Here is a 72,089-nt window from a genome sequence, read left to right as displayed (position 1 = left end):
ATTGTCTTTGACGGCATTAATGAAAGTGCCAACAAACTGAAGGAGCTGTCCGCCGTACTAACCGCCGCTGTCTTAACCGACTCTTTCAGAATTCCTGCTCCTCCCGATGCTGACAAAACGGAGGAGAAAGAACAAGCTAGAACTCAGCAGGAGGCTCCTAGAAGCAGTCAGTCTAATCAAAAGAAAAAGAAGTAGACATAGGCTAGATCAGTTTAGTTTAACTTAGTCTATATGTTTTTATGCTCATCTTTTGCTATGTATGCTGACTACTTCACTTAAATACAATACTTGCATCTTTTATCCTAACTTGAGTTATTTCATATGATGCTGAGTATTATGTTATTATGTTATTATGTATCTTCAATTACATCAAATATGTTTACTGTCTAAATACTTGTTGATTGTATCCCATGCTGATCAAATGTTTGACATTATCTTGTATGCTTACGAAACATTGTCTCATAAAAACCATTGAACGAAATACTTACTCAGCGCTCTCTGAATGATAAACCTTCTGCTTAAAACCGAGTCAAAAATAGAATATGTTCCATGAGCTGACCTATATCTGAAAACTGACCTTAGACCTACTCGATTAAACCTTAGAATGTTTAGAGTTAAAACTAAGCCAGTAGCTCAACCCTGATGGGGGAGTTTGCTAAGCAATAATAGGTCAACTATCATGGGGGAGCTCAACATTGAGTTCCTCGCTGAATAGTTTTGCCAACATCAAAATGGGGGAGTTTGTTGAAACACCTTTCCACATAATTTTGATTTGACAAAATTGTTTAAGTGTAATTAAAAATATTCTAAACACACTAAGTTTAAATGCTTTGATTTATTCTACTAATGTGTTTGTTCATTGTTGAGTTAAATTGTTTATAATACATAAAGATTAAAAGGCCCAAAGCCCAATACGGAAGTCAAAGCCCAAGTCAAACAGATCAAGGCAACTCGGCCCGCGTATGTCAAAACGATGTCGTTATGTACAAAACGCAGCTCAGCGGAAGAAGGATCTAGAAGACCTTCGTTGAACAACTTCGAGACGAAGCTGCTGAGTTGAATCGACAAAGAGTACAAGACAGCAGCTGAGCAAGAACAACTTCCAGACAAAGTGTTTCCACTTTGGGTAAAGTTCAGAAGACACAGAACGCTGTCTAGTTGACCTTACCATAAATGGAGAGACAATCTGCCGAGCTGACTAAAAGCTGCTCAACACTGACCGAGGACAGAAGATACTCAAATCTGATTGGCCGAGAGCTCTGAGCAAAACTGAGTGACAACGACAGGAAGCCGTTTCCCTCCAACGGTTATTTCGAAATTCGAAATGACCGATGTCTCAGACGTCTCTATAAATAGTGCCCTTCAGTTGCTTCATTCGACACAGAACTTGAACAAGCCATTACGCTGACCAAAATTCTACTCAAAGTTCTGCAAGAAAAAGCAAAGCAATCTTACATCAAATTTCATATCTTTCGTGTAAAAGTCTAGAGTGATTATTCAATCATCTAAGGTGTCTTAGCAATTGTTGTTTAGGACAAACACTTATCATTTCTAGAGATTAGAAAGGAGAGGCTGAGTACTCGGTTATAGTACTCAGCGAGAGATTAGGAGTGAGTAGAGGTATAGAGGAAGGTACTCTTGTTATACTCAGCTTCTAAGTTGTAAAAGGTTTGATGCTCTACCATTAAAGAGCTCAGTAGAGAATTCGAAATCTCGGAACATGTTCCGGGGACAGGACGTAGGCTTGGAGGCCGAACCTGGATAAATCTGCTGAGTAATATCTTTTTAACCTTAAACTCCTTATTATATATATTGCTTGCTTAAACAAAACTGACCAAGTAAAGAGGTCAAGCTGAGTTGTGCGCATTGAATATCCGAGCTCAGGAATAGACCCTAAGTGCTATTTCCTGACTCAAGTAAAGAAACTGACCTAGTCACCAGTTGACTAAGCCAGTGTCTTGCTATTCACTCAGCGCCGCTGTTAAAACCTTTTTCCTAAAGAAAAAGAAGTCTGCCCTAAAGAAAAATTTTAAATAGTTCCTAACCCCCCTTGGAACTATACTTGTAACGTTATAAGGGACCAACATATATAACCACAACGTTTAGTATTCTCTCAAGAAACTGCAGCTTTTTGAAGCTTTTCACGAAAACGATCTTATTTGGAGCTTTTCATGAACAGCTGTTTGTAGTTATTTGTGATTGAGAAAATTATCCTTTTTAGCTTGACAAAATAAGAAATAAATATCTGTGTTTTGTAATAATGTCTGAAATTGAACCAACCTCCCAATGTTATAGGTAAATAAAATTACTCTTAGCTGCGAACATTATAGGTAAAATTGCATCATTTTAGACGTTAAGAGTAAAATTGCTCCTAGTTGTAAATGTTAGTGTAATTTTTTCACCTTATCCCTTTTATAATTTTTGTTGATTAATTTAAAAGATGTCCATATTAGACATTTTAAATCTGAACAACAACAGTTTAATATAATTTTACCAAACACTAATAACTACAAATAGTTAACGGTAACCACAACAGTTATTAGCTAAAAGCTGAACCAAACAGACTCTTACTTGTAAACGTTAGGTTAAATTTAAACTATTTTATATGTTAAACCAAATCTATAATTTACCGAAATTATTAGGATCAAATTTAGCCTTTATCCCAATAAATATTATTGTTACTATTTTTTTTGGTAGGAACACTAATTTTTATTTATTTAATATTACTATTTATATTTAATTAAAAGAATTATATATAACTAATTAAAAGAATTTAGCCTTCACAAAGCCGCTGTCCAAATGTTGCAGGAATCCTAGGGATTCCTGCAACATTAAATGAAGGGACTCTGCTATGGCAGAGTCCCTTTTATTTTGTTGCCATTACGGTGCTTCATGCACCGTAATGGTACTTTTTTTAACCAGGGTTTAAAACAGCCCCTTAGAAAGAAATTTTTTATAACTAGTACCTTTTAAATAATTATTTTTTAAATAACCCCAAAATGAGGTTTAGTCCAGTTAAATGATAGTAATTAGAGTAAAAATGTCCTTAAAATGAGATGGAACAATAAACTAATTGAAAAAACTCCCACAATCAACATTTTCAAAATTAGTTTTTAGAACCTATTAAACTCATTCAAACATCTCTTCACCAAATACCACTAGTAGAGATTTGACTAGTCAAAACCTCTAAAATAGCTCAAACCTACCAAAAAACGGTTTACCAAACATGATCAATATCTACATGGTCAATTTGTTACATTGAAAACATCTACCCACTAGCTAGTTATTCCTAATACAATATGTATCCACCAACTTCGTCTAATACTATGTAGATATTTTCCGTGTTGATTTAAATCTTATTTTGGTACTTTGCGGTTTTAAAACATATCTAAAGGTTTGAAATACACCTTATTAATATAATTCAGTCATTTTATCTCTATTTCTAATATAAGTTTCAATTGATCCTTAATTGTTGTGTAAATTACAATCAAAACAGGGGCGGATGTAGGGGGGTCAAAGGGGCATTTGCCCCCCGCCCCCCCTCATCCCATTAATTTTTTTTAAGTCCAAAAATAAGTATTAAAGTGCAAAAATACCTCATAATGTTTTGGGTCATGAGCAATTTTATCTCTAACATCTAAAATGGTATAATTTTATCCCTAATGTTGGAAGCCAAGAGCAATTTTACCCCTAATATTGATAAATTGAGTCAATTTGAGAAATAATTCATCAAGCTGTCTTCTCGGTCATGAATAATAGTGTGAAATTGATCCAATTTATCAACGTTAGAGGTAAAATTGGTGCAAAATTACAAAATTGATATGCAATTGGTGCAAAATAAAGAAAAAAATGACTGTATTTTATAATAGTGTCTGAAATTGATCCAATTTGTCAACGTTAGGGATAAAATTGCTCTTGGCTACAAACATTAGGGGTAAAATTGCACCTGACCCAAAACGTTAGAGATATTTGATGCGTAACAACCCGAGAATCCTGGAAATTGATGATTACAAGTCGGAAACATTATAATTTACGTTTTTTATCAAAAAAAATCATGAAAATAATGCATGACAATTGAACGATTTTGCATTTTCCGTCACCAAAAATTGAACAATTTTGCATTTTTTGTCATAAAAAATTGAACAATTTTACATTTTTTGTCTAAAATTTTTTTACGTAGAATTTTGCCCCCCGCTCCCTCAAATCCTGGATTCGCCACTGAATCAAAGCCATTAAATTTTATTCATTTTTACGATATGATCATTAAACTTCGTCCATTCATCAAATCTTCCTTCCATCTTGGCATTTTAGTCTGAGGACATGATCATTACATAATAATATGTTAAATTCAATTCAAGTCTATAATAAAGAGAACAATTTCTGATAGATAGCACGATTGACATAAAATAACTCGAGCAATACAATCATAAGTTTTCTTACATTCATGTCATATATAAACATACAAATATATAGACAACATGATGGTGCCTTCTATGCTTACTTTATTTTTGACAAAGTAAGTCTTACTTTGCTTTTCCCACCATTAGATGAGCTTACTTTGTCAAAGTTCATCACCATCCAATGACGGAGAAAACAAAGTAATGCTTACTTTGTTAGTAATGCTTACTTTGTTAAAAACAAAGTAAGCATAGCCTAACCCCAACATGATAATTTGAATTATCACTCCTACTTCCTTTACATATATTAAATTCGACGAGACATAAATATAGAGAAAATTATATAGAAAAATAAGTTTGAATTTTATCTAATTCATATATTTGCATCTTTATCATTTTATAGTCTTTCTTTATTTCAGTTTTGTCAAATTCAATTACTAATTTAAAAAAAAAAAACTAACTAAATTGTGGCAGTTTTTTAAATTTTGATATAATAGATGGTGAAGCTCTTAGCCTGTTGGTTGAGAGCTTATCTATGACCGTAGAGGTCATGAGTTTGAACCGCATGAATGAGGTGGGTTGTGGATTTTTTTTCTTTAATGTAATTTTTTTTTCTTTAATGTAAGTGCATTGCGCCAGGCCGTCTTAAAAATTGGGCCCTATTCATTAAAAAATTAATACTTTTAACATAATAAAAATAATTAAATTAGATATTGTATAATAATAATAAAAAAATTGGACCCTTCTCCTGTTAAAAAAAATTAATAAACTTAATTTTGATATAAAAAAATAATAAATAAAAATTAAATAAAGAAAGTCTTGGTATGGGTTGTCAAAGTCTTGGTATGGGGATTGTTTTTTATTTGTATGTTGAAAATGTCAAAGTATGAGTTTAGTTAAATGGTGTCATTGGTATGTTACAAGTAATATATATATATATATATATATATATATATATATATATATATTTATATATATATATAGAAATACTTAATATGGAGAGTACGTTGTTGTATGAAAAAAATTAAAAATTGAATAAAAGAGTGCTTTGTGCCATTTGTGTCAATTTTACTTAGTTCTCCAAATTACATATCCATTCCTTATAAAATTATAATTTAGTCAACAAAGTGGTATCAGAGCCATATTACGAGAGTCAATCTTCCGCAAAATAGACCCTATAAAAAATGTCAGACGGTCTCAAACTTCCTTATCAATACCCTCAGCTCACCAAAACCAATTATTCAAGTTGGTGTATTCGAATGAAGGCGTTACTCGGATGTCAAGATTTCTGTGACATTGTTGAAAAAGGCTACGTAGTCCCAGCCAACGAGGCAGCGCTGTCACAGGCAGAAAAAGATAGTCTGCAGAAAAATCGCAAAAGCGATCAAAAGGCGCTTACTCTCATCCATCAAGGTTTGGATGAATTAATGTTCGAGAAAGTAGCCGAAGCTACAACCGCCAAACAAGCGTGGGAAATCCTACGAGTTTCTCTTCAAGGGGAGGAGAAAGTTAAAAAGGTTCGTTTGCAGATGCTGAGAGGAGAATTTGAGACGATGAGGATGAAAGAGACGGAGGCCATTAGTGATTACTCATCCCGAGTAAAATCGGTCGTAAATCAGATGCGGTAGTATGGAGAAAAAATTGAAGAGTCCAGAATTATTGAAAAAATTATGCGATCACTACTTCCAAAATTTGATTACGTAGTGGTGGCTATGGAGGAGTCTAGAGACATCAGCGAAATGTCCGTTGATGAAGTTGTAGGGTCATTACAAGCACGTGAGGAGCGGTTTGAGAAACGAAGAGAAGATTCCGCAGAACAAGTCTTAGCAACGAAGGCTGTGTTTAAAAATGGTGAAAGTAGTCAGTCGGGCAAAGGACGCGGAAGAGGTCGAGGAGGAAATGGTAGAGGACGAGGACGTGGCAGAAATCAAGGCAGAAATGAAAACGACAACAACAACAATGACAGAAGCACTCAATTCACTAGAGGCAGAGGAAGAGGCCGAGGACGCGGTAAAGGAAGAGGAAACTGGAGGCCGAATGAAGGACGCGACAAGTCCAATATTCAATGTTACAATTGCTCTAAGTACGATCACTACGCAGTGGAATGTTGGAGTCCGCCTAAGGAGGTAGAGGAGACTGCCAATAATATTCAAGATGAGGAAGTAACTGGCACTGTGTTACTTACCTACGAAGGTGAAGAAAATCGCGAAAATAATATATGGTATCTTGACAATGCGGCAAGTAACCATATGTGTGGTGATAAGAAGATGTTCGTGGAACTTTATGAATCTGTTCGCGGTAATGTTGTATTTGGAGATTCCTCCAAGGTTCCTATTACAGGCAAAGGAACAATTCTTATTCGGCTCAAAAATGGCGCTCACCAGTTTATTGATAATGTTTATTATGTTCCTAGCATGAAAAGAAATATTTTGAGTTTGGGACAGTTACTAGAGAAAAATTATGAAGTTCACATGGTGGACCGGAAACTACTCCTATTGAATGAGAAAAAGGAGTTGATTGCACGAGTACCAATGGCGAAAAATATAATGTTCACAATTAACATTCAGACGGACGTGGCCAAATGTTTGAAAGCTTGTGTGCAAAGTCCCCCATGGCTTTGGCATTTACGGTATGGACATCTCAATTTTGGAGGATTGAAGTAGTTGGGACAGAAGCAGATGGTAAACGGATTGCCTCACATTGACCAGCCTCATCAACTGTGTCAAGGATGTCTTGTTGGAAAACAATTCAGAACCAGTTTTCCAAAGGAGTCCATGTCAAGAGCAAAGGCACCACTTAAGCTAGTTCACACAGACGTGTGTGGACCGATCACTCCACAGTCTCTTTGTAAAAATAAATATTTTCTACTTTTCATTGATGATTATAGTAGAAAAACTTGGGTGTATTTTTTGAAGGAAAAAACAGAAGTATTTGAGACATTTAAAAAATTCAAAGTCCAAGTGGAGAAAGAAAGTGGTCATTTTATTAAGGCACTCAGATCAGACAGAGGCGGTGAATACATGTCCATCTCTTTCAAGCAATTTTGTGAACAACATGGAATCCGTCATTTCCTTTCAGTTCCCAGATCACCTCAGCAAAATGGCGTAGTAGAAAGAAAGAACAGAACGGTGCTCAATATGGTGAGGAGCATGTTAAAAAGCAAAAATTTACCGAAGGAGTTATGGGCCGAAGCAGTAAACTGTGCTGTCTACCTGTTGAACAGATCGCCAACTGTCAGTGTTTGGGGATCAAACTCCACAAGAAGCATGGAGCGGAATAAAACCCAGTATTTCTCATTTGCGTGTTTTTGGCAGTGTTGCTCATGTCCATGTACCAGATGAAGAACGCAAGAAGCTAGATGATAAAAGCAAGAAATATTTATTTGTGGGCTATTCAGAACATTCCAAAGGGTACAAAATGTTCGATCCTCAAACTCAAAAAATCGTCATCAGTAGAGATGTCACTTTTGATGAAGAAGCAGTTTGGGACTGGACCGGTGAAAAAGAAAACAGCTACAGTTTTTATCCTTTCATGGATGAAGATAATGATCAAGAAGAACCAGCCACAGTCGCAGCCACAACACCAGCAACCAGTTTGACATCAGCAAGCTCATCCAGTTCGAGTTCGTCCTCAAGTAATGAAGACAGTTCAGATGAACATCCGCCCGGAAAGCTAAAAAAATTCATACCTATTAAAGATCTCTATGATGTAACAAAAAATCTCGATGATGAATTAACTCTTTATTGTCATTTTGTTAATGATGAACCAATAGATCCAGAAGAAGCAATGAAAGATGAAAAATGGAGAAAAGCCATGGAAGAGGAGATTCATTCGATCGAGAAAAATAAAACATGGGAGCTGATGTCACTTCCATCCGGTAAAAAACCCATTGGAGTTAAATGGGTGTTCAAAGCAAAGAAAGATGCAAACGGTGAAATTGTCCGACATAAAGCAAGATTGGTGGCGAAAGGGTTCAGTCAACGACCCGGAATTGACTACAATGAAGTTTTTGCTCCTGTTGCCAGAATGGAGAGTATCAGACTGGTAATTTCTGTAGCTGCTCAACACGGATGGAGAATCCATCAAATGGACGTGAAATCCGCATTTCTCAACGGATATTTGGAAGAGGAAATTTATATCCAGCAACCACCTGGATATGTTGTGAAAGGTCAAGAAAATAAAGTGCTAAAACTGAAAAAGGCACTTTATGGTCTTAAGCAAGCACCACGAGCCTAGAACAGTCGCATTGACAAATATTTTCAAGAAAATGGTTTTGTCAAATGCCCACATGAATATGCCCTGTATGCAAAAGTGAAAAATGGAGATATGTTACTTGTTTGTTTATATGTGGATGATCTTATTTTTACAGGGAACAATCCTAAGATGTTTGAGGAGTTCAAGAAGACAATGGCTCGTGAGTTCGAGATGACTGATATTGGTCTAATGTCATATTATCTTGGCATTGAAGTGAAGCAGAATGACGTCGGAATTTTTATTTCTCAAAGTGGTTTTGCGAAGGAGATCTTAAAGAAGTTCAAGATGGAAAATTGTAATTCCGTCAGCACGCCGGTCGAATGTGGAATCAAGTTGACGAAAGATGAAGGTGGAGACAGAGTCAATCCGATATTATTCCGAAGCTTGGTCGGAAGTCTCAGATATTTGACGTGTACGAGACCAGATATTCTTTATGCAGTCGGCTTAGTAAGTCGATACATGGAAGCTCCAACTGTGTCACATTGGAATGCAGCAAAAAGAATTCTCCGTTACGTGAAAGGTACAACTAATTTGGGATTACTTTATTCAAAAACTGACGATTTCAAATTAGTTGGATACTGTGATAGTGACTGGGCCGGTGACAAGGATGGCCGAAAACTACAACTGGTTTTGTATTTTTTCTGGGTGCAACTGCATTTACGTGGAGTTCGAAGAAACAGGCGATTGTGACGTTGTCCACCTGCGAAGCTGAATATGTTGCTGCAACCTCATGTGTGTGTCATGCGATTTGTCTTCGAAAATTACTAGAAGAATTTCAGATGACTGAAAATGATCCGACGGAGATTTTTATTGATAATAAATCTGCACTGGCATTAGCGAAAAATCCAGTGTTTCATGATCGAAGTAAGCACATTGATACGAGGTATCATTTTATTCGGGAGTGCATTGAGCAAAAGGAGGTGACACTAAAGTACGTAAAAACACAAGATCAGATTGCAGACATTTTCACGAAGCCGCTAAAGTATGATGTGTTCAGTCATTTGAGAGCTCAACTGGGAGTCGTGGAAAATTAAGTTTAAGGGAGCATGTTAAAAAAAAATTAATAAACTTAATTTTGATATAAAAAAATAATAAATAAAAATTAAATAAAGAAAGACATGTATAGATTGTCAAAGTCTTGGTATGGGGATTGTTTTTTATTTGTATGTTGAAAATGTCAAAGTATGGGTTTAGTTAAATGGTGTGGTATGTTACAAGTAATATATATATATATATATAGAAATACTTAATATGGAGAGTACGTTGTTGTATGAAAAAAATTAAAAATTGAATAAAAGAGTGCTTTGTGCCATTTGTGTCAATTTTTCTTAGTTCTCCAAATTACATATCCATTCCTCATAAAATTATAATTTAGTCAACATCCCCCGAACCTGGATGGGTGAAGATTAATTCTGATAGCGCTAGCAAAGGGAATCCCGGGTATGCCTCAGCAGGAGGCCTGATCCGTGATCATCAGGGAGATTGGAAATGTGGTTTCTTGGTTAATCTTGGTGTCTGTACGGCCACGCTTGCTGAACTTTGGGGCATTTACTTAGTCATGAAGCTGGCTTGGAATAAGGGGTATAGGAAAGTTATTATGGAAATGGACTCAAAAGCCCTCCTTGATGTCATACTAGGGTTGAGCGGAGTGCACCATCTGTACGCCTGGTTAATTAAGAAGTGTCAGGAGCTTCGTTTGAGGTGTTGGAAGGTTAGGTTGGTTCATGTGTTTAGAGAAGGTAATAAGGCCGCTGACTGGATGACGAACTTCGCAGGATCTTGTTCTTTGGGTCGTCACGAGTGTGATGTGCCTCCTGTAGGCCTCCAGGATATTCTGAATGCGGATCGGCTTGGATGTTCCACACGCCGGAATATCAACTTTTAGTTTTCTTTCTGTTTGCTCTGGGCTCGGCCCTCATTTGTTACAAAAAAAAAAAAAAAAATTGGACCCCTTAAAACTCTTAAAACGTTAATTTTCTGGATAAGTTAACATTCACTTAATTTTTCACATAATAATTAATAACAATAATATATTTAGATTTCTATGATAAAAAAAAAAAATTGGACCCCTTAAATTTGGGGCCTGTGCGAGAGAGCTCCTTGTACACCCTTCTGCTACTCTTCTGTGCTGCGCATAAAAAGATAATTAGAATTTTTTTTAATATTGGAAACTTGTATATATTTGAAAATAATCATGTAACTAATTCATAAATATATGGGTCAAATACATTAATATTATAATTAAGTATAAAATTACAATTAAGTCATATCATCAAACTTAATTCTTAATATGTCATTATTCTCTATATATATTATGATTTTACACTATAATTTAAAAATTCTAGACTCCAATTCATAAATCATAAACCCTAAAGAATATATTCTAGACTTATAATTTATAAATTCAAATCCGTAAAATGTATTAAAAGTACTGATTTTATATAGTTTGAGATAATCTAAAAATATGACTTGACATAGTTATAAATAGTTTTTAAAAGATGAATTTCTGTGTAATTTTCCCTAAATATATGTCCAACCTAAGGCCGGCTTTAGGGGTAGGCAGCTAAGGCATGTGTTTAGGGCTTCAAAAATTAAGGGCCCAAATATTTTTATGCCTCTATTAAATTTAGAGGAAATTACGTAGAAAAACATATATAGTTATGATAAATCTTATTTTGAATTTTGTCAATTAGGAAGTTATTAATAATTAACTAATTTGATGGAAGTTACCTAGTTAAAATTTTAAAACAAAAACGTGATTACCTTTGATATTTTTAAAATAAAAATGGCAAATATGATATAATGCATATAAAAATTAACAATTTGACTAACAACAAAATGTTATTTTCAATTTGACTATCGTGTAATTTACCCTTAAATTTATTTCTCAATTAATTATTGTATATTAATTTAATTTTAAAAATAAAAATTATTATATTAAAAATCAACAGAAAAATAAATGATAAATTATGTTTGGGTATTATTTTAAAGTTAAGGTAGAGATTTTTTTTGGCTTCTATTAATAGACTAATTTTTATATTACTTTTGTCAATATAAATGGTTACATTAAATTTGTATTGATTTGATATGAAATGAGTAGTTTTGGGAAATTTGATATAATAAGAATTAGTTTGACAAGTTATAGAAGAAATTTTATTTATTTAAAAGTGAATATTATGTAATTATGGAAATAGGCTTAATTCATAATTAACCCAAACATCAATGGAAACTTAATCTAAATATTAGGATCCAATTTGGTTGTTATCATGGGAAGATGATTGAAAGCTGCGTTTACATGGACTTTGATGATCACATGAATTTGGTCATTCGTTAGATCTAGGCTGATTAAAATCTTAAAGTGTGGATTGAAAGCATCTTAAAGCTTAGATTTAATCAATCTAGATCTAACATTGAATGACCAAATTTATATGATCCTCATGGTCCATGTGAACGCAACTAGATTATATGATGTCCCTAAATTCACGACCTTAACCATTGAAAGAATGTTAAAGTCCTAACAAATAAGTTTGCGATATACACAATTTTTTTTTTGTGATAGTGTCTAAAATATTTACCATGTTACTCATATAGTTACAAATAATAATAATAAAAAATATAAGAAACTACTTCAGTTTATCGAAAAATTTGTTTGGAAAGTCCGATATGAAATAACTGTCAAACTGGTCTATTCAAAATTTTCATTAGATACGGATAAAATTGGCGTTGCTTAGAAATATAGGGGTAAATTTATACAATTTTGTATGCTAAGATCAATGGATAACGGCCAAATTTAGTTCTAACATTTCAAGCGAAGTGCAGATATAGCCTTAACATATGAAATAGTACAAATTTAACCCTAACATTTTCAAGTAAAAACAATTTTAGTCACGCGCTATCGAAAATTTAAAAAGACTGGTTTGACTGTTATTTAAATGTCGCATCGGACCTTCCAAACAAGCATGTCGATAAATTAAAACAATTTCGTACATTTTTTTTGTAACTATACTAATAACAAAGTAAATAGTTTAGATAGTTTGACAAAAAAAAATTGTGATTAACTTATATGTAGCAAATTTAGTTTCAGCATTTTAACATAATTTTTGTAATTTTGTTAATAAAACATTAAATATCTCAGATATAATTGATATTTAGAAGGTTTGAAGTGACAGTTAAATATCAGTCAAATATTTTTTTCTAATTTTTTATAACGTACGGCTAAAATTGATTTTGCTTGGAAACGTTTGTATTAAATTTACACGATTTCATACATTAAAGCTAAATCTGCACGTTTTTAGATTAAATTTGACTTTTATCCTTTATTTTAGTAAAGTGTAAACTTCAAGAGACATATGTTCCGTTTTGAAGTTCGGGACCATAATAAAAGTAGTGGATTGCTATTTACCACCCTCAAATTGCTAGTCATCGTCCTCTATTGGACAATTTTGCCCTTCTCATATATTTTTTTTCAAATACTGATTTTTTTTCTCTTTCGATCAAAACTGAAATTCTGAAAATAATTGATGAATTACAACCCGAGAACCCCGAAAATGGATGATTACGAGTCGAAAAAATTGTACGAGATATATTTTTCGTGAAAATATACGTTATTGAATGGTTTCTCTCTTCCGATCAAAACTGAAATTCTGAAAATAATTGATGAGTTACAACCCGAAAACCTCAGAAATGGATGATTACGAGCCGAAAAAATTGGACGAGGTACATTTTTTGCGATTTTTTTATAACTTTAGGCGGTCATGGTGACCGCATGGCCAATGGTCAGGAGCTCACAATTCCCGCATGGCCAGACGGTTTCTATGACCGTTTAGGGTTAAAAAAAATTCGTAAAAGTCCTAAACCATACGTAGCCTCCTGAACTTGTCAATTTTGGTCATTTTGCCCCCTGAACTTACGGGACGACCTATTTGCCCCCTTAACTATTTAAAAGTGGTATTAGTAACCCCCTATTTTCATTATAACGGAAACAAAATCAAGTTTCAACATTAGTACAAGTGTTCATGGAAGTATTGGAACCAGCCTGCATATATGTAACCTCATTTGCAACTTGTTTTAGTAATGCACAACCATATATGCAATTTTTACAAGATAACTTGTGTACATTCTGTACTAACCTCATTTGCAGCTTGTTTTAGTAGTGCACAACCATTTTTATTATGACATTGGTGCTTGCAATGAGTTAAAGTCATAATTGTTTCCGTTATAATGAAAACATGGGGTTGTTAATACCACTTTTAAATAGTTGAAGGGGCAAATAGGTCGTTCCATAAGTTTAGGGGACAAAATGACTAAAAGTAACAAGTTTAGAGGACCGCATATAGTTTAGGCCTTCGTAAAAAAGATAAAATTTCAGTTTTGAAAAAATAAAAAAATAAAAATGGTAAAATTGTGCAATAAAGAGCACTAACTAATAATATGGGGACGGCAACCCAAATAAGTACAAAATTATGGAGTCATTGATGTAATTTATTCCCAAAAAGAAATTAGAAAAAAAGGTGGGGTCTACCACCTAACAACTGCCTGACTGAAACTGCCACCGCTTGAGCTTTAGCTCGTTGGCGCGCTCATACAGAGCCAAAAGCTTCACTAAAAAGCTCACCAAACCCTGAAATCCATCATCTTCAATCTCCAAAAACCCGAAAAATGAGAGGTTTATGCTTAAAATTCATCACCAGGAACCAACATTTCATCTCCATTTTCTCCAAACTCTCCTGCTAAAACGGTAATTGCTTAATATGCTTCTGATTTTACAAATTTTGATGATCTTTGACTTTGTTCTTAATGTTAATACTAATTATACTTGTAATCTATGCAATTTGTTTTACCAATTTCTGATTAGTGAGTATAGGAATGCTGTTTTGAAATGGAGTTCTGAGTTTTTGATGTGTTGAAATGTGATGATGATTGATTTGACTCTCAATTTCTTTGATTTTAGGCTTAACGAAGTTTTTTTTTTCTCTGGTTAGGGATTTTCATCTGTATAAGGTTTCATTAGGTTTAAGTTCAGAAGAAAAAGAAACTGATTGATAGATTGGGATTATCAAATTAAATGATTTTGAAGTTCTGATTTCTAGGTGAAGATGGTTTTTACTTGTTTAGGGATTTTTCCCCCAATAGAGGGAAGAAAATTCAGCCCTAATCCTCCTGTCTACACACGAAATCGGTGTTTCAATCACCGGTTTCAAATGCAGCTCGGTGATTAATCAATCATCTAGAACTGAGAAATTAGACAAATTATATATAAAAAAAAAATTGCAGCTCGGTGATTAATCAATCATTGGGTTCTGCTAGATGTTGTTTCAAGTGAGAAAGTTGTAGCAACTATTTTCATATTTGACACCGGTACCGGGTTCTTTGCATTTGAAACCGGTGCTTTAAATTCAGCCCTAATGCTTCTGTCTAGACACGAAATCGGTGTTTCGAACACCGGTTTCAAATGCAGCTCGGTGATTAATCAATCATCGGGTTCTGCCAGTTGTTGTTTCGACTGAGAAAGTTGTAGCAACTATTTTTACATTTGACACCAGTGTTTCAAAACACCCCCGAGTTCTTTGCATTTGATACCGGTGCTTTAAATTGAGCCCTAATGCTTCTGTCTAGACACGAAATCGGTGTTTCAAACACCGGTTTCAAATGCAGCTCGGTGATTAATCAATCATCGGGTTCTGCTATATGTTGTTTCGACTGAGAAAGTTGGAGCAACTATTTTTACATTTGACACCAGTGTTTCAAACACCCCCGAGTTCTTTGCATTTGAAACCGGTGCTTTAAATTCCGGTTTAAAACGCTCTCTGACACAGTTAAGATTAGCATTGTAATGGGATATATCCTCAGGATAAACATTATTCTTTGGAAAAAAATTCAGCCCTAATGCTCTTGTCTAGACACAAAATCGGTGTTTCAAACACGAGTTTCAAATGCAGCTCGGTGATTAATCAATCATCGGGTTCTGCCAGATGTTGTTTCGACTGAGAAAGTTGTAGCAACTATTTTTACATTTGACACCAGTGTTTCAAAACACCCCCGAGTTCTTTGCATTTGATACCGGTGCTTTAAATTCAGCCCTAATGCTTCTGTCTAGACACGAAATCGGTGTTTCAAACACCGGTTTCAAATGCAGCTCGGTGATTAATCAATCATCGGGTTCTGCTACATGTTGTTTCGACTGAGAAAGTTGGAGCAACTATTTTTACATTTGACACCAGTGTTTCAAACACCCCCGAGTTCTTTGCATTTGAAACCGGTGCTTTAAATTCCGGTTTAAAGCGCTCTCTGACACAGTTAAGATTAGCATTGTAATGGGATATATCCTCAGGATAAACATTATTCTTTGGAAAAAAATTCAGCCCTAATGCTCTTGTCTAGACACAAAATCGGTGTTTCAAACACGAGTTTCAAATGCAGCTCGGTGATTAATCAATCATCGGGTTCTGCTAGATGTTGTTTCAACTGAGAAAGTTGTAGCAACTATTTTCATATTTGACACTACCGGGTTCTTTGCATTTGAAACCGGTGCTTTAAATTCCGGTTTCGTATGCTCTCTGACATGGTTAAGATTGGCATTGTGTTGGGAATTTCTTTTAACTAAGTCTTGTCCTTGGATATATCCTCCGGATAAACATTATTCTGAGGAATCAGCCCTAGTGCTCTTGTCTAGACACGAAATTGGTGTTTCAAACACGGGTTTCAAATGCAGCTCGGTGATTAATCAATCATCCGGTTCTGCTAGATGTTGTTTCGACTGAGAAAGTTGTAGCAACTATTTTTACATTTGACACCGGTGATTCAAACACCCCTGAGTTCTTTGCATTTGAAACCGGTGTTTTAAATTCCGGTTTCGTATGCTCTTTGACATGGTTAAGATTAGCATTGTAATGGGAATTTCTTTTAACTAAGCCTTATCCTTGGATATATCCTCAGGATAAACATTATTCTGAGGAAAAACATTCAGCCCTAATGCTCTTGTCTAGACATGAAATCGGTGTTTAAAACACGGGTTTCAAATGCAGCTCGGTGATTAATCAATCATCCGGTTCTGCTAGATGTTGTTTCGACTGAGAAAGTTGCAGCAACTATTTTTACATTTGACACCGGTGTTTCAAACTCCCCCGAGTTCTTTGCATTTGAAACTGGTGTTTTAAATTCGGGTTTAAAACGCTCTCTGACACAGTTAAAATTAGCATTGTAATGGGATATATCCTCAGGATAAACATTATTCTGAGGAAAAAAATTCAGCCCTAATGCTCTTGTCTAGACATGAAATTGGTGTTTCAAACACCGGTTTCAAATGCAGCTCGGTGATTAATCAATCATCGGGTTCTGCTAGATGTTGTTTCGACTGAGAAAGTTGTAGCAACTATTTTTACATTTGACACTGGTGTTTCAAACACCCTCGAGTTCTTTGCATTTGAAACCGGTGCTTTAAATTCGGGTTTCGTACGCTCTCTGACACAGTTAAGATTAGCATTTTAAATTATCGCTCGTTATATCATTAATTTGGTTGTTTAGATCCGGCTTTTACTCATTTTTTCGTGCACTTCCTCAGGTATGGACATCGAGAAAGACATGACGTCTCTTAGAAAGCCGGTCAAAGCATCATATAGTGATAAGCTTTTCTTGCTTAACTTTGTAATGAGCACTTACTTAGGTCCTGATGTTTATTCTGATAACCCGAGATGCTCGTCGTTTCAGAGATTCGCAAGAAGGTTACCACCGTACACTTCAAACAACTTGGGGAGTTCGTTTCTCCGTGTTTCTCAATTAGAAAGCTTGTATTATTATGTTCTGAGAAATGCTAATTCTGACCTGATTTTGAAACCAAATATGTTTTATATGTATCTAAAGGGAGGCCTACCTTTGCCTAGCTCGGGATCGGTGGACGACCACAGACAGTTCACAAGCTTTTTCTCGTTGAGCCTTCACGAACATAAAAAGTATCCGAGCTGTGAAATTATCAAGGGAATTGTGCTTATTGATGATCCTGTTACGTCGGACATGAAGAAGGAGGATTTAGAAAGGTTCAAGTACTTATCCGGGATCAATGATTTGAGAATCGATGCGAACGAATGCCTCGGTTATCACCACGGACATCAAAAGGGCGGAGATGATCACACCGAGTCAAAATGCTTCATAAACGGTGACCAGGAAAATGTTGAAACTACTTCTCATGGACATGAAAATGAATCAGCAATGTTTAGAGTGAAATACCAAAGGAGGCGCCACGGATGTGATCCTTTCGGAAGCACGTCTGCAGCTCGTTTTGAAGCGAACGGATATGCTGTTAGACTTCCTGAACAGCAAGAGAAGTTGAATAGCTCGACAACAGACACCGTTAAAATGGGGGTGCCTCCGTCAGAAGTCAACATCGTAGACATTGGCGAAAGCGAAGAAGCCTACCTTTTCCGAGTTGCATTGCCTGGTGTCCGGACAGATTTTTGTTAGTCTCGAATTCTTTATGCTTAGAAGATCGAGTTCTGTTTTTGCTCCTAACTAACGGATTGTTAAAATTTGATGTAACAGGTGAATTCAGCTGTGATATAAAATCTAATGGGGAAGTTCAGATTGAAGGATCAGTGACGGGAGGACGGATAATAAGGAAGCGGTCGCGGGTTTTCTATATGCGCATCCAACAACTGTGGTCGGCCGGACCATTTTCGGTTTCATTCAATCTGCCTGGACCTGTAGATCCAAGATTGTTCTCACCCAACTTCAGAAATGATGGAATTTTTGAAGGAGTTGTCATAAAACAGAAGTAAATTCTAGTTGCAGGTTCGGTTTCAGTTTCGGTTTCGTTTCTGTTTCTGTTTCCTAACTATGTTGTTTTATAAATAACGATTTTCCGTTCCTGTTTCCGTGTAACATAGTATTAACTCATAATTTTAGTTTAGTAGAAGTATAATATGGTGAAAAATGTAGGAACTTTTTGTTATGTTGGAATAAAATGCAGCATGAGACAATTTGTGTCAGCGGGTCTTGTTCGTGTCATGTCAAATTCCGGATTAGTGTCAACAAGGAAGATACAGATACAATGCAAAAACTTATTTGTATTAAAAAATTAAAAACAAACACGACTTGCTACTAGTACGAAAAACATGAATACAATGTGAAAACTTATTTGTATTGAGGTGTGTTGAGGTGCCCTTTTCATTGTGATTTCTGCATTTTGCAGATGTTGGGAGTAACTTTCGGTTGTTTTCCACCAATCTACGTTCTCCACCATATTGAGTAACTACTTCACTTTAACTTTGACAGTTTCTAACTTTCCTGCTTTTTAATTAGATCACAAAATACACGTTGAAAATATTAAACGGTCTCATGATCCCCCTCTCCTGAGGTATACCATAGGAAGTTGGTTTCTCCTGAGGTACATTTTAGGAAGTTGGTTTCCTTCGAGGTTCACTCTAGGAAGTTGGTTTCCCCCGATGTTCATTTAAGGAAATTGGTTTCCCTCGAGATTTGCTTTAGTAATTTGGTTTACCTCGAGGTTCCCTTTATGAATTTCTAAGTGAATACATCACGAAAACATAAAAAAGGTTTCCTAAAATTAAAAGTTTCCTAAATATTCCTTTTAAAAAAAGTTTCCTAAAAAGAAAAGTTTCTCACATGAGAAAAGTGTATACCAGAGTATGCATCAACAACTTTATTCTTGGTGCAAACACCCGTTAAGAATCATTATACATAAAATAAAAAATATTACAAATTTAATAAAGTATAAATTTAATAAATCATTAATCTAAAAATTGAATAAATTGAACATTCATCAATAATAATAAAGTAGCTTAATGGTATCACTCAATAATTGAAGAACAAAAGGTAGGACTTGAATCCCATGTCTTACATCTAAAAAACAATAACATTTTTTCATATATAAAATATTTATAACGGTATAGGGCACCATGGGCATACCCGTCACGGGTAATGGTTTTGATCCCATACCCGTCTCATACATTTTTATACATGGTACGGATAATCTCATTAGGGTCGGGTATCTGCATGTATAGTACATGTTGTCATCCCTATGCGAGATGCTCTTGCATTCTAATTTAATTTGAATTTCAAAAGCTTAATATATAATTTGGCCCTTGAATTTGTCCGAACAAGTTGATTGGCCTCCTAAACTTTCAAATGAACCAAGAACATAGCTCCTTCCTTGAGGGACTTGTTCGTTGAATTTACTATGCAGCTGAGCACACAAGACAAAGTGCCGTACGGGCCTTCGAACCATCAACCTTCGTCGTAGGCTCATTGGAATCAGTATTCTGATAGCTCCCTCAACTTGCTTAAAATGTTCCGATACCGCTCTGCACTTGCTTAAAATGTAATCAATTAATAACTCGGTTGCAAAGAAAAAGCAAGTTACATATATAATATGTATTATACGCGTCTTAGAATGTTATTACATAATTCAAAAAATAAATTAAAACATATTAAAAATGAAATTCACCGTAAAATTTGTTCTCTCTAATATTAGAACCTCATTTGTGGTGGTCTGCCATCAGATCTGGAGATGGAGGAATGAGGAAATTTTTGGAGGAGATAGGGTTGTGTTACCTAATGTCTTGGAATTCTTCTCCAAGAAGGTGAGTACCGTGGTTGATAGTTATATTGAAGACCCCTTGACTGGGTCTTTTAAGAGGAAGGAGGTCCAGCTCTTAAGCTGGTGTAAAGCAGGGGAAGGCATGGTTAAGCTTAATACCGATGGCTCTTGTTTATTGGACGGGAGAATTGCTGCGGGAGGGGTTCTGAGAGATGAGAGATGATGGTGGGAGTTATCTTATTTGTGGTGGTCTGCCATCAGATCTGGAGATGGAGGAATGAGGAAATTTTTGGAGGAGATAGGGTTGTGTTACCTAATATCTTGGAATTCTTCTCTAAGAAGGTGAGTACCGTGGTTGATAGTTACATTGAAGGCCCCTTGACTGGGTCTTTTAAGAGGAAGAAGGTCCAGCTCTTAGGCTGGTGTAAACCAGGGGAAGACATGGTTAAGCTTAATACCGATGGCTCTTGTTTATTGGACGGGAGAATTGCTGCGGGAGGGGTTCTAAGAGATGATGGTGGCAGGTGGGTCTTCGGTTTCTCTCAGAATTTGGGAATTGGTTCTTCTTTCTCTGCTGAGATTTGGAGAATTTTTTCTGGCATTAAGCTGGCTAAAAGTCTGGGGGTGAAGAAGCTTCTGGTGGAGTCTGATAACCTGGAAGCGGTCAAGATGATATCAGACAGCAATGCATTATGCCTGAATAATCAAAATTTAATCAAAGGCATTAGAAGGATTGGAGCTTCCTTTGATGCTCTTAGCTTTGCTCATATCTATAGGGAGCAAAATCGTGTAGCGGATCGTCTTGTGGTTGAAGGGCATTCAAGGATGTTGGGGCTTTCAACCTTTCCATCTCCTCCGTCTTTTATTTCTTCTTTAGTCTTGGATGATGTTGTGGGGTCAGTTTTCTCAGACTGATCTCGGGTTAGTCGGCTTTGTTTGGCTTTTGTTTTTGTTTCTTTCCTTTCCTACCAAAAAAAAAAAAACCTCATTTCCTAACTTTGGTCATTGCAATTTTTCAAGACGCGTGTAGTACAATTTCCGTAATTTTTTTTTAATCTAATGGTTAATTAATTACATTTTATTAATAGGCCATCTGAACAATTTATGCAAGTTGAATAGGCTTTTGGAGGGATAAATGCACCGTTGGTCACTGAACTTAAATGGTTATCTCAAAATAGTCACTCAATTTCAATTTGTCTCAATAAAATCACACAACTTCAAGTTTTATCTCAATTAGGTCACTCTGCCGATTTCAGTGGTTAAAATGCATCGGAATGATGCAATGACTGACATGTGAGCATGAGTTAACTCATATAGAGTCTAACTGAAATGACACGCCGGTAGACACATGTCGGTTATTTTTATGAGAAGAAACTAAATTTTTTTTTCCCATAAAAATAACCGGCACGTGGTTGCCAGGTGGCGCATAAATAGATGTCATGTGTCATTTTAATTAGATATCCGAGTTGATTCATAATTGTGTCACTCATGTCATCATTCTGGTCCCTTTTAATAATTGAAATCGAAGTGATCTAATTGAGATAAGACTCAAAGTTGAGTGATTTTATTGAAACAAATTGAAATTAAGTGACTATTTTAAGACAACTATAAAAGTGCAGTGACCAAACCCGGGTTTTTGTAACATTTTGAAAATTATGACAAGTGGAAATGATTAAGCGAATTTCAAAATAATCTCTTAACCCCCACTATATAAATTCTCTCGTTTGACACCTCGTCGTCTCCATGCGAGGACTCTGAGACTGAGAGAAAACCGTTTAATTCTCTCTCTCATTCTTCCCTAATCATCTCTGTTCTCGCTCAAGCTTCCGGTATCGGCAACTGTGGCTTCCTTCTCTCCCTTGCAATAATCTGTAAGTTATTTTTCTTAATTCCACATCCCGTATCTTCAAAAACCCTCGATCAAAAGAGGGAAAGGAGATAGGGTTTCAGTTACTGGTTTCTGGTTCATATACATTTGTGTTGATAAACATGTTTTTTCAGATATCTGCGGATTTTTGCCGTATTGTTCTAATTGTCTGAGGAGATTTTTGATCTTTGGTAAATGTCGTAAGTGGGAGGAATTATGTTTGTAGACTGTTGTTAGGGTAGGATGAGGAGTGAAGTGTAGATTAATCACTGACTATTTTCTTGTGATGGTTAAATATTTAATATGTATAGTTTGAAAATTCTCGTGTTCTACTGTTGTTGGATTGAAGTGTTTTCGGTGAAAATAGGTCTATGGTTTTTTGGAAGTATCAATTTAGGGTCCACTTACAAAATAGCACCAATATAGGCTTAACGTTTTAACGTTTAAATGCTACCAATTTAGGCCTCGATAACGGAACGAGACACGTCATTGATATTACTCCCTTAAGTTCCCTCAATTGTACGTGGAGGGAGAAATCAAAACTTAACGGAGTAATAGGAATGACGTGTCCAATCCGTTATCGAGGCTTAAATTGATACTTTTTTTAAACGTTAAGCCTATATTGATGCTATTTTGTACGTGGGGCCTAAATTGATATTTTCTCAAAAACCATAGGCCTATTTTGGTACCTTAGGGATAAGGGATAAGGTATCAAAATAGACCTAAGGTTTTTTGGAAAGTATCAATTTAGGCTGCACGTACAAAATAGCACAAATATAGACTTAACGTTTAAAAAAAAACTACCAATTTAGGCTTTGATAACGAAACGAAACGTGACATGTCATTCATATTACTCCATTAATATCTTCCAATTGTAAATGGAGAGGGAAACGGTCACCTCATTCATATTACTCCATTAAGATCTTCCAATTGTACATGGAGAGGGAAACCAGAACTTAACAGATTAATATGACTGACGTGTCACATTTTGTTATCGAGCCTAAATTGGTACTTTTTTTTTAAAGTTAAGCCTGCATTAGTGCTATTTTGTACGTGGAGATACTTCCCCAAAAACGTTAGGCCTATTTTGGTACCTTATCCCTATATTTAAGTATAGTAATGCTTTTTTTTGTTAAGGTTTATATTAGTTCATGAACTCTTCATAATTTGCACTTAACCAGTGTAGATCTCAGATTTTTCATGTATAAATGATCTGTTCCTGAAGGTACAATACAAGCTCTAATAATTGTTGATCCATGTATGTTTCTCCATGAGTTTGGTGATAGTTTGATATGTATAATAAATGTTAGACTCGAATTGGTGGTTCTCGGTGAATAATTTGAACGTTTTCCTAACTCATTTGTTATGCTTTTCTATACGTCTTGGTTTTTACTAAATTGGGTATAATTATAGGCTTGATAACATATTGAATGCCGAGTCTTCTTTTAGAATACAGTTAGCATTACGGGTAGGCAAGTTGAAGTTAATATGTTTGAGAAATTAAGGACGTAAGACAAATACCAAAATGAAACACCTAAAATGGAAATGTATGAAAAAGACCGAGTTAAAGCAACCAAGTTCTTTGGTTTACTTTAGAGCTCTGGTATTTAACTGCGGGGGTTAATTTACGAGGCATTATTTTCGTCAATGAATTTGAACAACAAGTATATTGATCATACTATTTGTCATATCCTGTAATCATACTCAGAATTTTTCACATACAGGTCTTTCACTGACAAGAAAGAGTATTACGCTTGCTGCTAGAGCTGAGGCTGAGAAAGGTACTGTTGTGCCTCATAGTCATATTTCGTACTTTTTTTCTTTTACGAGTTGAACTTGTCATACATTGCTGTTATACCTAGCTAGATATCAGGTTTTTAGTCGGTAATGAAAACGAAAATCATTTCGAAAGGATTCCGCCTTCTAGAATATGGTCTATGGAAGGTTCCAAGGGTTTATGATTCCCATTGTGTTTGCGATAATGATTGTATCTTGGAACTAGCCATTTCAGATATGAAGAAAATAGTTCTTTTGTTAATTCACATTGATAGTTTCCGCATTAATGATAGTGTTATTTCTTTTATTTTTAAAAAATGTAAAAAATTGGCAGGGGAAGGCTTGCCCCCAATACACCCTTGTGGTGGGACCCCTCCCCGGACCCTCGCTTAGTGGGGTTAGTGGAGACGCGTAGTGCACCGGACCGCCCTTTATGGTTGATGCATTCATCTAAGCATAGAGAAAGATTGTCTTTTCACTCTGGGTGGTGTCTCGTGTCTGCATGAATTTTGTAATTTAAGAGGTTAAATTAGTTACTCATAAGTCGTTTAGATTATGATTAATAGCTTTCTATAATTGTAGAATCTTGTCGTTTATCGATAAATGTTTGCGTCTATTAAATGCTTTTAACTACAGGGGCAGTTTCTCCGCGTTTTGTCCTTTCTTTCCTAGAAACATTTTCATCCTCTACAATTTGGTATTAAGTGCAGTCCTTTTGTCATCTTTTTTTTTTTTTTTTTTGGTTTCGCTTGTTTGTGTTAATTTTTTAACCGTTTCTTTTGGTCTTTTGCTATTTTTTACTATCGATAGCGACAAAAAGAAACGGATATCTAAATGCGAACAAGTTATTGAAAGAAAGATCTAATATTTTTTCCTCTCTTCCATCTAACCTAAAAATTCTTCATATTTGAGTAAAATAAAGCCCACGTTTTGTCCGTGTTGTCTATAGGCAATTAGTAGTCTTTGTTTTTTTTAATAATCTCAAATGATGTTTTAGATCAGCCTCTATTTGAATGTCCGTGTTGGGTCTCTAATGGTAACTTTGTAAACATGATTGTTTTATTCTTATTATTTGATGTGGAAAAAGATATGCATCAATGCTCTTCTTGCTCGATACATGAGATCTCCAGAGTAGTTGTACTTCGACAGTATCATGCGTCTGTTTTATGCTGTTGTGTTTGTGGAACCTGATTAATCGTTTGCTTGATGACGTGTCAATAATGGGAGTCTGAGGGTGCAACACCTAAGCAAGGGTCTTGCTAGTGCGACTGAGGACATAGGTCACATTGACCGAACCATGCAAATTCTTTGCTAGTTTCGGTGCTTGTTTTTACTTGCTTGATTTCTGTTTGATTCAGTTTCATAAATACATTCCAACAAATGTGCACCTTCTGCAGACTTGTGCGCTGCGCACATCTTTAAGTCGTTCACGTTTAACGCTGGAATAGATGTAGCAAGAGATGCATAATACTTTTGAGATGTCCCAATTATGTTGCTCGAATATGTAGTAACGATCTTAACCACATGCTTTATCCTTGGCAGGATGGATCGGCATAACATTGGCAGAGACTCACTACTGAAGCCTTTTATCAAATTTGGCGGAATAGCAAAGGAAAGTATCTTAGCACCACCCTTTGGTTTACCGGACATAGGCGTTTGTGGAGATGCCTATTTTTTTCGGGTTACCTTGCCTGGCTTCCGAATTGGCGAGTGTAAGTTTATCACCTAAAATGTTGGATTTTACGGCATTCATTCTGGTGAAATTTATCATTGAATTTTAGATGTTTGTGCTTATGATTTCAGGTAATATAAAATGTGAGATTCAGCATGACGGAACAGTTTACATACGAGGCAAGGTATTACCTGACGAAGGGGGAACTGTTACAGCCCCAATGGGTCTTTATCAATTAAGAGTCCAGCAACTCGCTTCATCTGGACCGTTCACGCTCTCATTCAAGCTACCCGGACCAGTTAACCCTAGATATATCCTTCCTAATTTCAGTGATGGTATCCTGGAAGTGGTGGTGATGAAAGACAAGGTACCGATTGTTAATTTAGATGGCGAAAACTAAACCCGTTTCCTAACGCGGTTTAGAGCATAAATTGCATCCAATTTGGAAAACAATGACAATTTGAACAATATTTAGTTTGATAAATGGTAAAGTCAGCACATCTATACAGTGGTTCTTTTCTGCTTGAATTGTGGAAGTGAAACCAAACTTTGGAGCCTAAAATAGACCTGTTCATGGCCCTTGTACTCACCCGGCCCGCCTAGGTCCGTGTCCAATGTGTCTGATTTGAACAAGATAAAATGCCATTAGGCCTTGTCCAGTATGTTCGGCTCGACCCAACTTATTAACATTGTATGATATCATAATCTTGTCAACCTAACCGGGTTAGTATTTGATTGTATGTCGTGTTTTCAGGTTACATGTATTTTAATATGAGATGTTCCAGTTGTGTGCAATTTTGCTAGAAATCTAGATGTTCCTACTCAGAAGGTAAATATAGTCTAAATCTAAGTTTAGCTATCAACTCAGTTTTTAAGTTAAGTGTATTTTGACAAATTGGTTCAAATTTTATAAATTTTTTATAGGCAAAAAGCATAATTAAGTTTAGGAACTTTACGTGTTTTAAGGATTAAGCCCTTAATTATTTATTTTTCTATATTTAGCCCTTGATCATTGATTCTATTATGGATTAGGTTCTTATTTAACTTTTTCGTCGGATTTGGACTACATACATCGTTAGGGTGATTCGGCTTGTTGACATGGACAAATAAAAATAAGAATTCCTTGATTAGGAAAGATAAAAATTAAAAACTAAAACGAAATTATAGAAATTAATTTCCAGTATATTTTTCCAAACTCGATTTTCTCCTCTTCCATTTTGTGATTTTCAACATTAGAATCGCCAAATCGATCTTCTCATTTTAAATAAGGGCCAAATTCATAACAAAATAAATGATCAAGGGTTTAATTATGTTTTTTGCATTTTTTTATATTAAAAATAATAGAAATGGCTCTTGAACTTAGCATTCGGTAGCTTAAATCGAAGTTTAGCTATCAACTTAGCTTCCAAGTTGGCATATTTTGACAAATTGGTTTAAATTTTATAAATTTTTGGTATTAAAAATGATTATATCCGGATCAATTTGTTAAAATTTGCCAATTTTGAGTTGATACTTAAATTTTAATTTGGATTAAATTGATCTTGTGTGTCAACTTGAAGGATCAATTTGAATTAGAATAATTGGTGTGTTTTGACAAATTGGTTTAAATTTTATAAATGTTTGCTATTAAAAATTATTATATCCGGATCAAATTGTTAAAATTTGTCAATTTAAAGATTGAGTTAATAACTAAATTTTAATTTGGGTTAAATCGATCTTATATGTCAATTTTAAGGATCAATTTAACTCTTAATTTGTTAAAATATTAATCAAATCAGACGGCTATTAGGAAGTTAATTATCTTCCAAATGGCAAGAGTCTCCTATTAGGTAACTAATCATCTTTCATTTGTCAATTTAAAGATTGAGTTGATACCTAAATTTTAATTTGGATTAAATTGATCTTGTATGTCAATTTTAAGGATCAATTTAACTCTTAATTCGTTAAAATATTAATCAAACCAGACGGCTATTAGGAAGCTAATTATCTTCCAAATGGCAATAATTACTGAGTTTAAGGGATGTACTTTAATTATCTTTCGGATACCTATGAAAACTTCTAACGGATATCATGCAAATATAAATGATGGTACACGAGTCCTTATTAGGAAACACAAGAATGTATAGAGCAAGGAGAGTATTGTTAGAGATAGAGTATTGTTAGAGATAATCTTCTGTATTATCTCTACGCATTATCTTCAGGATAATTACTCTCAAAACTGTTATAGAGTTATACTTGTACCAATACTCTTAGCAAGTGTATCAGGATTATACTTGTTCTTATCAGTAGTTCATTAGGTTTATACTACTTGTTATATATATATATATTGATTATCAATAGAAACCCTAATTAAGGGAATTATCACAATTACAATCTCTCTCTCTCTACTCGGCCTCTCTCTCTCTACCTCCCTCAAGTTCGACTTCTCTCTCTCTCTCTCTCTTCTTCACTGTTCTGTTTCTGTTAACATGGTATCAAGAGCAACGTCCGATCCGACCATGTCCGACTCCATTCCCTCACAATCGCATATCGGAAATCAATCCGAATTTGCTCAGCCTGCTGTTTCCACCGTGTCTTTGTCCAACAGAGTTGACGGTGTCTCTGCTGCCAGCAGCCATCTGCCGCTGCCTCTAGTAACCTGTTTTCTGGCGTTGGTTAGTCCATTTTGGGCACTGAACTTACAGTGGCCACTGCTTCTGCTTCGTCTCTGCAGCCTTCTTCTGGATGGAGGTTTGAGTCTCCATTCACCACTCCAGAGCAATCATCCGTAACATCAACATATTTATTTGATAATAAGGATTCTGGTGCTATTCCTCGTACTAAACAGAATCATACGCCTCCTCAACTATTTCCTCCACCAGGTAATAACTCTCAACAAATTATTAGACCTGGTTTTGGTCCCCCACCCTCGTACCACAGTTCTCAACTACCATCCTCCCTACATACTCATGCTTCAGATTCTTTTATTTCTAATCTTGGTCCAACGTTTCAACCTCATCCCAATCATGAACACCCTTCTTCATCCATGAACCCTGTTTATTCTACTTTCGCAACAAATTTTGTTCATGTGACTCGTCCTGCTCCTACTCACACAACTACTCATATAAAATTAACACCTCATAACTACAAAGCTTGGAGAATGGTGATTGTGTCCACTTTAAAATCTCATCACTACTTTGAGCATATTATTAGCAACAATCATCCACCTCCAATTTTTTTTATCTCGGAGTAGCTTTATGTCTGGCCCTGATAATTTGTTGCTTAATCCTGCTTATACTGTTTGGGATGATCTTGAGAACACTGTTATGTCTCTACTATTGCATTCACTTACTGAGGAGATTTATCCTTTAATTACTTGCTTTCATTACTCTCATGATATTTGCCTGGCTCTTGAACAAGCCTATGGTATTATCACCGATTCTAGGCAATTTCAATTAAGTCTGCAATTCCAAGAACTTGAACAAAATGACATATCTATCAGTGAATACATGCAAAATTAAAAACCATTCTGGATGACCTTGCTACTTCTGGTAACCCATATCCCATGCATCTCCTACCTCCTTTGCTATACAAAAATCTTGGTGAGGCATTCAAATCATCCATTCAGAATCTCATCACTAAAAAAGGCATGCATATTGGTTTTTATGAATTATCGAGCAATTTGAAGATAATTGAGGGGTTGATTCAGTCAACAACAAAAAAGTCTGAATTCCTACTACCCACTCCCAGCACCAACTCTCTTGAGACAAATGTATCAACTGTTTTACCCAATGTTGCTACAAGAAGAAATAAAAAGAGGAGGGGTGGAAAATGCTTCAATTGTGGTGATCTTGATCATTGGGCAGACAAATGCAAACGTCCAAAGGGGTATACAACACAGCATCGTTCTGGACCACAAGCTTATGCATCATGATAGACTCCCACAGATCCCTTCAGTGGACCGCCTCAGCCTTGGTATCCAGACACTGGAGCCACAAACCACATGACTGCTAATCCGCATCAACTTCAACTCATGCAACCATATCCAGGTTATGATACTGTTCAGTTCGGCAATGGGCAAGGTTTGAAAATTTCTCATCTGGGTCACTCTAAAATTCATAATTTCAATATCAATGATATTTTACTTGTGCCTAAGCTCACCAAATCACTTTTATATGTTCAAAAATTTTCTAGAGATAATGCTTATTTCTTTGAATTTTGGCCTAACCATTTTTTTTGTAAAGGATCAAGCAACTAGGGAAATCCTGTTACGCGGTCCGAGTAAGGATTAGCTTTATGTGCTTCCACCAAGCTTAAAGGAGGCGCTAGTAGGAGAGGTGTCTTTTGAACGGTGGCATGCACGCTTGGGGCATTGTCAGAATCAAACAGTTAGCAAAATTTTGAAGAATAATAAGCTGGTGTCAACAGCACCAGTCAGTAGTTGTTTATTTTTTCCTCTAGGAAAATTAGCCAAAATTCTTTACCTTCAATTGTGCGTTCCATCACCTCTATTTTTGAAAACTTACATTTAGATGTTTGGGGCCCTGCTCCTGTTCTTTCTTTTAATGGACATCGTTATTTTTTTTATTATCATTGATGAATTCACTTGTTTAAAAAATAAAAGTGAAGTTGTTGTTACGTTTCAAAAATTATATGTCATGATTAGAAATCAGTACAATGCTAGAGTTAAGAATTTCTATTCCGATCTTGGGGGTGAATTTCAAGCACTTCAATCATTCCTACAAACAAATGGTATTATTCATAAAATTGTGTGCCCTCATACCTATGCTCAAAACGGTATTGCTGAACGAAAAATTCGACATGTTGTTGACACTTGTCTCACTCTATTAGCAAATGCTTCCTTACCTCTCTATTTTTGAAATTATGCCATGATTCATAGCATGCGTATGATTAATATTCTCCCTACCAAAGTTCTTTGTGATAAATCACCATTTTTTCTCTTTCACAAAAAACAACCCACTTACTCACCTTTACGTATTTTTGGAAGTGGTATTTTTCCATTACTTCGACCTTACAATTGACACAAGTTTGAATTTCGCTCTAAATTATGTGTCTACTTAGATCCATCATCTAATCATTCTGGTGAACTGCGTCTTGATCTATTAACTAAAAGAATTTACATATGTAAATTCGTTCGGCATCAGGAGGATGTCTTCCCGGCAACGCAACCTGTAGCATCGTCTCCTCCTACTAACGTTGAATTCAATGCTGAACTCATGAGCTCCTATCACTGCTTGGGTCGTATCCAGGTAATATCCCTTTGCATTCTTCTATACACACTTCTTCTCCTTCTCATTCGCTAATTCCAAATATTTCCCCTGTCCCTCGCCTACAATCCCCAACTATTCCAAATTCGACTTCATCTCCACGTGCTACGTGTATCACCGAGTCTACCTTACGGCCTCTCCACGAACTAGTGGCTGACAATCCTCCGTGCAACGATCCTTGCACCGCTGGTACCGCAGAAATTGCTACTAGTCGGGACATCGTGGGTGCCGCATACTCCATTGTTGCAATTTTTTCGCAAATTCTCGCTGGATCTACTGCTACTCCGGACGTCGCAAACAGCCCGTGTGTTCCTGAAATCATCGTGTCGCCATCGGCTGTGTCCAGCTCCATCGTGAATCCCATCGTCATAACTGATCAACGTCAGACGCCATTGTTTGACAATCGACCAGGCATTCAGCACCTTCCTGACGTACCGCAGCTCACCTCCGCGACTCTGTCAGTGTCCCAAGTAGGTGCGATGCCTCGCATTCCACGACTTGCAATACGATGATTTTGTAGACATGTTCTCCCTCACCGGCATGATATGCAATTGCGCTATACCACTTTGAATTCTCATGGTCGTTTTGAAGTGCTTCTCTCCTCGCACATTGATGGCACTGTTGATCCTACTTGTTTCAGTAAAGCGCAGAAATCCCCAGAATGGCACCAGGCAATGTCTGAGGAAATTAAGGCATTAATTGACAATGGAACTTGGCAACTTGTCCCTCGACCTCCTGGACGATATATTATAACCTCTCGATGGCTATTCCGAACCAAAAGAAAAAGCGATGGTTCTGTTGATCGATATAAAGCTAGGCTTGTGGCGCGTGGCTTCACTCAAAAATCCGGGATTGATTACAAAGAACCATTCAGCCCTGTGGTTAAAGCAACCACCATTCGAATCGTTTTTACCATAGCTACAACAAATGGATGGTTCATCAACCAACTCGATGTGTCTAATGCGTTTCTTCATGGAAGCCTATCAGAAACAATTTTCATGGAACAACCTTAAGGTTTTCGGGATCCTGAACAACCTAATTTTGTGTGTCTTCTTTGTAAGAGCTTGTATGGGCTGAAACAATCACCTCGTGAGTGGTTCACACGATTACGGAATTTTCTTGTCTCTCTTGGCTTCAAAATGTCTCTAGCAGATAACTCTCTCTTTGTTCACAAACAGGGTCAACCACAAACATACGTATTATGTTATGTGGATGATATTCTTATCACAGGAAATACTCCGGATCACATTGTTAAAACAATTGCTTCTATTGAAAAGGAGTTTCCAATTCGCAATATGGGCAAGGCTAAGTACTTCATAGGCATTGAAATTCAATATTCAAAAGAGGGTATTCACCTCTGTCAAGCAAAATATGCATCTAACATTCTGGATAGGGTCAAGATGGTTGATTCAAAAGCGATTTCCACACCCATGGCTACCACACCAACGCTATCAAAATCACTAGGCACCAGTCTCCCGTCTGGGGATGAATATCGCAGTATTGTGGGTGCACTTCAGTATTTTCTTCTCACTCGGCCTAATATTGCATTTGCGGTTAACAAATTATGTCGGTTTCTTCACTGTCCGACGAACGAACATTGGAAGAGTGTTAAGCGGGTTCTTCGGTATCTTCAAGGCACTCTGAACTATGGCATTACGATGTCAAGCAAACCCATCGACAATGTACATTGCTATTCTGATAGTGACTGAGGTGGATGTCCTGATGATAGACGATCCACAGGTGCCTTCTGCATCTACCTTGGTAAGAGTATCATTTCATGGCAAACTCGCAAGCAATCAACGATAGCGCGCTCCTCTACTGAAAGTGAATAGAAAGCGGTTGCAAATGCCACGGCTGAACTTCTGTGGATTCAATCGCTTCTACTCAATTTAGGATTTCAAATATCTAAACCTGTGCAATTATGGTGCGACAATGTAGGTGCCATTTATCTCACATCCAATCTTGTGTTTCATGCTCGTACCAAGCATATCGAGATTGACTATCATTTTGTTCGTGAACAAGTCACCAATGGTTTTCTCAGCGTTCGTTTCATTCCAACTGATGATCAGGTGGCTGATATTCTGACCAAGCCGCTCCCTAGTCTGCGATTTATGCGACTCCACTCCAGATTATTGGTTCAAGATCGGCATCGGCTTGCGGGGGGTGTTAGAGATAATCTTGTGTATTATCTCTACGCATTATCTTCAGGATAATTACTCATTATCTTTAGGATAATTACTCTCCAAACTCTTATAGAGTTATACTTGTACCAATACTCTCAGCAAGTATATTAGGATTATACTTGTTCTTATCAGTTGTTTATTAGGTTTATACTACCTGTTATATATATACTGATTATCAATAGAAACCCTAATTAAGGGAATTATCACAATTACAATCTCTCTCTCTACTCGGCCTCTCTCTACCTCCCTCAAGTCCGACTTCTCTCTCTCTTCTTCACTGTTCTATTTCTGTTAACAAGTATCATGTGAATATAAATTTTGCGCTAAATTGATTTTGGGTGCTAACTTTGACGACCAATTTGACCGTCAAAATATTAACCAAATCAGATGACTTAGGAAGCTAATTATTTTTCATTGGAAATGGTAACAAGTGTGAATTAGATGTGAATGAATTTTATAACGAATTAAAAGGTGGAAAATAAAATTTAATCAAAGAAAATCTTTTTCTATAAGATCAAACATGTAAATTAAATTAGGAAATAAATCACTTTTCACCGAGGTGGATAATTGTTCCCTTTGATTAACTAGTCTTATACCTCTGTGATGCAAGATATGTATAATATTTTCAAATTCATTAAATATAATTAAATTAGTATAAAAATATATATTAATATGTAGTATAACTATATAAGTAATTAAAATATTATACTATAATAATTCACTATATAAATAATTAAAAATATATTTGAATACTACATTTTGAGTACTACTACATGTTTTATATTCATCGTTGCAAATAAGAATCTTCAATCTACTTTTACTTTTCACTCTAGATACTCCAACATACATCTAGCCATGACTGAAAATTCAACAGAGGAGATATAAATTAACATGCAAAAGTGGTTGTATTTGACTTTTGATTATTGTTATTACAAATTAAATGATATTGTCTTCTTTAGAATTAAAATAGCAATTTGATATTCGAATGAGTTATATCAAGTCGATGAATTAAAACTTTGTTTTCTATATTGCACCACTTTAATGAAATAATAAACAAAAAACCAAGGGCCACATTTAATAATAAAATTATATATAAACAATATCAATCTATACTCTATATATATATATATAATAGTGGGAGCAGAGATAATTTACAAGAAGTGTTTTAGAAGCCTTTTAGCTTAGTTGGCATCGTATGAGTAAAAAGAATAAATGAGTTTACTTTATCTCTGTCATCATAAATACTATATTAATATCATAAATACCAGGAGTAAAGAGAATAAATGAGTTTACATTATCTCTGTCATCATAAATCCTATATTAATATCATAAATACTATAAGTAAAGAAAATATATGAATTTACATTATCTCTGTCAACAAGATTTATAAACATTATTATTGATCATTAATTGAGTTGTAACAGTCATTCTCCCTAACCTTTAATCCCCATATACCAGTTTCTTCACTCTTTATATTCCACTTTCCATTCTTTTTTTCATTCATAAAAAATGTTGTCTATTGTCTTCTTATTAATTTTGGTAAGTTTTTTCACTTCCTTTGGATTTCATGAGTAAATTGACTCCCGTTCCAAGGAGAATGGGAAACCCTTTTAATTCATTCTTTAAGATACTTGATGTACCTGGGTGAATTAAAATGGTAGAAAATTATTTTTCACCTTGTTTTTCTACGCTAAATTCTTAACAACGGGAATTTCCATCCTCTCCATACTCAGTTCAACTCCCCAACGAACTACTGAACCAACTTGGTCACGATTTTGGTAGCAAGAGCTGGCCTCCCCAAGAACCAACCGCCAATTATAAACGGCCATGTTAGACTCCAACGAGCACCTATTGGGATGTCATCATCTGACACTCTTGGGGTTCATGTTCCAGTAAGTTGGAAAGGGAAAATGAGAATCCTTCCGCACTATGAAAAAAACTATTTCTCCACTCGAGAACTTTATTTATATCATTACATAAGAAGTCCTTTATAGCCCTCTGCATTTTCTAGCAAACATGGCAAGACTTTGGATCCTATGAATGATGCCAAAACTGTCTGAAAGTAGTCACAACCAGCCTATACCCGCTTCGTTGGCAAAATTAGTAGAAGGCGACTAATTAGAAAGGAAAAAGGAGAATCCTTCCGCGTTATGAAAATCTTATCTCTCCACTCGGACACTTTCTTTATATATCATTATACAAGAAGCATTTAACAGTCCTATGATGCTAGAACTGTCTGAAAATAGTCATAGCTAGCCTATACTCATTTCATCTACAAAACTAGTATAAGGTGGCTAATTGCGTCCAAAAAATGGGAGTAAGTTATAAGGGGGGCAATTGCAGTTATCAGATAACTTCACTAATCTGTATCACACAAGCATTGGGAGGCATAAGGTTGCTGGCACACACCTTAGAGTGAGGGGCCTCCAAGTGATACGCTCCCCCAACTCAATAAGTTATGTCAATCAAGGCCACATCCTCAGGAGTGAGCCTATTCGCCACCTCCTCCACAAGAGATAGGTTGTTATTAATAGAGGGGTGCTCTTGGTGGTCAAAACGGATCATAGGAGCGAACCCCAATACATTGATGGACCACACATCTCTTAGGATTTTCTCATACAACTAGCCAAGGGTCATCCCGATCTCTCTAAATATAGTACCACCAAAGAACTGTCTAGTGTAATGATCCATTGTAGGAAAATATGTTTGATTGTACCTAGTAACCACTGAATTCCTCAAACTCACTGTTAGAACCACTGCCATTTTTAGATCCCCTATCAAGGCTACCCATGCTTCTGGACCGTGCAATATCCAAATTTAAAGTTGACCTAGACATCTCAAAGTGATCGCAATCCAAAAACCTTTGCATGTGCACAACATAGACACATGAAAAGGAAGTATGAACAGAATCAACAAAAAAATAAGAAAAATAAGAGAACTAACCTTACTGTAAAAGAAAACTACACGAAGATGAAAGAGCAAGTCCTTTGAAAGATGATCCACTCAGGCCTTATAAGAATGTGAAAGAGTTCAGCACGAAGCAGTTAGCTTATTTGATCCTTCATCACCACATAACCTCCATCAAGTTAAAATGCAACGACTATTAACTCTCTCACTACGCAAGTGGATATTAAGCACGCCTGTTGGACAACAAAAAATAAATTTTACCTCATATGTAATGATTCAAAATGCACCATTATGTGGGGGGGGGACATCTGTTAGAGATCCACTATATTAAGCCCGCTTATTGGACAACAAAAATTAAATTTTACCTCACATGTAATGATTCGAAATGCACCATTGTATGTGTGTGTGTGGGGGGGGGGGGGGGATGGGGGGCATCTGTTACAGATCCACTATCTTAAAGACCCAAGTCCAAATGGGCCAGAGACTCTCAAGAAGGTTCGTCCCTTTATGGATCCGGAAGCCTCTCCATCTTCACACCGACTTACAGTCACTGCCTCACTTAGGGACAACAGTATAATGTTAAGCCCAAAATATACCTAAAATATCATTACTATTTACATCAGTTTTGCTATAAAATCGCACTATTTATATCTATTTCAAATACTTTTACGTTCAAATATGTTTCTTTCATGCAAGGTACCTAAATATTTGGTAAAATCCAAATAGGAACGAAAAGAGGTTAAAAATGAAGGAAAAACCCTACAAAAGGAGTCAAAGACGACGAAAATCAAACGCGCCGAAATGAGGACGAGGACGAAGTCAGAGACGGAGAAAAATATTTCGTGTCACGACCGAGAATCCTCCATTCTCGGTCGCGACACGCGTCGCCCAGCTCTCCCCCTTATCATTTCAAAGGCTGAATATATGTTCCTCCATTCTCGGCCGAGAATTTACATTCTCGGTAAGTTCAGATTTTCAGGAAACGTAATTTGCACATGTTCGTTTTCGACGAAACGCGTCCGTTGGATTGGATAAGAACACCGCTTCGCATCAGACATGACTCCTCAACATCTATAAATAGAGAGTTGTTTCAGAGTTAAATGATATATTGAAGAGAAGATTTAGTACAGAATTAATGCAGAAATTCTGAGTCAAGCAATTCAGAGTTAAAAGTTCGATCTTGTAAAAAGCAATATGATGTACACACATTGTTTATCAAATAATTACAAACACAGTAGCATTTAGATTTAGATTAAGATTTGTTCATATTAGTTTACATTCTGGTAGTAGAAGGAACCATCTCTATTCCGAAGATTCAGCGAGAAGATTAAGTAGAGGATTCGACCCATAAGCCTGACAAACTCTAATCGAGGTTCAAGGAAAGGATCGACAACCCGTTCGCTTGAAAGTCGATGACAGCTTCCATGCTTCTTTTTCTCTATAAACTTGTATCAAATTCATACTTCATCTAATAAAGTTTATTCAATTCAATAGATTTTTATGTAGCACTTCTGTAGCTGATCCGAAGTGAGTTCTGGTGTTTTCATTAAAACGTAGTTGAATTCAAAATCTTTACAAGGAAACTTTGTTAAACACTTAGGCAAATTGATATCTTGGATTGAAGTATTAATTTGGTTAAGGAAGCAATCTAAACCAGTTAAGAGGATTGTCTGCGTTCAAGGCCTTTTAATTGAAGGAGTTTATGTTATTACATTTATATAATTTATACAAAGTTTAAAGGTGTTTTCTTTGCTTAATGCAAACGAATACATTTATTCCCTTTTCTAAAGCACTAAACGTTTCTGTCTTGTAAATTCATACTCAAAACAGAATTGATTTCTAACATTCTACATGCTCTAATCTAATTCTTATTCTATCAATTTCAAAACCAAATCCAATTAAACGATTTTCCATATTATAAACCTTGAAAGTAAATCAAACTGAATTAAAATAAGTTTTCGTTAAAATACGTTCCCTATGGGATCGATATATTTTTATTACTATAAGAGAAACCGTGCACTTGCGGAAGTCGCTCAACAAGTTTTTGGTGCCCTTGCCGGGGAACGACAAAATTTTTAACAAAAATTTAGATTTTTCGTGTTTTATTTCGAATCTAGGTTTATACATACTTATTCAAACTTTTATATTTTATTTATTTCAAATTACTAACATATTTATTTTTCAAATTCTGTTTTGAAGTAGTTTTAGTTCGTGCAAGATTTCAAGTTCATGCGCAGTTGTCGAAGTTCAGGCATTCCACTAAAACCGCTAGACCCAGAAATTGAAAAGACGATTAAAAAGAAAAAGAAAGACAAGAAAAATAAAACTCCATTAACCAATAGGCCGGGAGTGGCCGGTGTAACCAATAGTATCGTTAGACCCAGAATCACCGCAAACCAATTTGAAATTAAGCCAGCATTGCTTAATATGTTGCAAAATAATGTAACATTTTACGGGTTACCCAACGAAAATCCTAACACCCACTTGACAAATTTCTTTGAAATTTGTGACACTTTTAAAATAAATGATGTGACTGCCGAAGCAATCAAACTTCGCCTCTTTCCTTTCACTTTGAAGGACAGGGCCAAAGAATGGTTAACTTCAATGCCAGGCGCAACGTTTGAAACTTGGGAGCAATTAGCCCAAGCGTTTTTATCGAAATATTTTCCTTTAGCAAAAACCGCAAGAGTTATAAAAGAGTTAACATCTTTTTCTCAAAATGATAATGAAACTCTTTATGAGGCTTGGGAACATTTTAAAGAACTTCAACGTTTATGCCCCCACCACCAATTGCCCGCTGAACTTTTAATGCAAACATTTTATAATGGATTAAATCCTACAACTAGAGGTTCATTAGATGCAATGTCGGGAGGGCTATTCATGAAAAAGACATCTGCCCAAGCAAGAGAACTTTTGGAAGAAATGGCAATTAACAGCAGTATGTGGCCCGCGGATCGTGGACATATACCAGTGGCGAAACCATCATCCTCGAACACATCATCGGTTAAAGGTATAGTGAATCTTGATCCAGTTGCGATGTTACAAGCCCAATTTTCTGCCTTATCGCACAAAATTGATAGGTTTATGGCACCGTGTGATTCTAATGGTAATCCAATCCAAACGGATGTGGATTATGAAGGTATGAGCGAGATTGAACAGGTAAATTTTGTCCAAGGGCAAAACCAAACTAATAATCCTTATTCTAATACCTATAATCCTCGATGGAGGAATCATCCTAACTTTAACTCGAAAGATAATAATAATGCAAATGCTAATCAAAATCGTACCAATAATTATCAAAATCAATCAAGAGATACGATTAGCACTTTATCTTCTAAAATCGACAAATTTATAGATGCTATGAGTGGAAAAATAAGTAATCACGACGATGGTTTTAAATGGATCGAGAATAAATTCGATCAGCTTATTAAAAACCATTCATCTAGCATCCATAATTTGGAGGTTCAAATTGGCCAAATTGCTAAATCAATTCCATCCCGCAAAGAGGGAAGTCTTCCCAGCCATACGGAAGAAAATCCGAAAGAGCATGTGAGGGCTATCACTCCTCGTTCAGGGAAAAATTACTTAGGTCCGGAAATGCCCGGAGATTCAACTTTACCAGGAACTGATTTACCAAAGTCCAAAGAAGATAAATTAAACACAAAAAGTTCATCAATTGACTCAAATGCAAAAACTTTTGTACCCAAACCACCTTTTTCACACAAAGTCCGAAATAAGGACTATGACAAACAACTTTTAACGTTTTTAGATAACCTTAAAAATTTGCACATTAATTTGACATTTATGGATGCGATTACGCAAATTCCCAACTATGGAAATTTCTTAAAAGATTTAATTTCAAAGAAATTTAGTTGGGAAGGAATTTCATCCATTTCGCTAACTGAAGACTGTAGTTCGATAGTGTCGAGTAATTTGCCTACTAAACTCAAAGATCCCGGATGTTTTACTATTCCGTGTAAATTGGAAGATATTGAATTCCCAAGTTGTCTTTGTGATTTAGGAGCAAGTATAAATTTAATGTCATTGTCTATTTTTAATAAGTTAGGTTTAGAAGAAGATATCAAACGTACCAATATGGTTTTGCAATTAGCGGATCAAACCACTAAAAGACCATATGGTATAATTGAGGATGTTTTAGTTAAAGTTGACAAATTTATTTTTCCTACCGATTTCGTTATATTAGATTTTGCATATGACGTTAATTGTCCGCTAATATTTGGTAGACCGTTTATGAACACGAGACGTGCTCTAGTTGATGTGTCGGAAGGGAAAGTAGTTTTAAGGATAGGAGACGATAAGATTGAGTTTGATATGAACAAAGCGATGAAATATCCTACGGAGGAATTCGCTTGTATGAAACTTGATTTAGTTGAAGAATGTGTCAATGACATTATTCAAAAAGAAGAAATAATAGAACCTATAATGGGTGAAGAATTAGAAGATAAGGACCCAGAGCCTTTGATTCGAGAAGATGGACCAGTTCCGCCTTCAATTGTAATACCCCCTAAATTAGAACTTAAATAGTTACCAAACCATTTGAGGTACGCTTTCTTAGGCGAAGGCGATTCTCTACCTATAATTATCTCTAACAAATTAACACATGTTCAAGAAGAAAAATTGAAAGAGGTTGTTAGAAATAGGATAGGAAGTATGGGATGGCAAATTTCAGACTTAAAAGGAATTAACCCTAGTATTGTAATGCACAGAATTCACTTAGAAGAAGATAAGCCACCTAAAGCAGATAGGCAAAGACGCTTAAATCCGAACATGAAAGAAGTAGTAAAAAATGAGATTACTAAACTTTTAGACAATGGAATCATTTATCCTATTTCGGATAGTGAATGAGTTAGTCCAATCCATTGTGTACCTAAAAAAGGAGGCATAACTGTAGTAAGGAATGACAAAGGTGAATTAATACCTACGCAAACCACCACCGGTTGGAGGGTTTGTATAGATTATAGGAACCTTAACAAAGCAACCAGGAAAGATCATTTTCCTCTACCTTTCATTGATCAAATGATTGAAAGGATAGATGGTCATGCTTTCTATTGTTTTCTAGATGGTTACTCCGGATTCTTTCAAATTTATATTTACCCGGATGACCAAGATAAAACAACCTTCACATGTCCTTATGGAACCTTTGCATATAGGAGAATGCCCTTTGGTCTATGTAATGCACCAGTAACATTTCAACGTTGTATGACTGCGATTTTTAACGATTCCATTGAAGATATCATGGAAGTGTTTATGGATGATTTTTCAGTATACGGAGATTCTTTCGATGCATGTTTAGGAAATTTGGATAAAGTTTTGTCTAGATGTGAAGAAACGAATTTAGTTTTAAACTGGGAAAAATGTCATTTCATGGTTGACGAGGGAATTGTTTTAGGTCATAAAATATCTAAAAAAGGATTAGAAGTGGATAGAGCAAAAACTTCAGTGATAGAAAAATTACCCCCTCCAACTACTGTTAAAGGAGTAAGGTCATTTTTAGGACATGCACGTTTTTACAGACGATTTATTAAAAACTTTTCTGTAATTTCCAAACCACTTACTAATTTACTCATGAAAGACTCAACCTTTGATTTCAATGAAGATTGTGTTAAAGCTTTCGAAACATTGAAAGCAGCTTTAGTCAGTGCACCCATAATTGCTAAACCCGATTGGGATTTACCTTTTGAAATCATGTGTGATGCAAGTGACTTAGCCTTCGGATGTGTTTTAGGTCAAAGGAAGGATAAGAAGCTTCATGTTATTTATTATGCCAGTCACACATTGTCAGGTGCACAATTAAATTATACCACAACCGAAAAAGAAATGCTACCGGTAGTTTTTGCATGTGATAAATTTAGGTCATATCTGCTAGGATCTAAAGTTATTATATATACCGATCACGCAGCTTTAAGGTATCTATTTGCTAAGAAAGATGCAAAACAACGTCTGATTAGATGGGTTTTGTTGTTACAAGAATTTGATATAGAAATTAAAGACAAAAAGGGAGTAGAAAACCTTATCGCCGATCGTTTATCAAGACTCGAAGATGAAAATGGTCCTATAGGTGAAACTATCGGTATACGAGATGATTTCCCTGATGAATATCTTTATCAAATAAAAAGTGTCATGTCACCATTGTATGCGGATATAGCAAATTATCTCGCAGCTAACGTTGTTCTAGAAGGGTTAAATTTCCAACAAAAGAAAAAATTCTTTTCTGATGTTAAACAGTATTTTTGGGAAGATCCTTTCTTGTTCAAAACTTGTGGTGATGGTATGATTAGGAGATGCGTTAATGAAAATGAATACGGGTCTATAATGTCAGAATGTCATTCTAGCTCTTATGGAGGGCATAACGGCGTTAGTAAAACAGTAGCTAGGATATTAGAATGTGGATTCTTTTGGCCTACGTTGTTTAAGGATGTTCGTTCATTTATTATTCGTTGTGACAAATGTCAAAGAACCGGGAATTTAGGAAGGAAAGATGAGATGCCTCTCACAAACATATTAGAAGTTGAAGTCTTCGACGTGTGGGGAATCGATTTCATGGGTCCTTTTCCCCCTTCTTTTGGAAAAACTTATATTTTAGTAGCCGTAGATTATGTTTCAAAGTGGGTTGAAGCAATTGCAACCCCTACAAATGATGCTAAGGTTGTTGTTAGGTTTCTTGAAGATATATTTTGTAGATTTGGATGCCCTAGAATCATGATAAGTGATGGAGGTACCCATTTCATAAACCGAAGTTTTGAAACACTTATGAGAAAATATGGAGTACACCACTGCGTATCTACGCCATATCATCCTCAATCAAATGGTCAGGCGGAGATATCAAATAGAGAACTCAAATGGATTCTAGAGAAAACAGTTTCGTCTTCAAGAAGAGACTGGTCTTGTAAACTTAACAATGCATTATGGGCATACCGTACTGCATTTAAAACACCAGTAGGAATGACACCATATCGACTAGTGTATGGGAAAGCATGTCATTTACCAGTAGAATTAGAGCATAAAGCCTATTGGGCTATTAAAACACTTAACTATGATTTGCAACAAGCAGACAAGAAACGTTTGCTCAACTTGAATGAGTTGGATGAATTACGTCATTTATCTTACGAAAATGCAAAAATATATAAAGAAAAAGTGAAAAAATGGCACGACGCCAAGATTAAAGTCAAAAGCTTTAGCATTGGAGATAAGGTGCTGTTATTAATTCACGACTCCGATTGTTTCCATGTAAACTTAAGTCCAGATGGACAAGACCGTATTTAGTCGTTAAAACATTCGACTATGGATCTTTAGAACTTGAAGGACCTAACGGAGTTCGCTTTAAGGTTAACGGTAATAGATGCAAAATTTATTATGAAAATGCTCCAATTAAGGAAATTGAGTTCATAACAAAATTTTCTGAAGATTAATTTGTTAATTCTCGTGTACTTTTTCTTCATTTTGTTCTTGTTTGAATTTTTATTAGTTTAAATTTTTAGTTTTGTTTTATTTTATTTTTACACATTTCATTTTTATGATTTTTAGTTATTAGATGAATTTATATTAAGTTTTAGATACATGAAAATATATTTAAGTCATGTTTTTAATCAGATTTTAGGTTAATAGTTCGAATTAGAAGAAATTCAGAGATTCTCAGCCGAGAATTTGGGATTCTCAGTTGAGAATTTACATTTTCAAAATTGTCAAGAAGGTAAGGGATTTTTCTGATCTTACCGAGAATTAATATTCTCGGCCGAGAATCAGAAAATTGGGGTTTCGACGCCTGATTTCCGAAAGGAAATTAGCGTGTCGCGTCTCGGTCGCGACACGGGTGTTTTCTACACCATCAGACCTGTTTCTTCTTCCTCCTGCAGACACAGCCATTCAAACTCGAAAAATTGAGTTTCTTCAACTCCAAAAGGTCTGATTTTATGCCTTTTCGCATCAAAACAACACCTTCTTTCGTCCTATGATTTCTATAAATAAATCAAGAGGTTCAGAGTTCTGTTACTTACCTTTCTATTCATCTCTGTCAGACAAAAATCTGATATTCTAAAAACACCATTTTTAAACAAAGTTCCAGAAACATTTTTGTTCCTCAACCCAATGACTACCAAACACAAATCTTCCAAGCAGATTGCTACTTCACGCAATAAGCGTCCTGACTTATCAGAACGCTACGGTGCGCCATTTCCTATATGGACGAGTTCTTAAATAAAGAACTCGGGATCAGCGATGATATAAATCACTATCTAGAGAGATTGGGATGGACCAAGTTCGCCCGTATGAGGTTTCCTATTATTGGAGACTGGATTCTCGAATTTTTCTATACAGTTTGTTTCGTGAACAAGCGACAGGTGCGTCTTAGTTTTCGTAGGGATGGCGAAACCTTTACGTTTGGATACCCTGAATTACATGCCTGGTTTGGTTTTCCCCCGAGGGATACAACCAAACATCATCCTGGTAGAGATATGACATCCAGAGATATATGGAGGATGCTAACAGGATTTTGGCGTTTCAATCCTCGTCTCGCCTACAACCAATCCATCAACTCCAATTCGATGATGTATCTACACAAATTTCTGTGTCACAGTTTGTTCGGACGCACATTTAGTAGTGTTGTCAAAGACACGGATTTATATGTCCTTGGAGATATTTTCCAAGGCAATATAGTTGATACCTCCAAGATTTTAATGGAAGGTCTTGTTGCCGCTTCTCGATCCAAGGATAAGAAGATTGGTTTCGGCAATATCATATGTGGATAATTCTCGGGGCAAAGGGAACTATTTCTGTTCTTTGGAGAGATGCTGAATCTTTTCCAAAATTGGACTATGAGTTCTTGGAATATGAAGGCCTCGTGAAACGTATTTTTAGGACAGGCCCGCGTTTTCTTTCTGCACCAGAACGTCAAGCTTTCGTGCAGTTGAAATTAGAGCGTTATAGGGCTGACGAATCCCGATTGATAGGGATGAGTATTTAGAATAAGTCTAAGTTTGTTTGTTTTTTCCGTTTGTAAATATTTGCATGTTTTGTGTATATTACGTTTTTCTTTGTTTTTATGTTTTGATTCATTTTTGTACATATATGTTGTTCAATAAAAATTTCAATTCATTTTAGTTCCTTTCTTAGTTTGATCTTGGAATATATATATATATATATATATATATATATATATATATATATATATATATATATTTGTTCCATTTCCTATGCGATAATGAATCTATCTATACTAAATCCATTTCATGTTGATCAATTCTACTCATTCTTGCTTATATGAAGATAATAATGTTTGTAATGAACTAATATGACTTTTATTAATTAACACATATATCCATACTTTCATCACATTATATATCTAATCCATTTATATTTTGTTTCAATAGATTAAGGTTTTAATATCAGTTAATAAATACATGCACTTGTATTTATTTCATTAAAGATGATTCATTTAACTTATATGCTTAAATGTACATTAATGCTTCATTAAAATCTCATTAAGGCATTTATATCTCATTATTTTTCAATTAATAAGGATAAACCTTTGGTTTTTCTTATAATTAATGCCTTATCATTTATGTTTTTTAAGTACAGGTACATTTTTAATTAGGATCAGGACGTAATTACTCAGAAAATTGCACGAACAGAGTTAAAATTGCGTGAATATATGCCACCAGGGGCCGATTCTCGGCCGAGAATTATTAATTCTCGGTAAGTCCAGCGAAAACTGGCCAATTTCAGAGCGAATTCTTCTCTGAAATTGTCGTGTCGCGACCGAGAATCCAGATTATCGGTCGCGACACGCGTGCTGTAGGTGTGGGAATTCCGAATTTTTGCACTAAATTAAGCCTATTCCTATTCCTAATCTACCTATAACTCACTCTATTCACCCCTATAAAAACCTATTCCTTACACAAATATCACATCACCTCACATTATACCCAATCCCTTACTCTAAACTCTTTCCAATACATCACTTTTACTCTTCCCAATTTATTCATCACTATTCACAATCAATTACCTCTTCATCTACCTTCTCTTTCATTCAATTAAACCTTACAATTCCCAACTTATCTTCAACCTTTGGTTTTTCTTTCTTCATCTCTTCTTCTTTATTTTTCAAACCCTAAACACCACAATCATGCTTAGAACAAAGCGTGTTGGTCACAAGCCACAAGTTACGGAAGCTAATCGCCTTCGTATACATTGCGGGGCTTATTTTGACATAGCTTCCAAGGAAGAGGCGAATCGTTTCACTCATTTTTCTAATTCCAAAAGGGAGTTCGTGGACATTCACTTCCTTGACTTTGATTTGGTAAGAGAGTTAAATTTCTCTACTCGGATTAATGCTTTCATTGAGACTTTGGGTTGGCAAACATTTGTTTCCATGCGTTTTCCTAGCATTACGGAATATATTGTCGAGTTTTTGGTTACTTTGCAACTTGATAAGAAGAAAACTTCCATCTCTTTTAGAAATAATGGTGTGACTTACACCATAGATTATGAAGCCATGGGAAATATGTTTGGTTTTCCTACTAGTGATTTTCATGACAACCCTAGGGATTTTGATAATGACACAATTTGGAATACTCTTTCGGGTCAAGCATATTTTAACTCGAAAAACACTTCAAGTAAGATGATTAGGGACAATTGTGTGTTCTTCTTTCACAAATTCTTGAGTTTTTCCTTGTTTGGTCGTGTTGAGAGCTCCAAAATTCAAGTTAGGCATTTGTTCGTTCTTGATTGCTTGTTTAAAGGTTTGAGGGTTGATAGCATAGGTATGCTATTTGATAATTTGTATCGTGCTTCGAGGGCTCACACCATTCAAGTCCCTCTTGGTAATTTTATTACCGCTATTGTTTTGGGTGCACGTGGAGAGTTGGCCGATTATGATATGTCTTCCTACCATGGATATGTGCCAATTTTGGATATTTCGACTCTTGAGCGGGCTCACTTGTTGCTTACTTCGGTTCCTCCCGTCTTTATTTCTTATGAGTCCGTATTGCCCATCTTCGTGGTAATATGGGTGGAGGAACTTCGAGTTCACAATTTGTAGGTACCGAAGAAGGAGGAGAGGCGGAAGATGCGGAAGATGCACCACAAGCACAACCACAACCCCAAGCACCTCAAGATGATGATCCGGTTGATTTGAGGCAGATTTTGAACCCCAAATCAATTCACATAATCGCCAAATGAATTTACGGATTGATGATTTGGTGGAAAACAATATGGTGATGAATGACAACCTCAACAACTTGAGGAGGGAGCACAAGTCTACCCGTCGTCGGATGCTTTCGTTTTTCCGTCGACAAAACGTTGAAACCACACCGTCTCCAACGGATTCACCTCCACATGATTAGGTTTTATCTAGTTTTTTTTCTTCCTTTATTTATCTTGCTTTGTTATTTTACATTAAAGTTTGGTACAATGTTTTCTATTTTGTATTATGTTTCGTACATTTTGCTTATTTTATGATGGATGCTTTGATAATTTTTCTTTCTTTATCCGTATGATTTATTTCGTACTACTTTTTCGTGTTTTATCCATTTTTGCACCAATGAGGACATGGTCCAAATTAAGTGTGGGAGGAGATATTGCATATATCATTTTATTACACGTACGAATGAATGCAACGAATAAGAATAAATGACATCCATATTAACATAAATACATATTAATATTTTTAAGCAACATTAACAAATGCAACACTTGTTTTATGCAAATGCAACATATATTGGAATTTTTCACCGAAATGATTATTTTTAGGTTATCATTATCGTTAGAAATGATATTTCTATACGGGCAATATTTTTCAAATTTTACGGGCAATATTTTTCAAATTCTTTTCAATCTCTATTTTATATCATGCAATTCATGATAAAATAAATCTTATTTTAAATTTTAAATTAGGTTTATAGGCATTAAATTGAACTAATAATTTTAGCTCGGTTTGATTTCGTCTTACATTAACACCAATTGAAGTTTTTAAGGAAACTTTAGCCATAATACATGTTGAATTTTAAGGCAATATAGGATGAATGTGCTATTTTTCTTTTTCCCAAGTTACAATTCTAATTTCATATAATCAATTAGTTGAATTCTTAACTTTCGGCCACGATTGAGACCAACCTTATCACAATCGAGGTATGAAATGGAAGAAAATTAAGTACCGTTTACTTTTGGCCACGGTTGCGACCACCCTTATCACAATCGAGGTATGGAAGGAACGTTTAAAAAAACAAAAATTAAGCGTGTTTAAGTTTAAAGTAACGATTGCGTCCACCCACGGCATGGTCGGTACCTCTTAAGCAAACACAAAGCAATAAAATGCATAAAAAGTTACAATCGAGACCACCCTTATCTTGGACATAACTAAGCAAATAATTAATCCAAATACTTACTCAATTCATATAATAGTTTAGTTTTGGGAAAGGAAATTTTGTGCTTTGAAATGCCCTGAGACGAAAGACTCAATAACATGTGTGCTTATATTCCTGAATACTTCAATTTAAAATTGAAATACAAGACGAATGATATATCGTATTTATACTAGTTAATTTGATATTTTGCGTATAAATTTGTCATGCGAAGTTAGTCTTTTTGGCTTAACTAATTCAAAAAGGAATGCAAAGATATATGTTTTATTTACATAAAGAGATTAGTTAAAGAATAAATTCAATGAAATTTTGCTCGGGACTAGCAAAAGATTAAGTGTGGAGATTTGTTAAGCCCAAAATATACCTAAAATATCATTAGTATTTACATCAATTTTGCTATAAAATCGCACTGTTTATATCTATTTCAAATACTTTTACGTTCAAATATGTTTCTTTTATGCAAGGTACCTAAATATTTGGTAAAATCTAAATAGGAACGACAAGAGGTTAAAAATGAAGGAAAAACGCTACAAAAGGAGTCAAAGACGATGAAAATCAAACGCGCCGAAACGAGGACGGGTGTAGACACCGAGTCGGAGGACCTGTGACGAAAACCTGAAAACAAGACGGTCGAAGCGATTGATTCCGGAAGTTTTGAAAAATATATAAAGAATAATAAGCGGAGGAAAATTAACGGCACGGCGCGGGCGCGCAACGGCATCCCGCACGCGGACGACGATGGTCGAACGCCCGCTCGACGGCTCGAGACGTGCGCGCGGCGTCCGTCGGACGCACCGCGAGTGGCACGCTCTCGACGTCCGAGCAATGCCTGGGACCGCTGGCGGTGCGTGCCCTCATGGGCCGTTGAGCGCACGTGCCTGGCAGCGTGGGGCGCGCGTTCGGCGGTCGCGACGTACGAGCGTCTGGCTGCGCGGAACGCGCGCTCGGCGGCCACAGAGTACACGCGTCCGACGGCGCGGGGCACGCCCCGAGGGTCGCCGGGCAGGCGCCCAACCACGTCGGGCGGACGCCCGACGAGGATTGGGCGCGGGCGCCCAACCTCTCGTTGGGCGCTCGCCCAACGCCGTTGGGCGATCGCCCAACGAAAGTTGGGCGATCGCCCAACGAAAGTTGGGCGGCCGCCCAACAAGGTTGGGCGGTCGCCCAACCACAATGGGCGACGCCCAAATTTTTTTGGGCGTCGCCCATTGTTCCGGGATCCGCTTCCCTATATAAGGACACGGATCCCAAGGTGAAAAGGAGGGCTTTTGGAGGATTTTTTTGAGGAGGAAAACTTTCTCACTCTAAACATTTTTAGAGAGAGAGTGGATTTTTTTGAGAAAAATATTTTTTCTCAAAAATTCCAAATTTCCTAAGTTCAATTTTTACTAAATTTTCATTAAAAAACGGAAGCTCGCGGTTCGTGGAATCAATCGGCTTCGACTGTTAGATACCGAATTAAAAGTATTATCCGAGGACTAGACTCTTTATTTTATTTAATTTATTTCTCTCCTTCTATTTTTTTTTATGTTATAGTTTTTTATTCCTTTAGTCATTTATTTATTTTGTCACGTTTTATTTAGTTAGCATATTTATTTAATTTTCGTTTCGTGTTAAATAAAATTCGGTTTTGTTTTAAAATAAAAACCTCGTTTTGACTTCCCAATACGAACCGTGATCCGATAAAAAGGTAGTTCGGGTGTCGAAAACGTTGTAATTATAAGTTTTTTAATTTAAAAGAAATTTCCAAATAATGTTTTAAAATAAAAACATCGTTTTAGGAACTTCCGTTTTCGACTATGATCCATTTTTAGTAGTTCGGAAGTCCAAAACGATTGAATTAGATTTAATTTAAGGCTTTTGAACAAATCTGGAAAATATTGGAGTGCTGCTGTAATTTGCCAATTCTGTCACTAAAGGCTGTTTACCGACGGATTTTCCGTCGGTAAATCTGCCAAAATGTAAAAAATGTCATTTCAGTCCCTTTTTCTTAACTTTTAGACTTTTAATCCTTAGTATATATATATATGATTATGTAATACATGTTTTTCAACTTATTTTAGAACTTTCGTATATATATCTATTTTAGAATATTTGTATATCTCTTTTTATTCTATTTTGTAATATAAGTATAAATATATATATATATATGTATTTTTCCCTTTTTTTATTAACTTAGGTTATATTTAAATATTAGTTACTTGATATTTTGAGAAATAATGAATAGACATTAGCATATGGTATTTTTGATACTTAAACTATATTAATTATGTATATATATGTATAGTTTTTTTTAGAATATTTGGGTTATTTTAGTGATTATTGAGTTAAATTATTTTTAGATAAGTATTACTTTCTTAGTTATAGGATTTACTTATTATTTTCACATTTCAAAGTATAAGATATGTTGTGTTTATTATCTTCATATACATATAGTGATTTTTGGTTAAATCTTATTTTCTTATCTTCCTTTTTGATTTAAATGTATACATATATATATATGGTCTAAAACCATTTTCTTTATTCTTTTGGCCCATTCATGGGTCCATGTTCCAAAAGGGCTTCATTTGAGTGTAAATGTTAGTTTATTGTAATTTTAATAGTTAAAGAGTCCATTAAGTAAGTGGGGAAAATAAATCACCAAAAAGAGAGTTTTCAATTGAATTATTTAAACTAATGTTTTTTTTAGATTTGTAATGTAAATAAATGGAGTCATTCTTATTAATATTTCAAATCGTCTTCAAAATACCAAGTTTTAAAACCCTAATCCGTTCCAAAGGCGGATTAAAGGATCATTGTAATTAAAATCGTTTTCTTTGCGAATAATAGAGTTTTGAACCATTTTCTTAAAGAATTTGTACAAAATAAAATTGACTTGTATGATTAACCACGTTTTCTTATTAAAAGGCTTTTACTTTAACGTTTTCAATTACTCGAGTCGTTCCAACGGCGATTCGGGTAAGCTTCATCAAACGGGGTTTTAAAACGCACCTAAATCGTTCCAACGGCGATTAAGGTGCGAACCATGTAAATAAACTCGTTTTGGGGAAATAAGTTAGCGTAGAATAAACACACAACATAACATTTGAATACGGTTGTAAATAAATCACTTCTTCTTCCCCCCCCCCCCCCTCTCTGTGTATGTATAAACATAAATGGGTGATTCTTTACTGATGTGGCTTTTCAATAATATATGCTCAAAATGGTTTCTAAAAAGAGAAAGAAAAGGGTTTCAAATGAATTTTAAACTTAAAGAAGTATACGATTAGTCCGTTATCGCCTAACATGCTGAGTAGGAGGCTGGTGGTTCATAACCGGGCGATGTCGGGGTGCCTAGTAGCCTTTCTCCGGAAAGGAGCTAGCCTTCTCGGCTCGTACCTAAGTTTCCCGAACCCACACCGGTCTCCCGCAAGGGATCGGTGTTCATTTTCCCATTCGTGGGTGGCGACTCTTCCATATCTCTGAGCTCCGGTCCTGCCGAGCAGCTTGATTCCACGATTGGTTGCTTTCGGCGCCAATCACCGCTTACGTCGCCATGAGGTTGTCCACCCCCCGGTCCGCCCGGGAGATTAGGCCGCGGCACCTCGTCTAACAACGGGGACGAAGTCAGAGACGGAGAAAAATACTCCGTGCCGCTACCAAGAATCCTCCATTCTTGGTCGCGACACGCGTCGCCCAACTCTCCCCCTTATTATTTCGAAGGTTGAATATCCATTCCCCCATTCTCGGCCGAGAATTTACATTCTCGGTAAGTTCAGATTTTCAGGAAACATAATTTGCACATGTTCGTTTTCGACGAAACGCGTCCGTTCGATTGGATAAGAACGCCTCTTCGCAGCAAACATGACTCCTCAACATCTATAAATAGAGAGTTGATTTCAGAGTTAAATGATATATTGAAGAGAAGATTTAGTACAGAATTAATGCAGAAATTCTGAGTCAAGCAATTCAGAGTTAGAAGTTCGATCTTGTAAAAAGCAATATGATGTACACACATTGTTTATCAAATAATTACAAACACAGTAGCATTTAGATTTAGATTAAGATTTGTTCATATTAGTTTACATTCTGGTAGTAGAAGGAACCGTCTCTATTCCGAAGATTCAGCGAGAAGATTAAGTAGAGGATTCGACCTAGGAGCCTGACAAACTCTAATCGAGGTTCAAGGAAATGATCGACAACCCGTTCGCTTGAAAGTCGACGAAAGCTTCCATGCTTCTTTTTCTCTATAAACTTGTATCAAATTCATACTTCATCTAATAAAGTTTATTCAATTCAATAGACTTTTATGTAGCACTTCTGTAACTGATCCGAAGTGAGTTCTGGTGTTTTCATTAAAACATAGTTGAATTCAAAATCTTTACAAGGAAACTTTGTTGAACACTTAGGCAAATTGATATCTTGGATTAAAGTATTAATTTGGTTAAGGAAGCAATCTAAACCAGTTAGGAGGATTGTCTGCGTTCAAGGCCTTTTAATTGAAGGAGTTTACGTTATTACATTTATATAATTTATACAAAGTTTAAAGTTGTTTTCTTTGCTTAATGCAAACGAATACATTTCTGCCCTTTTCTAAAGCACTAAACGTTTCTGTCTTGTAAATTCATACTCAAAACAGAATTGATTTCTAACATTCTACATGCTCTAATCTAATTCTTATTCTATCAATTTCAAAACCAAATCCAATTAAACGATTTTCCATATTATAAACCTTGAAAGTAAATCAAACTGAATTAAAATAAGTTTCGTTAAAAAACGTTCCATGTGGGATCGATATCATTTTATTACTACAAGCGAAACCGTGCACTTGCGGAAATCGCTCAACATATAATCTCATCTTTTTTGGAACCCTTATTAAAAAATTTACTTCTCTTTCATTTTAGGACAAATGCTAGATTCTTTTATAATATGTTTCTAACATTCATACTGACTTTGACAACTAAATATTTTCAACCTTTGAAGATTATCACATCAATCGAGCTCTTGGGCTAGACCCAACATTTAATATATGGTTATACGGAGAGTTGATTCAGCATTTAACATACAAAACAGTGCAATTGTAAGCTTAATGTTTACGAAAAGGTACAATTTTAAGCCTTATTAACAGAAAATGAATTTTTTTCAAGTACAATTTCATGTTCTGCTCATTCTCCAACCTTCAACATTCTAGAGACCTAATAAGATTTGAAATTGCATATTTTCTGTTAATGGAAAAAAACTCATCTTCTATTAATAATGATCGAAATTATAATGTCTGGTAACGTTAGATTTAAGATTGCATAATTTTATACGTGTAGACTAAATACGTTCTCTCCCATTAATTATGGAGCTAAATTTATACTTTGTGATTAAATTCATTGATTAAATTTGTACCTTATCCTTAATCCTTAATGATTGAAATGTTTTATTTTAATAAAAAGTTTCTCTCTCTATCAATTTATGCACAAAGATTTTTTTGGAAGAAATTGAAAAACAAGACATAAAGAGATTTTTTAAAAGGCATTATGCTAAACTAAAGCTTTAAAATTAATTAAGATACTAAACTATCAAAACTATCAATCAGGTCTTTGAACTAAAAAAAATCATTAATTAAATCCGTATTTTATCCTAAAATCAGAAACTGTGACTGTTTGATATAGACGGTAATAATTTCTGTGTTGGTTTAATATGAGTTCTGTGGAAGAAGGTTTGAAACTGTTTAATCGAATGATTTTCGATGAGGCATCAATTGATGATTTTTGTTTAGAATGGGGATTCAATTGATGATTTTTGTTTAGTTTAGAGATCTGATTGATGATTTTGATAGTTTAAGGTCCTAATTGATTTTGAAGTCTTAGTTTAAGGAGCCAAATAGATATTATACTTTTTTTTAAAGATGATAGAAATAAGAAAAAAGAAAAGCCAAAAGTTACAATGACTGATCATTCATAGTGGTTTTGTTGAAAAATGTAAAGTTCGGTGATTTTATATTATATATCGTGAAAACGAGTAAAGTTCAGTGGTTATGACTGAGTGTAATTTATCTAATACATACTATTCCTAAAGATGAAGATGTTTTTACAACACGTATTTACATTAAGAGTATTTAATAATTTCTATTTTTCAATTACTTAAAATTAGAAGTGGTAAAAGTCACGCTACCCAATTACAAGACACGAAATCTACATGTAATTTTAGTGTTTGGGCTTAACTTAGTAGGTAATATGTCATTTTTGGATTGACACGAAACTGACATGCAAATTATTGGGTTGAGTTTGAGTTGATATGCTAATCCGAAAACGATACAAAATAACACAAATGTTTAAAATTATTGTTATATTCTCTCCTGTTTTTATATGTCACTTTATTAATAAAGATAATAAAATCATAATTATTACTTGCAAATATGATTTGAACCTCCCAAATTATTATAAACACATTATATGACCACCTAACATGATATTAATAGATTTTTCGATGGTTAGTGTTAACATATTAATCTAAAAATGACATAAAATATTTAAAATGTACAATACGTTCTTATATTTTTTAAAATTATCCTTAATATATATGCATAAAAAAATTACATGTAACCCGAAAACACGACATGAAATCGACATTAACCCGAAAATGTTAATACGATTGTGACATGAACGTTTTTGGATTAGGTTTGGGTTTACAATTTTAACACGAATCCGAAAATGACACGTACGAATACGACTCGAACATGATAATTGTCAGATCTATTTCTTTTTTTTTTTGAATCAAAGAATCAATGAATTAATGAGCCAAATTTTGGCAAAATTGTAACATAGGTACAGAAATGAAACTCGGTAAAGAATTAAAAAATAGTGGACAAGTGTTAAACCGAGAGGCCCGGGCCATTGCATGAGCGCTCCGTTGGCTTGCCGCCTAATCCACTTGACTGAGTACGAGTCGTTGGATGAAAGAAGTGATCTAATTAACAAAATCTAGTCGCCAAATTCAGTGTCGTCAGTTGTTTTCGAGTGAACCGCATCCACCACAAGTTTGGCGTCAACCTCAAAAACAACATTTTTGTGCTGCGCTTCTGCAACCCATTTAATAGCCTGAATTAACGCCTCTGCTTCGCATTCTTTGACTGTATGTCTGTTGTGTTCTATAGCATTTCGACCTCCGATAAACATTCCATTCGCATCCCGAATCAAGGCTCCGACCCCGAATTGATCTTCACCCTCAACGGTGGCTGCGTCCATGCAACAGGACAGATGCCCAAACGCCGGAGTATGCCAAACCGAGCAGACCCCCACATCCCGACGGTTTCCTGATCTGGTCTGATTTGCGTCTGCGGTGGTCCTGATTTTGAGATTTTTCGCTGTCAACCAGTCGCTCCGAACCACATTAGCCAATGTCACAATGGACTCCGTGGAACAAACCTCATGTTGCCATAATCGGACATTTCGTGACTGCCATAAGCTCCATGAAATTGTTAAAAAAACAGCAGCTGCACTATCTGTTGCAGAGTTCAGGAAATTACTAACCAGCGAGGAGAAATTTTCAGCAGTTTCCGCCATCGATTCGATACGTCCTAACAGGCCTACCTTGTTCCAAACCCGCTTAGCACACGGGCATTCCATGAAAACATGCCAACAATCTTCCCAAGAGCCATTACAATTAACACAGGTACTGTCTACTTGTATCCCTCGCCCCTGAAGACTAACACGGGTTGGTAAGCAGTTCCGTGCAAGTTGCCATCCGAAATGATGCACTTTAAGGGGGATATCAGCGGACCATATCTTTCCCTAAGCTCCCGCCACGTGATACCTTTCGCCATTCTCCATAGCCGTAGCTAGTTTATACGCGCTTTTCACCGTATATCTCCCGGATGGATGATGTTGCCAAATTAGACGATCGGTAGGTTCAGAATTTACCAAACTGATTTTCTGCATTTCATTAATATCACTAGCTTCAAAAAGCTCCTCTAGTAACTCCACATCCCATTCCTTTGAATTCGGAATAAACAAATCGCACACCTTTAATTGTTCAAGCCCTTCGATTATTGGGGTTCGAATATGACCATACCCCTCTCCTTTCAGCCACTTTTCCTTCCAAACATTTATTGAGTGCCCGTTCCCAATTTTCCACCTAACCCCCTCTCTGACAATTAGTTGGGAGCTCCATAAACTTCGCCAAATAAAGCTAGGTGAGTGCCCCAGAGAGGCGCTCATGAAATCCCTTTTTGGATAATATTTTGCTTTGTAGATTTTGCTAACAAGCGAAGATGGGTTGTTAAACAAGCGCCACCCTTGTTTTCCCAACATGGCCAGATTGAAGGCAGTGAAATTACGAAAACTAAGACCTCCAAATAGTTTTGGAGCACACAATTTATCCCACGACAGCCAGTTCAGACCTCTCTCCCCATTTTTCTTATTACCCCACCAGAAAGAATTTAGCATTTTTTGAAGCTCATCTGCAGTTGAAACCGGGAGTAAGAATACACTCATAAAATAGATAGGGATAGCCTGACCTGCTGCATGTATGAGAGTTGCCTTTCCCGCTTTTGAAATACCTTTCCCCCTCAAACGTTGAAGGCACTGCCAGAGCTTATCTCGGAAATGAGCAAAAATTGCTTTCTTCGACCTACCCACAAGGGAGGGAAGGCCCAGGTATCTACCAGTATTCAACGGGGCAGTAATGCCCAAGATACTAGACACTCAAACACCAAGCTCCTTAGCCACGTTCCTGCTGAACATTATTCCGGATTTCGAGCAGTTAATTGCCTGCCCTGAAGCCATTTCATATTTTCTCAGTAGCTGCTTTAGAGCCCTAGCTTCCGAAATCGTAGCCCGACAAAAGAGAAAAGCATCATCTGTGAATAATAAGTGAGAAACAGAAGGAGCACCTCTAGTCACTCGGCATCCATGAATTTCCCCCTTACATTCTGCATCCTTTAACAAGGCCGTTAACCCTTCCACACATAGCAGGAATAAGTACGGTGATAAGGGATCTCCTTGCCTGAGTCCTCTTCTAGGAGTCACAGGGCCCACTAGTTGGTCGTTTATTTTGATCATATACTGAACCGAGGACACACACATCATTACTAATCTGACCCATTTATCCGCAAACCCCAATTTCAACATTAACTCCCTTAAATAATTCCAATCCATTCTATCATAGGCCTTACTCATGTCCACCTTCAGTGCCACATTTCCCTCTTTCTTTGTCACGTTCTTATTGATGCTGTGGATAAGCTCGAAAGCAATCAGGACATTATCATGGATTGAACGTCCCTTGATGAAAGCAGATTGATTTTCAGATATCAACGAGGGCAGAAGAACTTTCAATCTGTTCGCCAGGACCTTTGTAAAAATTTTGAGTAGAACGTTGCAAAGAGCAATTGGACGAAGTTCGGACATAGCAGACAGACTGTCACATTTTGGGATTAGGGTGATAATAGTTTTATTCAGATCAATTGGAATAGTACCTTGTTCGAACCAGCTTACACCAGCAGCGTACACGTCATCACCGATTAGATCCCAAAAGTGTTGGTAAAATCCCGGATTGAATTCGTCCGGCTCCGGGGATTTATCAGGATGCATCTCAAATAATGCTGCTCTAAATTCGCACTTCAAAAGGGGTCTCAATAATTGTAAATTAACATGTTCAGTGACCTTAGGCTGAATTTTATCCACCACCTCACACCAATTACTGTTACTGTCAGAGAAAACACCCTCAAAGTAAGAGATTGCAATTCTGCCCAAACCAGCCGTTTCTTCGCTTTAGGGAGCAGATAGGGGATTAGACAAACCAATCCCCATCTTCATTCTTTAAACGATATAAGTGATCTGTTTCCTTCTCCCATTGGCAAATTGATGATAGAATCTGGTATTTGAATCACCCTCTTGAAGCCAAAGAATTTTCGCCCTTTGTCTCCAATGGTCTTCCTCTTGAACAAGCAGGTGTACCAGCTCAGTCCTAGTCGTTTCATAGTTTATCAGGGCCTCCTCACCTCTCCCAATCCTTAACTGTTCGAGTCTAGACTGTAATTCTTTTATTCTTCGTCTGAAATCAGCCCCCTGAGTTCTATTCCAGCGCGTTATTGTGTCCGCAACCCTGTTTAATCTCTCCTTAACCTCCTGAGAAACCGTCGTCCGCCACGCCTCAACTACAACTTCTCTAAAATCCTCAACACAGGTCCACCTATTTTCAAAGCGGAATTGTTTATGGAAATTTGGCTTGGTGGCAGGGGACGTGTGGAGAATAATAGGCGAGTGATCAGATGAATGAGTTGTACCGTTAATACAGAAGTGATCAGGAAATCGCACTTGCCACTGGCTAGTGCACAAACTTCTATCCAGCTTTTCCTGAATTTCATTCGGTTTTCCCCTGTGTCTGATCCATGTAAACTGATAGCCTTGTAATGGGATGTCATTTAGCTCACAGTCTTCAATTGCATTCCTGAACCCCCTAAAACACCACTCCGGATGTTCATTTAGCCCCACCTTATCACTGTGAACCAAAAGGTCGTTGAAGTCACCAATGATAGCCCAAGGTAACGAAGAGGCGGCAGCAAGGCTTCTTAGCAAATCCCAAGAAGACCTTCGTCTAGCTCTCTCCGGAAACCCATAAAAACCCATAATACGCCAATCCCCGCCAACTGTGTCACTGACCATCAGGTCAATATGGTTAGAAGAGAAAGAATTTAGAGTGCATAGCTTCTCTTCCTTCCACAATGCACAAATCCCACCACTCCTCCCAATACAATCAACCACAAAACAACCATTGAAACCCAGTTTCACTCTGATGAACTCCATACGGGATTGGCAAACTAAAGTCTCATACAAGAAAACAATGTCGGGCATGTGAACACGAACTAGTTCACATAGAATGGGAACTGCCTTGGAGTTGCCCAGTCCCTGGCAGTTCCAGCTAAAAATCTTCATTTCTGAGGGCAAACCGACTGGTCCACCTTGCTGGTTTGTGGCTTGTTCACATGCTGAATGTTCGGATTGATCTGTTCCTGATCTAATTCATTGTGTTCAGATCCCTCTACCTGCTCTTGGAGAATCCCATCCACCTCCATATTCTGTATACTGACCTCCACTACCTTCTCCCCCGACGCCCCTCCTATTTCAGAATCAGCCCCCCTTCTCCTTTTCCTCTCATCCACGATCTCCAAACCCTTTTCCGGCATTTTGCCTTTTGCTGGTTGATTTACAATTGTCTGATGATCAAAGATACTTGCCCCAAAATTCCTTGCTAGATGAGAAAGATTTTGTCGCTGAACCTGGTGATGCACTTTCACTGCTGAGCTACTGCCAAACTCTCCTGATCCTGCTCCCAATTCGGATGGCTTCAGATCCGACTCCTCTTTCAACCACTTTTCTCCTCCAAGGAGATTGGAGCGGCGTACTGGTGCCCTAAGAGACACATCCTAGTCCCTGATGATCTCCTCTTCCTCACTACTGAAGAAAATCTCACAATGACGATCCAAGTGACCAATTAACCCGCAAATGAAGCAAAATGTGGGTAATTTTTCATACTTGAATTTACAGTGCAACCATTCTCCTCCGGCCCTTCTAACTTTCTTTCCTCTTTGCAGCGGTTGTTGTATATCCACGCTAACTCGTATCATTCAGCCACTTGCTCTTCGTATCCATCAGGACAAAGGTGCCTATAAAATTCCTTAAGGCTTTGGCAACTGTCTCAGTAAACAATTGTTGGGTGAGACCATGAACTTGCACCCAAAAATTGACGTGTGTCAATTTTGCTTCGACCAGTTCTTCTTTCTCCTTCAATTGGTACAAAATTACCAGGTGGTTGTCAAAAGTCCAAGGTCCGTTGTCCATCACCCATCTTAGGTCATAAGGATGAAAGAATCGGAATAAAAGTAATTTACCCCCAATTTCAGATATCGACATACCTTTGCCCGGTCTCCAAATACTGGCCATGCGATGCTTGAATATCTGGAAATTATAATTTCTGTCTGTAATTAGTGATCCCACTAGGCACCACTTGTAGTCGATTGCCGCTGGATCCGTTGGAGGTGTCTCGAACTCGAAACCGTCATCAACAATCTTCAGTTGGTTTAGGTGTTCTTCCATTCTGAACTAATCGAAGAGTCGATTAAACCGAGGGTGTAGTTAATTGGCGGTGTGGTAAGGACGATATGGTTAATCGATGGGGAAATTGAGATTGAGAAAGGTCGGTGTTGATGGGATATAGGAAAGGTGTGATTTGCTAGAACCCTAGCCGGCGATACAAATATCAACTCTCAAAAGGAGTAGCAGGCTCTCAAGGGGAGCAAAAAAAATTGTCAGATCTATTTCAAATGTTCAATAAGTTAAAAATCACTTATTATCAAAATCAAAATATTTAATTTAAAATTTTAAGTTGAACATAATATTTTTATATTCAGTACTTGTTTCTAATATTTATCAAAACAGTTACATCATTTAATACTTTAAATACTTTATTTAACACTTAAAATTCAATACTTATTTTTCAGTTGTATCAAATATCAATTTAATTTGAATTTCAAAATAGAAATATTAATAATTTCAATAGTATTAATTTTTTAAAGGCTGACTGTATTTAGATCTATGTGCTTGATTCAAAACTTCAATTATTTCCATCAACTTTTAAAAGTTTTAAATATCTCCGTATTCTTGTTCAATAACTTTATATTATTATACAATTGCATTCAATAACCTTATATTTTTATCCAATTATATTGAAGAACCGCAACTTCAACTGTCCTTAAACTTTTAAAAGTTTATGATTATTTGTCTTTTTTTTTTTCGAGACATGGTGAACACTTTGAAATATAATGGAGTGTGCCTCCCATTTTTTATATCTAACAAATTTTATTAAAAATTATTAGATTATTAAATGCAATTAGATGATAATAAATGATTATTTGAAATTTTTAAAAATTTAGGGGTGAAATTGAAGTTTTGGAAAATCATAACACCTCCCAACTGAACTTGTACAGCGGGCTTAGGCTCTGTTTTTTATCGCTGAAAAAAACTGAATTGAACTGAACTGAATTGAATTGAACTGAACTGAACTGAACTGAATGCTACTAAATACTGAACTGAACTGAACTTAACTGAATGCTACTGAACTTAACTGAATGCTACCGAACTTAACCGAACTTAACAATAATGACGATATTAGACTTTAAAATAATTTTAATGATAATATTGGACATTAATAAACTTATAATAATAATAATAATAATAATGGTTCTAATAAATTTAATAATATCAATAATAAATAAATATATTATTAAGATAAAACTAAATTGAATATCAAATAAAAGCCCGGATTGATAAAATCTTGGCTCGATAAAAGCCTATGCAATTAAATAAAAGTGAGTCTAATTTAAATTAAAAATACAAATTACATACAAACACAAATTTACATATAATTTAAAGCCTATGAAATTAAATACAAATCTTCATATGAATACAAACTCTTAATTTTTTATTTTAATTAAGGGTTAAAGTGCAAAAATAACGTTTTGGGTCAGGAGTAATTTTACCTCTAACGTCTAAAACGGTGCAATTTTATCCCTAACATTGATACATTCGGTAAATTTGAGAAATAATTCATAATATGGATGCAATTCCTAATTTTTAAATATGGATGCATACTTTAGTTTTAATTTTTTTTATTAAACGATATATACTTTAATAAACTATCATTTCTTGACTTTTATCTAATTTATAGATAATGATAAACTATAAATAATAATAATAATAATAATAATAATAATAAATAAATAATGATAAATTATAGATAAATAATAATTATTATTATAATATAATAAATAATGATAAATTACTGAATACTGAAACTGAATGTTGAAACTGGATGCTGAAACTGAATGTTGAACTGAACTGAATTGAACTGAACTGAACTGATTGCTACTGAACTGAATTGAATTGAACTGAACTGAACTAATTGTTACTGAAATTAAGTGATAAAGAACAGGGCCTAAGTGGCAGGTTGACAAGGTATTAGAGCATATTTAACAACATCTTAGTTTGACTCTTAAGTTAAAATTTGGAAAGTGAGAGTTAAAAATCAGCTTCAATAACAGTCTCTTAGAGCATCTCCAATTGAGGTTGTTCTAAAAATTGCAAAAAATTAACACATCATATTAAAATATAATATTTTATTAATTTAGTAATATACATCACTCTTGGCAACTTTTATTTAAAAATGTTCAAATAGTAAATCAACTTTAAAAGTTATCACAATGACCCCACAAATAATTACTTAATATATAATTTATTTACTTATAAATATTGGCAACCAATAGTGAAATGAGAGAGAAAGTCATCAAAAAGGTGAACAAATAGCATTCAAGTAAATCAATTTTTTTTATATTAAAAAAATGTTTGACAACCTTTTGACAACTTTTTTAGCACCCACCATCACTCAAATAGTAGGCACCCTTTAAAAGTTGCCAAACTAAATGTTACATCAGCTGTCATTCTTTTGGGCACCCTCTATTGGAGATGCTTCAGATCACTAAGAGCCTCTCTATCTCATGTATTAATAGAAAGCATCTTTTCACCTCCTCGTGCCTTCTTAATTCATTTTTTTATTAATAATTTATTATTAGTGAGTCTCTTTTCTCTTACTAATGGTAAATATAACAATAATTAATAATTTTAATGATAAAATAATAAATAAATAAAATGAATATAAAGAATATTGTTAGAGATAATATTTTTTAGTTACTTTTAAATTACTAAAAGTCAATTATTTATATTATTTTGGGATAAGGTGCAAAAATATCTCTAACATCTAAAATGGTGCAATTGTGAGAACCTTTTTTAGGTGAGGACACTTCCTTATGGTGAGAACACTCAAAACTACGTCGTTTTGAGTATAAAATTTAACAAAAAATGCTGCTGCTGGTGGTGTGGTTCAAACCTTAGCCTCCTCACTTACACTTCACACTGCTTACTACTAAGACAATTGCTTTTTTTATGTATTATGTCGCGCGCTGCTTAATATACCACTGTCCTTGTAGCTTCTATTGTTTAATATTTGACGCATGCACTTATTAATATCGATTAAATTCGCATAATAATAAATTATTAATAGAAAAAAAATTTGTATAATAATTAATTATTAATAGAAAAAAATAAGGAATAAAATATCTCAATTTTATAATAATTTCTAAAATTGATCCAATTTAACAACGTTAGAATAAAATTACTCTTAAGTGTGAATGTTAAAAATAAAAATTTCAGCATTTTAGAGCCTAGGATAAAATTGCTCATCCGTTATTTTTGCACCTTATTTCTGTTATTCTAATGGATTACGCTCCCAGGCCTTAAACTTAACCCCACTATACGATTCTGTCGTTTGCGCCTCTTCTCCACGCGACGAGTCTGAGACCCATTGAGACCTCACTGTAAGCCACTTTCTCCTCACTCTTTCCCTAATCATCTCTGCTCTCGCTCAAGCTTCGCATTGGCGGTATCGGCAACTGTGGCTTCCTTCTCTCCCTTGCAGTAATCTGTAAGTTTCCTTTCGCCAAACACCTTTTCTTATCTTCAAAAACCCTCGATCGAAAGAGGGACAAGAGATAGGGTTTCAGTTACTAGCAGAGTAAGCTCAAAGTTTATCTATGGCTCTTACTGGTTTCTGGTTCATATACATTTCTGTTGATATACATGCTTTTTAGTTCTAATTGTTGAGGAAAGTTTGCTTGCTAGTAAAATGTCGCTAGTCGGAGGAATTATATTTGTGAATCATAAACTAGACTGTTGTTAGGGTAGGATGAGGGGTGAAGTGGTCATTCAGAGAGTAGATTAATCAGACTCTTTTTTTGCGTATAGTTTGAAGATTCTCGTGTTCTACTGTTGGATTGAAGTGTTTTCGGTGAAAATTGGTTGTATATTTAAGTTTAGTTATGCTTTTTTTTTTTTGTTAAGGTTTATATTAGTTCATGAACTCTTCATAATTTACACTTAACCAGTGTAGTAGATCTGAAATTGTCATGCATAAATTATCTGTTCCCGAAGGTATGAGCTCTAATAATTGTTGATCTATGTATCTTTCTCCATGAATTTCTGCTAGTTTGAGATGCATGATAAATTAGACTACTCGAATTGGTGGTTCTCGGTGAATAATTTGAATGTTTTCCTAACTCATTTGTTATGCTTTTCTGTTCCGGAAGTACAATACAAGCTCTAATAATTGTTGATCCATGAGTTTGGTGACAGTTTGATATGAATAAATGTTAGACTCGAATTTGCGGTTCTCGGTGAATGATTTGAATGTTTTCCTAACTCATTTTTTATGCTTTTCTATACGTCGGGAGAACATGATGATTGATATAGTGCTTGCACTCCGACTATGTTTTTTACTAAATGGAGTAAAACTGTAGGGTCAATAACAGATTGGATGCCAAATATTCTTTTAGAATACAGTTAGCATTCCGTGTAGGCAAGTTGAAGTTAATATGCTTGAGAAATTAAGGACGTAAAACAAATATCAAAATGAAACACCTAAAATGGACATGGTTCCTAACATACAAAGTAATGTATGAGAAAGATTAAATGTATGATGCTATATATGAGTATGAATCCATCTCGTAGATCTGAGTTAAAGCAAACAAGTTCTTTGGTTTACTTTAGAGCTCTGGGTTGTTTTCATCAATGGACTTCAATGACAAGTATATTGATCGAACTATTTTTCATATCCTGTAATTGCTCTTGCTGCTAGAGCCGAGGCTGAAAAAGGTACTGTTATGCCTCATAGTCATATTTCTTACTTGTGTCTTTTACATGTTGAACTTGTCATTCATTTTTCTTATACCTAGCTAGATATCAGGTTTTTGTTAAATCATATCAAAAGGATTCTGCCTTCTAGAATATGGTCCATTGAAGGTTCCAAGGGTTTATGATTCTCATTGTGTTTGCGATAATGATTGTATCTTGGAACTAGCCGCTTCAAATACGAAGAAAATAGTTATTTTGTTAATTCAAATTGATAGTTTCCGCATTAATGATATTGTTATTTCTTTTATTTTTCAAAAATGTATGGTCGATGCATTCATCTAAGCATAGAGAAAGATTGTCTTTTCACTCTGGGCGTCTTGTGTCTGCATGAAGTTTGTAATTTAAGAGGTTAGATTAGAACTCATATGTCGTTTAGATTATGGTTAATAGCTTTCCGTAATTGTAGAAATTGTCGTTTATCGATAAATGTTTGTCTCTTAAATTCGTCCTCTATAATTTGGTATTAAGTGCCATCCTTTTGTCACCATCTTTCTTTTCGAGTTACTATCAATAGCTGACAAAAAGAAAGGAATTTCTAAATGTGAACAAGTTATTGAAAAAAGGAATCTAATATTTTTGCCTCTCTTCCCTCTAATCTAAAAATTCTTCATATTTGAGGGTATTATTTTAAGTAAAATAAGGCCCACTTATTGTGCGTGTTGTCTATTCGAGTACCTTGTTGGAACTCTTATAACTTTGTAAATATGATTGTTTTATTCTTATTATATTATGTTGTAAAAGATCGAACACTTGATGCAACAATGATATTCTTGCTCGATATATGAGATCTCCAGAGTAGTTGTACTTAGACAGTATCATGTGTTTGTTTTATGCTTTTGTGTTTGTGGAACCGAATTAATTGACTTGTTCTCTTGATGATGTGTCATTAACGGGAGTCTGAGGGTGCAACGCCTAGTGTGACTGAGGACATAGGTCACATTGACCGAACCATGTAAACTCTTTGTGTCTGTGTGATTGCTCTAGTTTCGGTCTTTGTTTTTACTTGCTTGATTTCTGTTTGATTCATTTTCATAAATACATTCCAAAAATGTGCACCTTTTTTAGTGATTTCTCTTAAGTGCACTGTGCACATCTTTTAGGCGTTCCTCGCAGCCGTAGATGTAGCAAGAGACGCATAATACTTTTGTTCATAAGTTGATGTCCCAATGGGCAGTGCCATTGCTATATGTTGGTTTGAATATGTAGTAACGATGCTTAACCATACGCTTTATCCTTGGCAGCATGGATCAGCAAAATATTGGCAGCAACTTACAAGTGAAACCTTTTATGAAATATAGCGGAACAGCAAAGGAAAGTATCATTGCACCACCGTTTGGTTTAATGGACATAGGCATTTCTGCAGATGCCTATCTTTTTCGGGTTGCATTGCCTGGCATCCGAAAGGAAGAGTGTAAGTTAATCACTTAAAATGTTGGATTTTACAGCATTCATTTAAAACCATGCATCTCAATCGGGTGAAATTTATCATTGAATTTTAGATGTTTGTGCTTATGATTTCAGGTAATATAAGATGCTTGATTCTGCATGATGGGACGGTTTGCATACGAGGCAAGATAACACCTTACGCAGGGGGAACTGTTACAGGCCCAATGGGTGCTTATCAATTAAGAGTCCAGCAACTCGCTTCACCTGGACCATTTACGCTCTCGTTCAAGCTACCTGGACCAGTTGACCCTAGACTATTCACTCGTACTTTCCGTGGCGATGGTGTCCTTGAAGGGGTCGTGATGAAAATTAAGGTACCAATTGTTAATTTAGATGGCGGAAGCCCTCCTAATGCGGTTTAGAGCATCAATTGCATCCAATTCGGGAAACAATTGCAATTCGAACAATGTCATATATGTTATGTACAGTGGTTCGTCTCTTTTCTGGTTGTCGTTAGTCATGAATGTATTTGAATTGGCTATGGAAGAGGTTTTCTTCTCTCATTGACCAAAGTTCAGTTGGAGCCATGGATGTGAAACTGAAACCAAATTTTGGAACTCTAAAATAGACCTATTCGGTGGCCCTTGTACTCACACTGCCCGCCTAGGCCCGTGTCTATTGGGATCCCACTTGAACAAGATAAAATGTCATTAGACCTAGTCCGGTGCAAGCCGGTCTAAGTTCACCTGTTTTTCTGTTGGATTTGGAATTTATAGAAATAGGACAGGTATGTCCGGCTTGACCCGACTTTTAACATTATATTGGTTGGGCTTGAGTTGAATGTTTTAATTGTAAGTCCATAATGCCCGGGTTGAGTCCGATCCAGTCAAACCGGTCCAGTCTTTCTCATGAATAGGTCTACTCTACTCAAGTAAGATGTTGGAATCAAAGAGTTAATTTTATGTGAGTTTTATATTTATTTTATGGGATAAGGTCCAAAAACACCCTAACGTTGATAAACATTAGCAATTTTACTCCTAATGTTTAAAATGATGTAATTTTATCCCTAACGTTTGCAGCCAAGAGCAAATTTATTTTAAATATTAACAGGTTTGATCAATTTGAGAAATAATTAAAATGTCACAGTCATGAATCGTGTCGTCTATACCTTTATGTGTTGTTTTTATTACTTATTAGTTTCTGTTTACAATCATATGAATAGATGTGATTTTTTTTTTTTTTGAAAAAAGTTAAAAATTATACTGTATTTTGTACGAGTTGGATAAAAAATCTAAATATTTCGTTTATTTAAAAATATTAATTTTTCAATTCTATTTTTAAATCACAAAAAAATATGATATATTTATTTTAGAATTATCTAATAGATTCAACTTACCAATGTTAAAAGTAAAATTGTTCTTCCAGACAATGTTTGGGTTGAAATTGTACCATTTTAGATATAAGAGGTAAAATTTCTCATAGCAATTAACGTTACGGGTAATTTTACATTTTTTTTTTTTTAAGAAGTCATTGCTTAGCTAAGCCATCAAGATCAAGAAAATACATTTAGAATTTGGAATTGAAGTTTTGACTTGCATAGCACAAATTGTAGTACACATACCAAATTTTCTAAGTGTGAGAATCACGTATGCAATAATTCCAATCACCATCAAATTAAGTAATTTCTGAAATGAGAATTGGAATTTCCTCGAAGAAGGTAGGTGTCCCCAGTCAAAATACTAACAAAATCATACAGCTATTAAGAAGCTATGTCTTCGGTAGATTTTGCGAGTATGATTGAGAATGAGAATTAAAAAATTACTTGTGATATGTGTATATATGCCAAGTATTCTCTATTTGATTATGTAACATCAATTAATGTAATACAAGGGATGTGGTCGAGGAGTAGGGGCTCTTCCATTTTTAACTAAGAGTGAGGAGTGAGGGTTCGAATCTCATTTTGAGTATGGAGCAATCTTAAATCTTTGGGTCAGTTGTACCACTCATTTGAGGTGTCTACCAACCAGGGAACGAGGATAGTCTGGATGTGGATATGGTTTAAAGGTGTCGCCTCAGTGGTGCGAACCCTCGAGACGTACTCCAAACATTCTCTCTATACATGTCTCGTCAACTAGGGTAAGAATGACCTTAGAAGCCTTAGAATCTTATAAATAGAAGATTTTACTATTCTTTTATCTTCATCCACATAACTTCTGCTAACTTAGTTATCAGAATGAGATCGCTAGATTCCGTCCACTCTTTTAACAATTTCTTGCCTTATAATATGGCCTTCTCTCCTCAAATCACGATGTAGAAGATTCTGTCTAAGTTTTTCGACATCAAATTGGTGTGGTGAATGTGGATACTACATAGCTTTTATGGCTCACATCAAGGATGATGCTGCCCCAACTAGCTCCTCATTTACCTTAACATCCAAAAAGAACTTCTTTCGTCTAAACTCTAAATCTCCATAAGAGCCAATGGCGACTATAGACATTAACAAGAGGCTTATCCCCTTCCAAGCCATAACCCATGGGTTAAATAAGCATATGAACAAATGTCTAGGCTTTAAGAAGAAAGCTGTTCCTCAACAGTTTATCCAAATAGCTTATATATAACGTGGAAATGATCCAAGAGACCGTCAACGAGCTAAGGGAGGAATATACCGTCGAGATGCAGCTTATGCAGGCGAAGCTTCATACAATAGAAACAACTATCAACCACTCAAACCATCATAGATTTTCAACATGCTCTATCAGACATCATATCGTTATTAGTTGTCCAGATGTAAAGAGAACTCACACACATCAAAACATATGGACCTCAAAAAAGGGTATAGGGAGCAATATTGTATCTCTCACAACGCCGACACTCTAGATTGTCCACGGTACTCTCCAACGAGAGCACGTGGAAGGTGTCGTCAGAGGAAGTTCGCTCCTCCCTAAGAATGCACATCCGTCACTAAGCATTGGTGAACCCCAAATCTCATCGTAGACATTGTTCTCCCCATAAGAAAACTCCCCTTAAAAGACAAACAAACTCTCAAATCTTGATGGACAAGGAGGATATGTTTAACCTCATCAGTGAGGAAGTGAACCGAAGACTCAAAAGTGTCATAATGGATGTAAGGATCGATGCCCAGATCTCGGAGGTCACATACATAAGTTCTCCTCTCTTTCTCGCATCATAGAGAAGATGATATCCCATAATCAAATACCTATCCCTAAAAGAATATAACTTGGGAGATAATATAGTCCATGCGAAAAATTTATGAACCTCTTTCAAGACTACCCTAACCATAGATGCCTTCATGTGTAGGTTGCTCCCCACCATATTGAAGGAAGGTGCAACATACTAGTACGAACATCTCCCTACATGATTCATTCAGAGCTTCAACTAAATGGCCACTAAGTTCACTCAACACTCATAACCTTCATGATGAAGCATAACACCATGCAAGATCTTAACTATTTGGTGCACGAGTAGACCTAAACTCTTAAAAATGGGTATAAAGATTTTAGAGATTGTCATTCAATTATGACACCTCAATGTTGATGCATTAGTTATTGTTATGGAAGCCATTTTCTAAAGCAAAGATGTATCCAAAAATGTCAACATCTAGTCCCTAGCGGAGTCGCCACTTTTGGTGGGGCATGCCATGGCCAGGCTTTCACCTCCATGAGGTCTTTCATGACGGTACCACATTATTTTAGCTTGGGCTTAATTGAAACATCCGATAATCTCGGTAAGGTCGGATGTTGGAAAAGGAGTCGTCGTCTCGACTAAGTCTATTAATATTTCAAAGTTATACTTTTTGTTTAGTTGGAATTAAAAAAAATTAGTGAATTATGAAAGTAATTAAACTTAAAAATTTAACGCTTTCTAAATTTAATAATTTTTTATTTTATTTTACTTTTACCTTTTTTTTATACTTTTTAATTATTTTTCAAAATTTGACAAACTCAACATGACTGGCAAAAAATTTAAATAGTTCCTAACTTAATGGTCGGACAGGTCAGTCTGATCCGAATCTGACAACATTACTCATAACTGACTTTGTCATCATAATTCATACAAGGAGTCATATCAAACACATGTTCAAGTACCGAAATAATCACATTAAAGCAATGTTATAAAACTGGACCACATTGGTCGAATTGGGAACCGGTCAAGAGTTCAGTCCGAGATGGTTCAGTTTGTTTAATCTTCAACAAACCAATGCAACCCCCGTTTTTCTATTATTATAAAAAAAATTAACAAAATGAAATTTTTAATGGACAATTTAAAAAGTAAATGGAAAGAAAAAAAAAATTAGGCCCGTTTGAATGGATTTAAAAGAAATATATATTTTGGGTAAAAAATAATGGAACGAATCAAAAGTGGGCCGGTCAAAAGGTTTCCATTTCGGTGCGGCATTTGCGTCGTCCATATCGTGCGGATGGACCTCTAATCCGGTTGTGTTTCGACTGCACCCCTTGCGCGTAGACCTGTCCACGGGCGTGGGTACCCTTCTGACTCGCCCAGGCCCGTGTCTTTTCGATCGGGCTTAGATAATGAAAATTGATCATAAGCCCAACTCGATCCAGACCCGCTAAAGCTCGCCTATTTTTTTGGACGGACTTGGGATTGATAAAAATAGCACAGGCATATCCAACCCGGCCCGCCTATTAAGGTTAATTATTAATTTATATATTTAATATTTAATTTTAAGTATAAATTTTATTTTTTATAATTAAAAATTATGTATATATTTTTAGGTGGGTTTATATGGGTTGGGCTTGGGATTAGATTTTTAAGCCCGAGCCCAGCTCGGTCTGATCCTGCCTAAATTAAAAGTGGGCTGGGCTGTGCTTCGATCGGGCATTTTTACATAAAAGCCTGGTAGATCCAGTCCAGCCCCACCCATGATCAGGTCTACTTGCGTATGAGAGAGTCTTTCCCCTAATAATTGATTAAAGGTTTGTAAATGTCATTTACTTATAAACTAGTGAAAATTCTCATTTCTTTCCTACGTGAGATGTGAAAGATAAATTTCATTTTATCATCTTCAAAATCATTTCAAGTGTTTCACTCTGAGTATCAATTTCTCATTCATCACTTGTCCATTTTCAGTTTATGATATACCGTTAAAAATATCTCATTGCATAGAATACGTCGTTGTCGTATTTCAAGTTATTCTAAACTCCATTTATCCGTTATATATCTAAGTCTCAAATCAAGACCGGCTCATAATCGTTTGAGGCCCTAGGCAAAATATAAATTTTAGGCTCTTTATATGTAAATAAAATTTTAAAACTACATATACTTATATAATTTTAATTTGACGAAAAAATATATACTTTATGTTTTTTTTATCTTTGTAGACTTTTTATTCCATTCGTAGATTTTATATTGATTTTAGTCTGTACTTATATCAGATTTTATTCCTTACTGCTTTTTTTTTTTTATGTAGTTGTACTTTTTTTCATAAAAAAAATGACGCAAAAGTAACTGGTAACTTTAAAATTTGTAAAAAGGAGAAAAACAATATCCATATAAACATAAAAATATCATTATCTAAAAACTGTTAGCGGCAGTTTTAGACCTAAAATAACTAATTAAAATATATATTCAATATTCTTGTAATTTTTTTTATAATAATGATATATTAAGGAAAAATTATTATATGGATTTCTATTTTTGTGGG

At 35.7% G+C, this 72,089-nt stretch overlaps 2 protein-coding genes and 1 non-coding gene across 5 annotated transcripts; 2 read left to right on the top strand and 1 right to left on the bottom strand.

Annotated features, from left to right (window-relative positions):
* The first annotated feature begins 14,178 nt into the window (after window positions 1-14,178).
* Window positions 14,179-25,464, top strand: LOC136235830 (increased DNA methylation 3). 3 transcript variants are annotated; one of them, XM_066025879.1, is made up of 6 exons: window positions 14,179-14,388; window positions 17,212-18,102; window positions 18,186-18,434; window positions 18,835-18,890; window positions 20,165-22,073; window positions 23,794-23,851. In XM_066025879.1, exons 2-3 carry the CDS (start codon window positions 17,214-17,216, stop codon window positions 18,419-18,421), a joined length of 1,125 nt encoding a protein of 374 aa, XP_065881951.1. In that variant the 5' UTR covers window positions 14,179-14,388; window positions 17,212-17,213; the 3' UTR covers window positions 18,422-18,434; window positions 18,835-18,890; window positions 20,165-22,073; window positions 23,794-23,851. The 3 variants fall into 3 exon arrangements, with proteins under 3 accessions (XP_065881951.1, XP_065881952.1, XP_065881950.1); XM_066025880.1 differs by lacking the exons at window positions 18,835-18,890; window positions 20,165-22,073 and adding an exon at window positions 25,388-25,464 and having other exon boundaries at window positions 23,794-23,850; XM_066025878.1 differs by having other exon boundaries at window positions 18,835-22,073.
* A 13,095-nt stretch (window positions 25,465-38,559) lies between these two features.
* Window positions 38,560-38,666, bottom strand: LOC136201621 (small nucleolar RNA R71). The gene has a single exon (XR_010673967.1). It is a non-coding gene; the product is annotated as a small nucleolar RNA R71 (small nucleolar RNA).
* A 24,887-nt stretch (window positions 38,667-63,553) lies between these two features.
* Window positions 63,554-67,387, top strand: LOC136234723 (increased DNA methylation 3). Its single transcript, XM_066024198.1, has 3 exons — window positions 63,554-63,752; window positions 66,259-66,428; window positions 66,539-67,387. The coding sequence occupies exons 2-3, from the start codon at window positions 66,260-66,262 to the stop codon at window positions 66,823-66,825; spliced, it is 456 nt and encodes a 151-aa protein (XP_065880270.1). The 5' UTR covers window positions 63,554-63,752; window position 66,259; the 3' UTR covers window positions 66,826-67,387.
* The last annotated feature ends 4,702 nt before the right edge of the window (window positions 67,388-72,089 follow it).

The sequence above is a fragment of the Euphorbia lathyris genome, chromosome 7 (assembly GCF_963576675.1).
Source record: "Euphorbia lathyris chromosome 7, ddEupLath1.1, whole genome shotgun sequence".
Lineage (NCBI taxonomy): Eukaryota > Viridiplantae > Streptophyta > Magnoliopsida > Malpighiales > Euphorbiaceae > Euphorbia > Euphorbia lathyris.
The sequence above is the reverse complement of the archived record's forward strand: the minus strand, read 5'-3'. Positions and strand labels throughout refer to the sequence as shown.

Bases quoted from the DNA above. Each gene is read 5' to 3' on its own strand.
- LOC136235830 (XM_066025880.1), top strand. From the start codon at position 17,214: ATGGACATCGAGAAAGACATGACGTCTCTTAGAAAGCCGGTCAAAGCA. The intron at 18,103-18,185 runs GTTAGTCTCGAA...TTGATGTAACAG, and splicing joins TGGTGTCCGGACAGATTTTT to GTGAATTCAGCTGTGATATA.
- LOC136234723 (XM_066024198.1), top strand. From the start codon at position 66,260: ATGGATCAGCAAAATATTGGCAGCAACTTACAAGTGAAACCTTTTATG. The intron at 66,429-66,538 runs GTAAGTTAATCA...TTATGATTTCAG, and splicing joins TGGCATCCGAAAGGAAGAGT to GTAATATAAGATGCTTGATT.